Source organism: Oncorhynchus mykiss, chromosome 13 (assembly GCF_013265735.2).
Source record: "Oncorhynchus mykiss isolate Arlee chromosome 13, USDA_OmykA_1.1, whole genome shotgun sequence".
Classification (NCBI taxonomy): Eukaryota; Metazoa; Chordata; class Actinopteri; order Salmoniformes; family Salmonidae; genus Oncorhynchus; species Oncorhynchus mykiss.
The window spans coordinates 58,913,017-58,984,758 of NC_048577.1; the positions used below are offsets into that span (position 1 = coordinate 58,913,017).

General features: G+C 49.2%; 1 protein-coding gene across 5 annotated transcripts; it reads right to left on the reverse strand.

Moving 5' to 3' along the window:
- Positions 1-5,819: 5,819 nt before the first annotated feature.
- LOC100136119 (platelet-derived growth factor subunit A) lies at positions 5,820-43,160 on the reverse strand. Of its 5 annotated transcripts, none has more exons than XR_005035619.1 (7): positions 42,355-43,153; positions 41,205-41,304; positions 30,624-30,749; positions 28,652-28,839; positions 10,460-10,586; positions 9,472-9,603; positions 5,820-8,265 (listed from the first exon to the last, which is right to left on the reverse strand). XR_005035619.1 is itself a non-coding variant. In XM_036941738.1 (6 exons), the coding sequence occupies exons 1-6, from the start codon at positions 42,415-42,417 to the stop codon at positions 8,252-8,254; spliced, it is 618 nt and encodes a 205-aa protein (XP_036797633.1). In that variant the 5' UTR covers positions 42,418-43,149; the 3' UTR covers positions 5,820-8,251. The 5 variants fall into 5 exon arrangements, 1 of the variants encoding a protein (XP_036797633.1); XR_005035620.1 differs by lacking the exon at positions 42,355-43,153 and adding an exon at positions 41,459-41,585; XR_005035621.1 differs by lacking the exon at positions 30,624-30,749 and having other exon boundaries at positions 42,355-43,160.
- Positions 43,161-71,742: the final 28,582 nt, after the last annotated feature.

Sequence of the window (71,742 nt, forward strand, 5' to 3'; positions counted from 1 at the left end):
CCCCTCTAACCTCCCTCTACCCCTCTATCCCTCTCTACCTCCCTCTACCCCATCTACTCGCCCTCTGCCCTCTCTACTCGCTCTATCCCCTCTAACTTCCCTCTACTCTCTCTATCCCCCTCTAATCTCCCTCTAACCTCCCTCTACCCCTCTCTACCATTCTCTACTTCCCTCTACCCCCTCTACTCCCTCTATCCCCCTCTAACCTCCCTCCACCCCTCTCTACCTCCCTCTACCCCTGTCTAATCCCCTCTACTCCCTCTATCCACCTCTAACCTCCCTCTATCCCCCTCTACCCCTCTATCCCTCTCTAACCTCCCTCTACCCCTCTCTACCCCTCTCTACCCCCTCTACTCCCTCTACCCCTCTATCCCCCTCTAACCTCCCTCTACCCCTCTCTACCCCCCTCTATCCCCCTCTAACCTCCCTCTACCCTTCTCTACCCGCTCTCCTCCCTCTCTCACCTCCCTCTACCCCCCTCTACCCCGCTCTACTCCCTCTATCCTTCTCTCACCTCCCTCTACCCCTCAGTCCCCAATCAGGCAGGGTCACTCTAATCCACTGTATACATAAACGTTGACCTGTAATGATAGCCGTGAGGCAGGGACAACACACACACACACACACACACACACACACACACACACACACACACACACACACACACACACACACACACACACACACACACACACACACACACACACACACACACACACACACACACACACTGCCCTACCCAAAGCTGTTTTCACAGGAGCCAAATACCTTAAATACATAATTAGCAGGGTCATTTCGGTGGGCCCCCCGAAAGAGACCGAGCATGTCAGCATGAGGGGGCCGGGAGGGAGGCAGGAGGGTAGTAGGGGGGTGGGAGGACAAAGACGCACATTCATGTCCGTGGCCCTGACAAACTGGCCACCGCCATCTTCACAGAGGAACCTCTGCCTGTGTTTCCTTAAAACCAGAGGCCGCAGGTTTGAACAACTTAAAAAAGAAAGAGAGAGCGGGGGATGGATGGATGAAGGGACGGAGGGAAAGGGAGGTTAGTTATAGGGTCCGTAATTTGGGGAAGGAAATTGTCAAGGCCAACTAGAGCGGTCGGGCTGAGAGCTAACTGTGGTTGTCAGTCAAATCCCACCGCTGTCACCAGTGAGCATCTAAACCTCATGACTCTCTTTATTTCCATCCATCAGGGACCTTCTGTATCAAGTCGTATCAAGTCAAGTCAAGTAGGAGTGCTGATCTAGAACCAGGTCCCCCATGTCCATATGATCCTAGATCAGCACTCCGACTATGATACATTTTATGAATACGGCCTTGATATCAGTCAAACAATTATCATATCGCTGTATAAGACCACACTGGTCAGCTGTGATACAAGGGCCTGTATTCACAAAAACCTCAAAGTAGGAATGGTGAGGTTCGCCTTAAAGATCATAATGAGTAAGATTACATTATCAGCAGGGTACCTGATCCTAGATCAGCACTCCTACTCTGAGATACAGTACTTTTTGAATACAGGCCATGAGCAAGAGGGACATCTTACAACAATGCCCAGTGCGTCAATCAATGTAGGTCTTTGAAAGAGAGGCAAGGCTGCATTCTACCGAACTCAGAGAAAGAGAGAAGGGGGAGATAGAAAGAGAGAGAGAGGGGGGGGGAGATAGGGGGGGAGATAGAGAGGGAGAGAGAGAGAGAGAGAGAGAGAGAGAGAGAGAGAGAGAGAGGAAGAGAGAGAGAGAGAGAGAGAGAGAGAGAGAGAGAGAGAGAGAGAGAGAGAGGAAGAGAGAGAGAGAGAGAGAGAGAGGAAGAGAGAGAGAGAGAGAGAGAGAGAGAGAGAGAGAGAGACAGAGAGAGAGAGAGAGAGACACAGAGAGAGAGAGAGAGACAGAGAGAGAGAGAGAGAGAGAGAGAGAGAGATAGAGAGAGAGAGAGAGACAGAGAGAGAGAGAGAGAGAGAGAGAGAGAGAGAGAGGGAGAGAAGGGATAACAAATTATCTACAATGCATTCAACAACTTCCACTTTGTCTCAACCCCTCCCCCCTCCCCTGACCTCTGACCCATGAACCCTGACCCATCCATTGTCGGCCAGTCAGATGACAGCTTGCGTTCCACAAGAGGCAGACATTCCAACGGTCCGTGTTCACACCGGGAGGGAGACCTCCTTGGTATTGTTGATCACCACAAACACACAGAGACACACAAACACGCACACATATATACACACAGTGACAAGCGCACACATACACACACACCCATCAGCACCCCTCTTCACACCTTGTCAGCTCCCAGACCCATTCTGGCATTGTTTATGAAACCATGTCCACTTAGTGGTTCTCTCCAGTCTGGTTCCATCCCTCCAGATACTGCACCATGCACCAACATCCTGAGTCCACTTTAGGCCTATCTCCTGTATCTCCCATTGTGTGTGTGTGTGTGTGTGTGTGTGTGTGTGTGTGTGTGTGTGTGTGTGTGTGTGTGTGTGTGTGTGTGTCTTTTTTCTCTCTCCCTCTGGCACATTTCTCTCCTCTTTTCTCCCCTGCTTCTTGAACTATTGATACACCACATCACGTAAAGTATATGGACACCAGTTCGTCGAACATTCCATGGAGTTGGTCCCCCCTTTTTGCTGCAATAACAGCCTCCAGTCTTCTGGGAAGTCTTTCCACTAGATGTTGGAACATTGCTGCGGGGACTTCAGCCACAAGAGCATTGCTGCTTCCATTCAGCCACAAGAGCATTAGTGAGGTCGGGCTCGGATGTTGGGCGATTAGGCCTGGCTCGCAGTCAGCTTTCCAATTAATCCCAAACGCGTTCACTGGGGTTGAGGTCAGGGCTCTGTGTAGGCCAGTCAAGTTCTTCCACACCGACCTCGCTTTGTGCACGGCGGTATTGTCATGCTGAACAGGAACGGGCTTTCCAAAACTATTGCAACAAAGTTGGAAACACAGAATCATCTAGAATGTCAGTGTATGCTGTAGCATTAAGATTTCCCTTCACCGGAACTAAGGGGCCAAGCCCAAACCATGAAAAACAGCCCCAGACCATTATTTATCCTCCACCAAACTTTACAGTTGCCACTATGTATTGGGGCAGGTAGTGTTCTCCTGGCATCTGTCAAACATAGATTCGTCCATTGGACTGCCAAATGGTGAAGTGTGAACGCGTTTCCACTGCTCCAGAGTCCAATGGCGGCGAGCTTTACACCATTCCAGCTGACGCTTGGCATTGCACATGGTGATCTTAGGCTTGTGAGCAGCTGCTCGGCCATGGAAACCCATTTCTTGAAGCTCCCGACGAACAGTTCTTATGCTGACATTGCTTCCAGAGGCAGTTTGGAACTCGGTAGTGAGTGCTGCAACCAGAACAGAGGATTTTTATGCGCTATGTGTTTCAGCACTCGGTGGTCCCGTTCTGTGAGCTTGTGTGGTCTACCACTTCGTGGCTAAGGCCATTCTACTGCCAATTTTTGTCTATGGAGATTGCATGGCGGTGTGCTCAATTTTATACACATGTCAGCAACGGGTGTGGCTGAAATAGCCGAATCCACTAATTTGAAGGGGTGTCCACATACTTTTGTATATATAGTATACCTCTCCTTCCACCTCCCCTCCTCCCTTTTCCCTCTTTCCCTCCATTCCTCACTCCCTCCCTCCATCCATCCCTCACTCCCTCACTCCATCCATCCCTCACTCCCTCCCTCCATCCATCCCTCACTCCCTCACTCCATCCATCCCTCCATCCCTCACTCCCTCCCTCCCTCCATCCATCCCTCACTCCCTCCCTCCATCCATCCCTCACTCCCTCACTCCATCCATCCCTCACTCCCTCACTCCATCCATCCCTCACTCCCTCACTCCATCCATCCCTCACTCCCTCACTCCATCCATTCCTCACTCCCTCCCTCCATCCATCCCTCACTCCCTCACTCCATCCATCCCTCACTCCCTCACTCCATCCCTCACTCCCTCACTCCCTCCATCCCTCACTCCATCCATCCCTCCATTCCTCACTCCCTCCCTCCATCCATCCCTAACTCCCTCACTCCCTCCATCCCTCACTCCCTCCATCCCCACTCCCTCCATCCCTCACTCCCTCCATCCCTCACTCCCTCCATCCCTCACTCCCTCCATCCCCACTCCCTCCATCCCTCACTCCCTCCATCCACACTCCATCCATCCCTCACTCCCTCCATCCCTCACTCCTTCCATCCCTCACTCCCTCCATCCCTCACTCCCTCCATCCCCACTCCCTCCATCCCTCACTCCCTCCATCCCCACTCCATCCATCCCCACTCCTTCCATCCATCCCTCACTCCCTCACTCCCTCCATCCCTCACTCCATCCATCCCTCCATCCCCACTCCCTCCATCCCTCACTCTGTCCATCCCTCACTCCCTTGTTGTATGAACTCTCCTCTACACCCAGAGCATGTCAGATAAAAAACTATAAAAACATAACATCCTCATGTTCTTGTCTTTCCTTGATATGTCCCTCTGTTGATCTTTCTTTGATGGTGTCCCTCCTCTGATCTGCTCTTTCATGTTCTCTTCTTTCTCTCTCCTCTCAGGGTTAATAAACGGGGGGTGTGTATCTGGGGGAAGTGGTGGGTAGGCGACCCTTTCATGTCCTCTAAACCCAGGATTAGGGTGAGCATCTCAGGGAGAGAGTAATAAAGTCTCCTCCTGGCTCTGGAGGATCTTGGAGGCGAGGCCAGTCACAGCTCGCTCCACAGGCCCCAGGAAAGCTCACATTTCCTCCACATGACTCCTGCCTATCCACTCCACACGCCTTCTGCCTGTCCACTCCACACGCCTCCTGCCTGTCCACTCCACATGCCTTCTGCCTGTCCACTCCACACCCTCCGGCTACTAGATGGACTACAGGACAGAAGGATGCAGATGGACTAGAGGACATGAGGATGCAGATGGACTAGAGGACAGGAAGATGCAGATGGACTAGAGGACATGAGGATGCAGCTGGACTAGAGGACATGAGGATGCAGATGGACTGGAGGACATGAGGATGCAGATGGACTAGAGGACATGAGGATGCAGATGGATTAGAGGACATGAGGATTCAGATGAACTAGAGGACATGAGGATGCAGATGGACTGGAGGACATGAGGATGCAGATGAACTAGAGGACATGAGAATGCAGATGGACTACAGGACATGAGTATTCAGATGGGTCGCCTCATCAACAGCTCTTTCTCCGTTGTCTAACCTTCCATCCTCTCCTCCTGTCTTTCATTGCACTGATCTGTCCTCGACTCCTCTTCATCTGCACTGACTTGGAAGATGAAGACAATATGGTGGAAACTCATCATCATCATGGGGCTCCCGAGTGGCGCACCGGTCTGCATCTCAGTGCTTGATGCATCGCTACAGACACCCTGGTTCGAATCCAGGCTGTATCACAACCGGCCGTGATTGAGAGTCCCATAGGCGCACAATTGCCCCAGTGTCATTCGGGTTTGGCCGGAGTAGGACGTCATTGTAAATAATAATTTGTTCTCAACTGAGTTGCCTAGTTAAATAAAGGTTAAATGAAAAAATATATATATATATAATTCCCCACTGAGCACATACTGGTTGACATACTGGTTGAATATTGTGTTCATGTCATTTCAATGAAGTTACATTGAACCAATGTGAAATAGATGTTAAATTGAAGTCTGTGCCCAGTGAGTAGGCTTTTCACCTGGACAGTTCCTTCAGCAAGGGAAGGACTGATTTATACAGCAACTGAGAAAGAGACGTGGCACATATCAGACTGTACCAACTCGCACCAAAAACAGGACCCAACATTCTGTGTACAGTTTGATAAGCAGAATGTATTTATTATTGAAAACATAAATATATAAATTATAATCATTGCTGTTTTTATCCAATAGAGGCCCAAATAAAAAATGGTATAAGCTTGTGTTGTTGTAGTTTCTTTAGTTACTGTAAGCAATGGTCCCTGGTCTATCGACAATGAATGAATAAATGAATGCATTGCAAAATGGTGGGGAAACTTCTTCTGATTTCCTTTATACATACAGCACCAATGGAATCACCTTGGGAGTCTGTATAGTGCAGCTGAACATGTTGCTGCCACAACACGAAGCAGCTGCAGATACAGTGTTGTTGCTTCTTCAGTCATCTATTTTCTCTCAACATGCCTCTCACCCAGGACTTCATAAAGTGCTGATCTTGGATCAGTTTAGCTGTTTAGATCATAATGTATAAGATGAACAGCACTCCTACTCTGAGACATTTTGGAAAAGTGCCCAGGTCTTTCTATTGATTCAGTGTGTGCCAAACGACAACCACCTATTCCCTATGTAGCGCACTACTTTTGGTCCAGTGGCTCTGGTCTAAAGTAGTACACTTCACCGTACGGGAAATAGGGTGTTGTTAGAGATTTGGTGTCAGTCTCTCCATAAACAGTGGTATCTTCTTTTTTAATCTTTCACTCATCAACAGTGGAACAGTCTTCGTCGTTGTTAACGTGTCAATGGAAGACTGCTGCTTGATTAACTAGGGAACCATTCATGTTGATTTGTTCACAAACTCTCTCGTTCAAGCTGGACTTTGTACTCGTTAAGAACAGCTTGTGTGCTGGTGGGGCGGACTGGGCACCAGCGTATCAAAGGAGTGTGATGTGGGTTAAAAGTGGTTACACACACACATGCTGAACGTTCTGTTGTGTATAATGACGCTCTGGTTACTGGGTGTAACTGTTGGCTAGATAACTGGGTTAAAGAGACAGTCCAACGATGCCCCAGACGGAGTCTATCCTCAGCCAGCTCTCCACTAACCTGATCTCAGATCGGTTTGTGCTGCCTTGCCAATGACTATATGTGTTTGCAGGACAACACAAACTGATCTGGGACCAGGTTAGCTCTATCCATCTCTCTAGATAATACAGTACAGCACTGCTGATGTAAGCCTACCCTACACCACCAAACAGGGTGCATTGCTGGGGCCTGATACACTTCACCACCCCCAGTCCTGCATCGTTTCCATGGTTTAAATAAAAGCATTCAACCACAACAAACAAAGAAATAACAAACATACTTCCTGCTTGAATATAAGTAAGCATAATATATTTTTTTAACAAAAATAAAGCATCTTCCTGTACTTGTACAGACTCTGTCCTCCCATCTCCTCCTTCTCACGCTTCCTTACATTTCCAGCCCATACAACTAGACTTGAGACTGTTCAGATAATATACTGGCACATAATAAGGCAACATTGAACATGAGTAACAACTACAAACAACATGTGGACATGAAGATTCACTACCAGAAGATCAGACAGAACATGAATCTTACATGTCACAGAAAACATAATGTCTTGGAGGGAGAGAGAGAGAAAGGAAAACGTTCACACGTATAAATAGTTTATTAGTAGCAATGAATGAATCTTCCTTTCTGAATCGTTCTGTAGTGTATATGGTGACTGGCACAATCCCAATAGGAGCAGACAGGGGAACCCAGGAGAGAGAAGCAGAGAAGACATCTTGGTACAACAGGTCCTGATGACTCCAAACACTTCTCCCAACACTTTATCCAAAATAGACTAAATAGGCGACCATTCTATGAGTTCCAGAATGTTCACAAGTTCCACTACAGTGTACAGAAAGTTCTGGAACAACAAGCAACACGACCAGTACCTTCTACACCTCTCTACAACTTCTCTCAACATCTCTTTCCCTCTCTCCCTCTCTCTCTGTCAGTCATTGACTGTCCAGGCAAGTGTCACTTAGGCCAACGGCTAGGAACATGCAAGCCTCCACACGTCCCGAAGAGTCCACTGATTGTCCCTCTCTGTGTCCTTTTAGGATCCAGTCGACAGATCCCCCATCGAGGCTTAATCCAATAATCCATCCTGGATCTCTCTCTGTGATCGTCAAATTGTCCTGTTTCCTCAACAAACGACAACCCATCTTGTCCTCCTCCTCCTCTCTTTTCTGCCCAGCTCTTTATTGGCTTCACCATCCTCATCCGCGTCATTGTTTGATTGGTTGGTTCTGCTGCGCTTGGCAGAGACCTTCTGCATTCCTTTTTACGGTAATAGAAAAAAGCACCTTTGGCATTTTATTAACTTTTTGTCTTTTTTTCTCTTTACAGTAATCTTTGTTTTTAAAAGGCGGTAGGTGGCTTGGGGTGGGGTCAGGGAAGGGGGTAGGTCAGCAGTCCAAATATGGCAGCATCCTCTCTTTGGCCCCTTCCACACTGAAGTCCAATGCTGCTGGGGTCTCACCTTACGTCCACTGTGGAGAAAAGAGAGAGCTGACGTTAACATTTAGCATTTCATTAGCATTAGCCTGATAATTACTATTACCATTAGCTTTAGCATTAGCATTTCATTAATCCCCATATTATTTGAACATGTTAGAGGTAAAAGGTGATATTCGTTCCCCATTTTGTTCAATTTGAATGTGTGTCATAAACTCATCAGGTGGACACACCCATGTCCACACAGCCAATTGCATTGGCATAAGCCTTCTCCTGATTTCAATAACAGAGTAATCAAATATACCAGTCATCATCCCAGGTGCTGGCCATGCATTTCCACTCAGTGAGTGTGTGACTCAGTACAAAGTACAAGCAAGTGAGGTGGAAGAGATCTAAAAACACACAATAGACAACAAACAATCCCTCATAGGGAATGACAGACAGAAAGACAGACAGAGAGAGACAGAGAGAGAGAGAGAGAGAAAGAAAGAGACAGAGAGAGACAGAGAGAGACAGAGAGAGAGAGAGAGACAGAGAGAGAGAGAGGTAGAGAGAGAGCGAGAGAGAGAGAGAGAGAGACAGAGAGAGAGAGACAGAGACAGACAGAAAGACAGAGAGAGTGAGACAGAGAGAGCGAGAGAGAGACAGAGAGAGAGAGAGACAGAGACAGACAGAAAGACAGAGAGAGTGAGACAGAGAGAGAGAGAGAGACAGAGAGAGAGAGAGAGAGACAGTCAGAACATTATACAGCCAGACAGACAGACAGACAGACAGACAGACAGACAGACAGACAGACAGACAGACAGACAGACAACAAATGGACAGAGAGGATGAGAGAGAAAGAAAGAGGCAACATGAAATACAGAGGAGAGCATGGGAAGTAGAGTCATCTAGAATGGTATTTGAAATCAGATACACACAGAGACACAGAGACAGCTGGAGTGAAGGACAAATACTGGTCGGTGAACAAGGTGAGGTTGAAATCCTCATTCATAAACTCATACAGGCATAAAACATAACACAAAGTGGACATGCAGGGTGCAGGCAGGCATAAAAATCACACTAAATCATGCAGTGGCATTCACAGAGTGTGGCCCATTTCAGCCCTCCCTCTCCTCACACTGATTTGGTTTGGCTTTGTTTGTGATCTGATTGGCAACCCTTTCTCTCCCCTGATTGGGCTTGTGACCAGCAGGTAGGTAATTGGTTGGATTGCCATGCTGGTGCTAAAGTCCTCCTACCTGTTGGAGCCGGGGGGTCCGGCGGTCGGACTTTGGAATAATGTGTTCAAGTTTATTATGTCGCCAATAAATCCTTGTTGAGCTTTAGTTTTTTAGGTTTCCTTTTCCTACCTTTAGCCCTAGTATGGTGGTCTGAAAACACAAGTTGGGGAGGGAGGATAGGAGGACAGGGACAGGCGTTAGCAAGAAGGGGAAACAGGGAGGTTTACGACACAACGAGCAGAAAGCAGATAAAAAGCCCCCCGACAGAGAGATAATTCAAGAGGATTTGAAATTACACTATAAATAGTTGAGATGCCTTATCAGTCCACATCGTTCCTCTTATCTCTTCCCAACGGAGGCTTTGGATCAAGGGGAAAGGACTGTTACCTGCCGTCCAAGCCAAGCAGCCTTTGGACACCCTCCCTTTACACACACACACACGCACGCACGCACGCGTACGCACGCGTACGCACGCACACACACACACACACACACACACACACACACACACACACAGACAAACACCCTCACACAGACAAACACCCTCACACAGACAAACACCCTCACACACACTGACACTGTCTTTCTATCAGACACACACAAGGGGCCTTGCAGGTTTGGCAATAGAAGTCTAGCTTGCAGGCGTAGGCGTGTCTGTTTTCTCAACAGTCATATACAAGAGGTCATCCAGTGCAAGCAATGGGGGCCAGCAGGCAGACAGGCAGACAGGCAGGCAGACAGGCAGGCAGGCAGGCAGGCAGGCAGACAGACAGACAGGCAGACAGGCAGACAGGCAGGCAGGCAGGCAGGCAGGCAGGCAGGCAGGCAGGCAGGCAGGCAGGCAGACAGACAGACAGACTAGCAGTATAAAGAGACCAGGCGTAGGAAGGTATGACTGAATGGGGCGGGACTCAGATACTCAGACATCCAACCAAAACAGTCTCTGAAGGTCATCTATCAGACAATAAAGTTGTAATAAATTCGGTCGGCCTTAAATATTATTTACCTGTGTCTGCGTCTGAGTGCTCGGTCACGTGATGTTGTGACTGGCACACACACTCCAGGTGGTCTTCTAACCTGACCAAGACCTCCTTCAGCTTGGGTTTCCTCCGCACATACTCCACCTTGGCCACCTGAAAGAAGGGAGGGAGAGAGAGAGAGGTTAACAACACTAGCACAATAACACCATTTAGGCTCGTTTAGGCTTTTCCTGTGTACCCTTCATTCACCTTTCACTCTTTCTCCATTGGCTAACATCAAGAGAGATGGATGAATGAAAAGAAAGAGAAAGCCCTGCTCCCTCCTCCTCCTCCTCTAACGCCAAGAGGCACAGCCACCGTCATCTCCCTCTGCTTGATGTATGACATCAGCATTCCATTGGGGCTGATGTATTGGTGCAGCGATCTATGGCCTGGTGATCAGGTGTGTCAATATTGAGCAGAGGGAGGGAGGAGGGAGTGACACGCACCATGAGGCCCAGTGTAGGTTCTCCCTGGCTGGGGAGAAATTAAATTACATTTTTATTTATTTATTATTATTATTTTTATTTTTATTAAAATCCCAGCAACTCCCGTACGGACTCGGGAGAGGTGAAGGTCAAGAGCCGTGCGTCCTCCAAAACACCAACCTACCAAGCCACACTGCTTCTTCACACAATGCCCACTTAAACAATGTGGACACCTGGCAACCGTGCCAGCGAGCACTGCACCCAGCCAGCCACAGGAGTCGCAAACCCTCCCCTAACCCAGACAACGCTGGGCCAATTGTGCGCTGCCCCATGGGTCTCCTGGCTGCGACAGAGCCTGGACTCGAACCAGGATCTCTAGTGGCACAGCTAGCACTGTGATGCAGTGCCTTAGACCACTGCGCCACTCGGGAGGCCCAGGGAGAGTAGTTTGAGAGGTCCCCCTGCCTCTGTGCCTGACCTGCACCCCTACCTCATCTCAACTAATTTACTGTAGCCAAGCCTAACCCTTGCACTTAACCCAACCCAACACTATCCCACACAGCCAGATCTTACACAGACCTCCACCTAAACACCCATTCAATAACTCCACCAACCCAACACTGACCCACACTATCCCAGATCTTACACAGACCTCCACCTAAACACCCATTCAATAACTCCACCAACCCAACACTGACTCCCCACCACCCAGCCACTTCAAGGTCCCTGTGACGTGGGTGTAGTTGGGCTGTTGGGTGGATGTGTAAAATGGCGTTAGGTGATGCCTCTCTCCGATCTCTGATCTGAAGACCAGGGCAGGTACACAGACACACCCTGGGCCTGGGCCACATGGTAACAATATATCAGGCTTCTGTGCTCTTCCTGGTCATGGCACGGGACAGGATATTGACCAGCAATCTCCTCACGCTTTCCGGTGTTATGAACAATGCTGTTACGCAGCCAGGACAGCTCACACACACACACACACACACACACACACACACACACACACACACACACACACACACACACACACACACACACACACACACACACACACACACACACACACACACACACACACACACACACACACACACACACACACACACACACACACACAGATGGGAGAGAAGGAAAGTTCTTTCTCAATCCCATTCTGGCCTCCAGCCAGGTCAAGCTCTACCCAGTGAATTAGTCACACAGCCCAAATAATACACCATTCTGATACTACATAACCTTGTAATGTTTGGGCCCTGCAATGATGTAACGTCTCGGAGACATAAGCCCAGGGTGAGACAGAGACGTAGGCTGAGCTGGACACAGAGCGGACAGAAAGAGGCTAGGGAGTACACAGCATCCACTATTCAGCATCCTTCCTTTGAAACAGTGTCTTTTAGAAAGGGAGGAAAAGGGGGAAGACGAGGGATAGAAAGAGAGAAAACAGGGATAGAGGGAGTGAAAAGGAGGTTAAGTAGCAGAGGTATGCCGTGGGTAAACAGTGGACAATGGTGTCTGGATGGTAATCATTATGGTGTGTGTTTGCTCTTATCTCCGGTCTGAAGCAGAGGGTGAGAGGGCCTGAGCAGACACTGAGTAGGGGTGGAGAGAGAGAGGGAGAGGGAGGGGGAGGGGGCCTGAGCAGACACTGAGTAGGGGTGGAGAGAGAGGGAGAGGGAGGGGGAGAGGGCCTGAGCAGACACTGAGTAGGGGTGGAGAGAGAGAGGGAGAGGGAGGGGGAGAGGGCCTGAGCAGACACTGAGTAGGGGTGGGGAGAGAGAGGGAGAGGGAGAGGGCCTGAGCAGACACTGAGTAGGGGTGGAGAGAGAGAGGGAGAGGGAGGGGGAGAGGGCCTGAGCAGACACTGAGTAGGGGTGGAGAGAGAGAGGGAGAGGGAGGGGGAGAGGGCCTGAGCAGACACTGAGTAGGGGTGGAGAGAGAGGGAGAGGGAGTGGGAGAGGGCCTGAGCAGACACTGAGTAGGGGTGGAGAGAGAGAGGGAAAGGGAGGGTGAGAGGGCCTGAGCAGACACTGAGTAGGGGTGGAGAGAGAGAGGGAGAGGGAGGGGGAGAGGGCCTGAGCAGACACTGAGTAGGGGTGGAGAGAGAGAGGGAGAGGGAGGGGGAGAGGGCCTGAGCAGACACTGAGTAGGGGTGGAGAGAGAGGGAGAGGGAGGGGGAGAGGGCCTGAGCAGACACTGAGTAGGGGTGGAGAGAGAGAGGGAGAGGGAGGGGGAGAGGGCCTGAGCAGACACTGAGTAGGGGTGGAGAGAGAGGGAGAGGGAGGGGGAGAGGGCCTGAGCAGACACTGAGTAGGGGTGGAGAGAGAGGGAGAGGGAGTGGGAGAGGGCCTGAGCAGACACTGAGTAGGGGTGGAGAGAGAGGGAGAGGGAGGGGGAGAGGGCCTGAGCAGACACTGAGTAGGGGTGGAGAGAGAGAGGGAGAGGGAGTGGGAGAGGGCCTGAGCAGACACTGAGTAGGGGTGGAGAGAGAGAGGGGGTGGAGGGGGAGAGAGGGGAGATGGGTAAAAGAGAGAAGTGGTGGGAAGAGAGGAGGGAATGGGTGAGAGAAAGAAGAGGGAGAGAGAGTAAGAGAGAGAGAAAGAGGGGGTGGAAGGGGAGAGTTGCACAACTGAATGCATTCAACCTGTGTGTCTTTCGCATAAGTTTGCAGAGGTGGGAGGTTTTAGATTTGTGTACATTCCACGGACCATGTCATTTTGGGGTGGGTTTTGTGTGTTTAGGGGGGAGTCTTTAAAGGAGGGGGACAGCACACTGAACGTGATCGTGGGTAGCATTAAGTCTCATTCATACGTAACCTATAAACTCGGTCTAGTTCTGTGTAATCCTCAAGGACACTGGTGACTAATATAGGCCTGATGAATCGATAGTGTTTCCTGAGCAAAACAAGCCAAAGGAAACCCACTGCTTGTCACTAGCCAGTGTGTGTGACAGTGGAATCAGAGCTGGATGCTCACAGGGGCTGCAGCTGTCTCTGTGCCCGGCTCCGCTGCTGTTGGTTACCAGAATGTCTAGGGGGTCAGGGGTCGGCCAATCAGAAACAGGGAGAGTCAGCGGTGCCTGACAGTTACTACTGTGGCGGAGCCTAATGACAAATGATACACGCACACACACAATCGCACAAACAAACACACATGGACAAGAGGATAAAGTGGTGTGTGTGTGTGACAGAGAGGCCAGCAGTAGGTATGTTACTCAACACAGCAGGGTTAAAGACACACAGAGCAGAGCAGCACCTAAACCCTTCCCTCCTCTGAGTGTGTGGCTGTTTTTTAACTTGTCTCTACCGATGAAGTTACGTACTCTCCCTCTGCTCTTCCCACTTTGTCAACAGCAAGCGTTCTCTTGTTTAGTCACCGTCTTCCTCTACACTTCCCATCTCCTCCTTGTCATTCTCTCCCTCCCTTCACTTGTCTCCTTGTACACAGCCAGTGCACATTCCCAGAGTCAGAGTATGACAATAGACTGATACTGGAATTAGGAGGTGGAGAGGAGGGGGAGGGGTGTTCAGTTCAGTACTGGGTAACACGCAAACAGCCCTGCTCCCACCTCCACATCCCCCTCTATGTCCCCCTGTCACCATGTCAGTCTGTCTGTGTCCCTGTCACCATGTCAGCCTGTCTGTGTCCCTGTCACCATGTCTGTGTCCCTGTCACCATGTCTGTGTCCCTTTCACCATGGCAGCCTGTCTGTGTCCCTGTCACCATGGCAGCATGTGTGTACCCCTGTCACCATGTCAGCCTGTCTGTGTCCCTGTCACCATGTCTGTGTCCCTGTCACCATGTGAGCCTGTCTGTGTCCCTGTCTGTGTCCCTGTCACCATGTCAGCCTGTCTGTGTCCCTGTCACCATGCCTGTGTCCCTGTCACCATGTCTGTGTCCCTGTCACCATGTCAGCCTGTCTGTGTCCCTGTCACCACGTCTGTGTCCCTGTCACCATGTGAGCCTGTCTGTGTCCCTGTCTGTGTCCCTGTCACCATGTCAGCCTGTCTGTGTCCCTGCCACCATGTGAGCATGTCTGTGTCCCTGTCACCATGGCAGCATGTCTGTGTCCCTGTCACCATGTCTGTGTCCCTGTCACCATGTCTGTGTCCCTTTCACCATGGCAGCCTGTCTGTGTCCCTGTCACCATGGCAGCATGTGTGTACCCCTGTCACCATGTCAGCCTGTCTGTGTCCCTGTCACCATGTCAGCCTGTCTGTGTCCCTGTCACCATGCCTGTGTCTCTGTCACCATGTCTGTGTCCCTGTCACCATGTCAGCCTGTCTGTGTCCCTGTCACCACGTCTGTGTCCCTGTCACCATGTGAGCCTGTCTGTGTCCCTGTCTGTGTCCCTGTCACCATGTCAGCCTGTCTGTGTCCCTGCCACCATGTGAGCATGTCTGTGTCCCTGTCACCATGGCAGCATGTCTGTGTCCCTGTCACCATGTCAGCCTGTCTGTGTCCCTGCCACCATGTCAGCCTGTCTGTGTCCCTGTCACCACGTCTGTGTCCCTGTCACCATGTGAGCCTGTCTGTGTCCCTGTCTGTGTCCCTGTCACCATGTCAGCCTGTCTGTGTCCCTGCCACCATGTGAGCATGTCTGTGTCCCTGTCACCATGGCAGCATGTCTGTGTCCCTGTCACCATGTCAGCCTGTCTGTGTCCCTGCCACCATGTCAGCCTGTCTGTGTCCCTGCCACCATGTGAGCATGTCTGTGTCCCTGTCACCATGGCAGCATGTCTGTGTCCCTGTCACCATGTCAGCAAGTCTGTGTCCCTGTCACTATGTCAGCAAGTCTGTGTCCCTGTCACCATGTCAGCAAGTCTGTGTCCCTGTCACCATGTCAACAAGTATGTGTCCCTGTCACCATGTCAGCCTGTCTGTGTCCCTGTCACCATGTCAGCCTGTCTGTGTCCCTGTCAGCCTGTCTGTGTCCCTGTCACCATGTCAGCCTGTCTGTGTCCCTGTCACCACGTCTGTGTCCCTGTCACCATGTGAGCCTGTCTGTGTCCCTGTCACCATGTCAGACTGTCTGTGTCCCTGTCACCATGTCAGCCTGTCTGTGTCCCTGTCAGCCTGTATGTGTCCCTGTCACCATGTCAGTCTGTCTGTGTCCCTGTCACCATGTCAGCCCGTCTGTGTCCCTGTCAGCCTGTATGTGTCCCTGTAAGCCTGTCTGTGTCCATGTCTGTGTCCCTGTCACCATGTCAGCCTGTCTGTGTCCCTGTCAGCCTGTATGTGTCCCTGTAAGCCTGTCTGTGTCCCTGTCTGTGTCCCTGTCACCACGTCTGTGTCCCTGTCACCATGTGAGCCTGTCTGTGTCCCTGTCACCATGTCAGACTGTCTGTGTCCCTGTCACCATGTCAGCCTGTCTGTGTCCCTGTCAGCCTGTATGTGTCCCTGTCACCATGTCAGTCTGTCTGTGTCCCTGTCACCATGTCAGCCCGTCTGTGTCCCTGTCAGCCTGTATGTGTCCCTGTAAGCCTGTCTGTGTCCATGTCTGTGTCCCTGTCACCATGTCAGCCTGTCTGTGTCCCTGTCAGCCTGTATGTGTCCCTGTAAGCCTGTCTGTGTCCCTGTCTGTGTCCCTGTCACCATGTCAGTCTGTCTGTGTCCCTGTCACCATGTCAGCCTGTCTGTGTCCCTGTCAGCCTGTATGTGTCCCTGTAAGCCTGTCTGTGTCCCTGTCAGCCTGTCTGTGTCCCTGTCACCATGTCAGCCTGTCTGTGTCCTGTCATGACACTTTCTGACTCCCCAGAAATATTGACATTCATAGTTAATTCAATCCTCCTTTCATTGAACCCACTCAAGTCCCGTCTCAGAGCCCACCACCACAGCAGCTAGACACACCATAGAAGACCCCGTGGTGCAACCGAAGGGGCCCCACATACTCTATATATAAATCATCAACCTCTAAACTCTGTCAGAAAGCCGGGCCTGGGAAAGAATCCCGGTCAGGTTATGAAATGATATCCGATCCGGTCAGAGAGACAGAGCAACGGAGGGTTTAAAGGGTGTATCCCAGTCTCTCTCCCAGTCTCTCTCCCAGTCTCTCTCCCAGTCTCTATCCCATTCTCTATCCCATTCTCTATCCCAGTCTCTATCCCAGTCTCTCTCCCATTCTCTCTCTCCCAGTCTCTCTCCCAGTCTCTCTCCCAGTCTCTATCCCAGTCTCTCTCCCAGTCTCTATCCCATTCTCTCTCCCAGTCTCTCTCCCAGTCTCTCTCCCAGTCTCTCTCCCAATCAATCTCCCAGTCTCTCTCCTAGTCTCTCTCCCAGTCTCTATCCCAGTCTCTATCCCAGCCTCTCTCCCAGTCTCTCTCCCAGTCTCTCTCCCAGTCTCTCTCCCAGTCTCTATCCCATTCTCTCTCCCAGTCTCTCTCCTAGTCTCTCTCCCAGTCTCTATCCCAGTCTCTATCCCAGCCTCTCTCCCAGTCTCTCTCCCAGTCTCTCTCCCAGTCTCTCTCCCAGTCTCTCTCCAAGTCTCTCTCCCAGTCTCTATCCCAGTCTCTATCCCATTCTCTCTCCCAGTCTCTCTCCCAGTCTCTCTCCCAATCAATCTCCCAGTCTCTCCTAGTCTCTCTCCCAGTCTCTATCCCAGTCTCTATCCCAGCCTCTCTCCCAGTCTCTCTCCCAGTCTCTCTCCCAGTCTCTATCCCATTCTCTCTCCCAGTCTCTCTCCTAGTCTCTCTCCCAGTCTCTATCCCAGTCTCTATCCCAGCCTCTCTCCCAGTCTCTCTCCCAGTCTCTCTCCCAGTCTCTATCCCAGTCTCTCTCTAAGTCTCTCTCCCAGTCTCTATCCCATTCTCTATCCCAGTCTCTCCCCCAGTCTCTCCCCCAGTCTCTCTCCCATTCTCTCTCCCAGTCTCTCTCCCAGTCTCTATCCCATTCTCTATCCCAGTCTCTATCCCAGTCTCTCTCCCAGTCTCTCTCCCAGTCTCTATCCCATTCTCTATCCCATTCTCTATTCCAGTCTCTATCCCAGTCTCTCTCCCAGTCTCTATCCCATTCTCTATCGACATTCTCTATCCCAGTCTCTATCCCAGTCTCTCTCCCAGTCTCTATCCCATTCTCTCTGTTCAGTCTCTATCCCATTCTCTCTCTCCAGTCTCTCTCTCTCCAGTCTCTCACCCAGTCTCTCTCCCAGTCTCTCTCCCAGTCTCTCTCCAGTCTGTATCTCAGTCTCTATCCCATTCTCTCTCTCCCAGTCTCTATCCCATTCTCTCTCTTCAGTCTCTATCCCATTCTCTCTCCAGTCTCTATACCAGTCTCTCTATACCAGTCTCTCTCTCCAGTCTCTATGCCATTCTCTCCAGTCTCTATCCCATTCTCTCTGTTCAGTCTCTATCCCATTCTCTCTCTCCAATCTCTCTCTCTCCAGTCTCTCACCCAGTCTCTCTCCCAGTCTCTCTCCCAGTCTCTCTCCTGTCTGTATCCCAGTCTCTATCCCATTCTCTCTCTCCCAGTCTCTATCCCATTCTCTCTCTTCAGTCTCTATCCCATTCTCTCTCCAGTCTCTATACCAGTCTCTCTATACCAGTCTCTCTCTCCAGTCTCTATGCCATTCTCTCCAGTCTCTATCCCATTCTCTCTCTCCAGTCTCTATCCCATTCTCTCTCTCTAGTCTCTATCCCAGTCTCTATCCCATTCTCTCTCTCCAGTCTCTCTCCAGTCTCTATCCCATTCTCTCTTTCCAGTCTTTATCCCATTCTCTCTCTCCAGTCTCTATCCCAGTCTCTCTCCAGTCTCTCTCTCAAGTCTCTATCCCATTCTCTCTCTCCAGTCTCTATCCCATTCTCTCTCTCCAGTCTCTATCCCATTCCCTCTCTCCAGTCTCTATCCCATTCTCTCTCTCCAGTCTCTATTCAGTATCTTCCCGGTCTCTCTCTCCAGTCTCTCTCTCCAGTCTCTATCCCAGTCTCTCTCTCTCCAGTCTCTATCCCATTCTCTCTCCAGTCTCTATCCCAGTCTCTCTCTCCAGTCTCTATCCCAGTCTCTATCCCAGTCTCTCTCTCCAGTCCCTCTCTCCAGTCTCTCTCTCCATTCTCTATCCCAGTTTCTATCCCAGTTTCTATTCCAGTCTCTCTCTCCAGTCTCTCTCTCCAGTCTCTCTCTCCAGTCTCTCTCTCCAGTCTCTATCCCAGCCTCTCCCAGTTCTGAAGCCGATTGTCCTGGCTGGGTTAATTGGGATTTCCCCCGATGGGAGTGCCGGAGTGTGGAAAGGAAAGTTTGGGCTCGGCGATCCAAGGAAAACAAGGCTTAGATGTGGATGTGCACCACGGGTAGTTAGGAATGGGAACAACACCGCAATAAAGGAAAATAAATAAGATTGGGGAGGAGGGGGAGAGTAAGAAGGGAGGGGTGAAGGAGGAGGGGAGAGTGGGGGATACGCAATTCATTTGTCACAGGATAAATTAAGTGGCCGAGTCCCAACACCAGACACCAGACATCAGACATGCAGAGGAAAACCTGCAACCCCCTTCTAACCCTGCTCATTGTGAGCTACAAGGGGGGTATAAGGGGCAGAGAAGGCAGGAGGGAGATAGAGGGGGCTGTCTCTCTATCTGTCTGTCTGACAGTCTGGTTTTAATGGAAAAAGGAATAGATTCCCTCCTCCTGTTCAGGGTGATCCTGAAGGGTGATCCTCATGAGGAACTCAATGACCAGGGCTTTGAAAGTGATGGACAGACAGGCAGGCAGCAAATCCCCCAACGCTTTCGACTCTGAGAAGAGGGGATTTATGGGTAGATGGGGGGTTATAAGGGGTGCTGAGGGGGGATTAGGGGCGGATGGGGGGTTATAAGGGGTGCTGAGGGGGGATTAGGGGCGGATGGGGGGTTATAAGGGGTGCTTAGGGGGGATAAGGGGCGGATGGAGGGTTATAAGTGGTGCTGAGGGGGGATTAGGGGCGGATGGGGGGTTATAAGGGGTGCTGAGGGGGGATTAGGGTGTGGGGTGAAGAAAGGAAACAAGAAGAGCATTTATCATAGGCACGCAGGCAGGAATGCCAATGGAAACCAATGGGAGGGCTGAGAAAAAGCATTTGATTTCTTCACACCAGTCTCTCTCTCTCTCTCTCAGCTCCCAGTGTGTCACCAAATGTGTATGTGGAGATCGTCTCGACCGCAGACTGTCTGCCTCTCCTTCCTACTGTCACCAAGCATGACCATCATCAAATATCCAACATCCAAGCGTCCAATAAGAGATGTCATTTCTCCTGCATTCCTTTCCTGCTCCTTCCCATGTCCTCACACCAGAACTCACACACCATACCACCTTGCACAAGATGCTTTTCATGACTTAGGCTGTGACTCAATCTAAACTAAGAGTACTCCTACTGATAGTAGTGGAAATTGGAAACCACTCTTTGCCAGAAACCAGAAATGAAGAGTAAAACACTCTCCCAGAAAGGGAGGTGAAAATTATAAAAAATTATAGACTAGAAAATGTAAACAAGGTGGTAGAGGGAAGGATATAGAGGTAGAGAGAGAGAGAGCGAGATTGTTTATTTCACTTTTGTTTCTAGTCTATTTCACTTGCTTTGGCAATGTAAACATATGTTTCCCATGCCAATAAAGCCCTTTGAATTGAGCGAGAGAGCGACAGAGAGAGCGACAGAGAGAAAGAGACAGAAAGGCAGACAGAAAGAGAGGAAGGAAGGGAAGGAGATGGAGACAGACAGAGAAAGAACAACATAGAGAGAGGTAACGAGATAGAGGTGAAGAGGGAATGTTCTCCTTTATCATAAATGGTAATTAGAGCTAGGTAAGAGTGGTGTTTATATGAAGTGTTTGGCCTGACAGTGGTCTGACAGGTAATCACTACCCTGTCGAGGTCCTGTGGGCACAAGTATGGGATGACAGCGAAAACACCCCATATTACCTTGTCTTTATCTTTTCATGTTTTCTACCATTCTGATGAATGTCCTGTGGACTGAAATGTTGATGGGGTTTTTAAGAAAACTGGAATAAAAATGCTACAGATTTTAGTTTAGTCTATCCAATAGAGAGAGTAGGTACAAATGTTGGATCTTAATTTGACCAGTTTCTCAAAGCAGGAAAATTATCCTGCAGCAACAGGAAATGTGAATTTTTGTTGAGGCTGATAGATTTTCAGTTAAGGCAAATCAAGTCTGACATTTTAAAGTAGAAATTATAAACTTTAGAAGCCTTTTTAAACCTCTAATACACTATAAATTTGCATTTCCTGCTGTGCAGAATAAATCCTGCAACAACAGGGTGATCAAATGAAGATCCAACATGTAGTGGCGAGGAGTGTAGTGGTGTAGTGGTGTAGGGTAGTGGTGTAGTGTAGTGGTGTAAGGTAGTGGTGTAGTGTAGTGGTGTAGTGTAGTGGTGTGGTGGTGTAGTGTAGTGGTGTAGTGTAGGGGTGTAGTCTAGTGTTGTAGTGTAGTGGTGTAGTGGTGTAGTGTAGTGGTGTAGTGTAGTGTAGTGGTGTAGTGTAGTGGTGTAGTGGTGTAGTGTAGTGTAGTGGTGTAGTCTAGTGGTGTAGTGTAGTGGCGTAGTGGTGTAGTGTAGTGGTGTAGTGTAGTGATGTAGCGTAGTGGTGTAGTGGTGTAGTGTAGTGGTGTAGTGTAGTGGTGTAGTCTAGTGGTGTAGTGTAGTGGTGTAGTGTAGTGTAGTGGTGTAGTGTAGTGGTGTAGTGTAGTGTAGTGGTGTAGTGTAGTGTGGTGTAGTGTAGTGGTGTAGTGTAGGGGTGTAGTCTAGTGGTGTGTTCCCCAGCAGGGCTGGGCTCTGGGACACTGATAAGCACAGCAAACAGAATGGGCCTTGACACCCTTTAAAGCAGGAAGAGTCACAGAACACATGCAACATGTAGGTAACTAACATCAAACAGACCACAACTGGGTTCAAATACTATTAGAAATAATTGTATATACTTTAGCTGTACTTTATTGAACTTGTAATGGAACCAATAAAAATGTCCCAAAAGTGCAAACCTGGCACTCAAGGCAGGCTAAAGCAAACACTCAATGTATTTGAAAGATTTCAAATGTATAATATTTGAACTCAGGTTTGATAGAGAGAAACAGCTTTAAACTCTGAGGGCGAGAGCAAGAGAGAGGATGAAGTCAAAGCAGAAGTTCAAAAGGGAGGACAGGAGACGAGGAGTGGAAAGGAGGGATGGAAATGAAGAAAGAATAAAAATACATTTAAAAAATGTTGAATTACATTTCTTATTTCAGCAGATGATTTCCAGACGGTCCAGATCTGGCCCAAGTTCTAGAATCTGTCCAGCTTCATGGTCTCTGGCACACAGTGGGTGACCCCCAGATACACACACACACACACACACACACACACACACACACACACACACACACACACACACACACACACTAACCCTCACCATTTAGCAGAAAATCTGGGACCAAATCAAAATGAAAATACTTCACAGCTGCACCAACTTCAAACAGGGACCCCCTTCACTTCCCCTCTCCCCCCTCCATCCCCCTCATCCCTCTCTCACGTAATCCACAGGACGCCTCACACACACATTAATCACACTGACTGTATGGCCGTCAACTCGTCCCTTTATTTATGAAACACCCCGCAACCAGGTCCCACACGAGGACAGGCCCCGGCTAGTAGCTACTGCCTCCGTCCTGACTGACTGACTGACTGTCTGATGAATGAGGGAAAGGAAGTGTGTGTGTGTGTGTGTGTGTGTGTGTGTGTGTGTGTGTGTGTGTGTGTGTGTGTGTGTGTGTGTGTGTGTGTGTGTGTGTGTGTGTGGAGGTCAAAAGGTCAGAGGAGGCTCCTTAAAGTCAGGGTCAGTAGAGACGTGTGGATCCTGCACCTATATCCTCCTGACCCTCTAGCCTCCAGCTTTGATCCAACAGGCATCAACACTTCATTACTCTGTGGCCTCTCTTCCCCTCGGCTCCCCTCAGTAGCACTCTCATCTCTCTACTGCTGCTGCCTCAACACTAATGGTCTTGTCCCAGGCAGCGCGTTAGGGGAGAACACACGGCACAGAGGAGCAACACACACACACACAGGCAGACAGGCGCAAGCATGTGCACACAGGCGCACGCACGCACACACACACAGTAAACGGGAATACTTGTTACACACACTCCCACAGAGACTGAGCCAGCCAGGCAGATGAGGTAACCCTCTCCTACTCCTAGTCTTTCTGATTTCTCTCCTACTCCCCAATGTCCTACTAGACTAGTGTTCTCTGTGGTCTCTTTTGTTGAGAAGGTTATCTGTCTGAAGAGGACCCTCCCCAGAACGACCCCCCCCCCCCTCCCTTTTTGAATTGTCAGAGAGAAGCCGACATCCTCCCCAGTCCTAGTGTCGTTGCCTAGCTGACGTTGCTCCAATGTCTGGGATATCCAAGACTAGTTAGTGGTCAAACTACAACTAAAAGAGGGAAGTGACAGCTCTATTCTCTGTCAGTCTGACTGACTGTTTGCTTTAGCCTGTGGGAGAACACACACACACACACACACACACACGCACACAGTCCTCACTAGACCCTCTTGTCCTCAGAGCAGGGTCTGCTTCCCAGAACCCCCTGTTGTTTTACAGATGACTGTATCTAACCAGCAGGCCCGGGCAAGCAGCACTGACGAACCTATCAGAACCTTGTAATGCAATGCAGTGCACCACAGCTCATCACCACAGCTGGGGCCTTGAATACACACACTCACACAGGAGGAGATGGAAAGAGATGGGAAAGATGGAGCAGAGAAAGGAGAGGGGTTGAGGTGGGGAATAAAAAGATAGAGAGAAAGAGAGAGGGAGGGGGACGGAGAGGGGAGTGAGAGAGAGAGAGTGGGTGCAGGGGAGAGAAACGGAGAGAAGGCGAGGGGAAAGGAAGGAGAGGGAGAGGGGAGTGAGGGAGAGAGAGAGAGAGGGAGGGATGGAGAGGGGAGTGAGCGAGAGAGAGGGATGGAGAGGGGAGTGAGGGAGAGAGAGAGAGAGGGGGACGGAGAGGGGAGTGAGAGAGAGAGAGAGAGAGAGGGACGGAGAAGGAGTGAGGGAGAGAGAGAGAGAGAGGGCCGGAGAGGGGAGTGAGAGAGAGAGAGAGAGAGAGAGAGAGAGGGACGGAGAGGGGAGTGAGAGGGAGAGAGAGAGAGGGAGGGACGGAGAGGGGAGTGAGGGTAAGAGAGAGAGAGATGGAGAGACAGAGAGAGAGAGGGGCGGAGAGGGGAGTGAGAGAGAGAGAGAGAGAGAGAGAGAGAGGGAGAGAGGGAGGGACGGAGAGGGGAGTGAGAGAGAGAGGGAGGGACGGAGAGGGGAGTGAGGGAGAGAGAGAGAGAGAGAGAGAGGGAGGGACAGAGAGGGGAGTGAGGGAGAGAGAGAGAGAGAGAGAGAGAGAGAGAGAGAGAGAGAGAGAAAGAGAGAGAGAGAGAAAGAGAGAGAGGGAGGGACAGAGAGGGGAGAGAGGGAGGGAGGGACAGAGAGGGGAGTGAGGGAGAGAGAGAGAGAGAGAGAGAGAGAGAGAGAGAGAGAGAGAGAGAGAGAGAGAGAGAGAGAGAGGGAGGGGCGGAGAGGGGAGTGAGGGAGAGAGAGAGAGAGAGAGAGAGAGGGAGAGAGAGAGAGAGAGAGGGAGGGATGGAGAGGGGAGTGAGGGAGAAGGATAAATAAGGGGAGAGTTAAGGTAATGCTACGATGATGGAGCTGACTACTTAAACAGTCTCTGTATTTTTATTTATCTCATTCTATCTTTCTCTGTTATTCCTCATCACCTCTTCTCTCTCTCTTTTTCTCATTCATTATCCCCTCTCTGTTTCTCTTCTTCTCTCATTCCCCACTCCCCCACTTTCTCTCTCTCTCTAATTCCTTTAATCCTTTGTTGACATGTCTGACCATTGAATTGCATCTACAGCAGTTCTACAATCACTGCCAGAGCCAGATCCTAATATAGCCCACAGTACCATGGAGGGCTATTAGGCCGACTCCCCCTCTCATTGTCACACACACACACTGTCTGGCTTATCAGTAATGGACCAAAGCACTGGAAAGAAAGAGAGAGAGAGACTAGATCTGCCACGATCCCCCCAGGCCAAGTCTATTTAAAGTTAGACTTTTTGATGACTTGGCCAGTGAATAAACCAGGCTTGTACAGCAGCAGGCCGACACAGACTCTTTACTGAGAGAAACGTACAGCAGCAGGGCGACACAGACTCTTTACTGAGAGAAACGTACAGCAGCAGGGCGACACAGACTCTTTACTGAGAGAAACATACAGCAGCAGGGCGACACAGACTCTTTACTGAGAGAAACGTACAGCAGCAGGGCGACACAGACTCTTTACTGAGAGAAACGTACAGCAGCAGGGCGACACAGACTCTTTACTGAGAGAAACGTACAGCAGCAGGGCGACACAGTACAGCAGCAGGCCGACACAGACTCTTTACTGAGAGAAACGTACAGCAGCAGGCCGACACAGACTCTTTACTGAGAGAAACGTACAGCAGCAGGCCGACACAGACACTTTACTGAGAGAAACGTACAGCAGCAGGGCGACACAGACTCTTTACTGAGAGAAACGTACAGCAGCAGGCCGACACAGACTCTTTACTGAGAGAAACGTACAGCAGCAGGGCGACACAGACTCTTTACTGAGAGAAACGTACAGCAGCAGGGCGACACAGACTCTTTAATGAGAGAAACGTACAGCAGCAGGGCGACACAGACTCTTTACTGAGAGAAACGTACAGCAGCAGGCCGACACAGTACAGCAGCAGGGCGACACAGACTCTTTACTGAGAGAAACGTACAGCAGCAGGCCGACACAGACTCTTTACTGAGAGAAACGTACAGCAGCAGGCCGACAGACTCTTTACTGAGAGAAACGTACAGCAGCAGGGCGACACAGACTCTTTACTGAGAGAAACGTACAGCAGCAGGCCGACACAGACTCTTTACTGAGAGAAACGTACAGCAGCAGGCCGACAGACTCTTTACTGAGAGAAACGTACAGCAGCAGGGCGACACAGACTCTTTACTGAGAGAAACGTACAGCAGCAGGCCGACACAGACTCTTTACTGAGAGAAACGTACAGCAGCAGGCCGACAGACTCTTTACTGAGAGAAACGTACAGCAGCAGGCCGACAGACTCTTTACTGAGAGAAACGTACAGCAGCAGGGCGACACAGACTCTTTACTGAGAGAAACGTACAGCAGCAGGTCGACACAGACTCTTTACTGAGAGAAACGTACAGCAGCAGGCCGACAGACTCTTTACTGAGAGAAACGTACAGCAGCAGGGCGACACAGACTCTTTACTGAGAGAAACGTACAGCAGCAGGCCGACACAGACTCTTTACTGAGAGAAACGTACAGCAGCAGGGCGACAGACTCTTTACTGAGAGAAATGGAAGGAGAAAGAAAAGGGAAAAATAAATAAAGTGCATTTAGCTCCAATACTGAAATCCATCACGGCACAAGGTGGAAAGAAACCCACAATGCGTTCTTTTCCCATCCCTCCAACCCTCCATCCCTCACATCTAGCACAAGGAAAACATCTGGGGCTGGCGAGACCTAGAGTTAGAGAGAGAGGACCCCATTCAGCTCTATTCCTAAAGACGGGAAAGAAAACATTTGGCAGGAGGAGACAATGTTCTTCACACCAAATATCCTGAATGTCTGCTGACTGGAGTCACCCCTGTCGGTTGACCTTTACCGGGATAGAGCCTCTCTCTCTCAGCTCCCTCCCTGGTCCAACACGGAAAACCTCCCCACAAAACCCCCGTCGGTTGACCTTTACCGGGATAGAGCCTCTCTCTCTCAGCTCCCTCCCTGGTCCAACACGGAAAACCTCCCCACAAAACCGCCGCCCACGGCTGGCTCCAGGGTTCCCCCCTGCTCCCTGTCCCTGTGTTGTATGAAGAAAGGGATCCAAGGGGGTCAGGAGGAGGACACGGAGGGCGACCACAAGAGAGGGCATTCTGAGACACTGTCCCAGACCCAACCCTCTGTCCATCTTCTGCTCTTTCTCCACACCAGTCCTCATAACCCTCTCACTGAAAGCATAGCTTAACATTGTAGTGTTTTCCCCCTGGGCTTCTTTTAAGGAGTGGACAGACAGACAGAAGGACAGTGAGCTGTCAAGGAGGCAGACAGACAAGCAAGCAGACAGGCCAGGTGAGGGAGAGACTACAGTGGAGGCCACTCAGACATCATGACTAAGCACTGCCGTACCCACTGAGAGCCACAGTGGACCACTTGTTCCTCCCAGTCACTCAGTCCTCTATGGAGAACGCTAGACCACTTCTGCAACTGCACCCCAGATAGCCAATGTCCTGACACAAAATGGCCGCCTATCCCTTTGAAAGCTGACTGGCCAGTACTGCTGAGCCAGGAAACTGGTGATGGTATTTTTGTTATTACTCTGGCTAGCGGATATCGCGGCGCTATCTCCAAAGCTGAAGCCCTGGCATGGTGCAGCAGTGGAGGTTTGCATGACAGCTGATAACCATGTCTCACCAGCATGTGACCAGGCAAGATCAGCACGATGGATAGAGTACAGCGATACTGTCTCATACACACACACAAGATCAGCAAAGACACACATTCAAGAGATATTTAAGAACAGGATGTGCTCCTATGCTCCCCCTATTCGTTCCCAGCCATCCTACACTGCACAGTACTTTGCTTGCTTCCATGATAGATAAACACACAGGGACCAGAAGCAGTAACAAGCTGAAGTGTAAATAGACCAGGAACACATCCCAACTGAAGTCAGCGGTGTCTCCTCTGAGGAGAAACAGAGGCAGGGGGTTTTTCAGACTAACAAGGGGTGTTAGTTACCGTAAAATACTGCTAGAACACTCCCCCCACCCAACACTCCTTCTCTCTCCCTCCCTCTCTCTCTCTCTCTGCCTGCTTACAGGAACACAGGCAGAGAGTTGTGACAGGGGCTTGCCGGAATGGGACACGCAGGACAGTCAAGACACACAGATGGCAACTGGGCTTTACAACCTGTTTACCATACCATACACTGCTGTATTTCTGTCTCTCTCTGTCTGCTTCTATCTCTGTCGCCATATTTATCTCTCTGGCCTCTCTCTCTCTCTCTCTCTCTTCCTCCCTCTCTCTCTGCCCTCATCTCTCTCTCTTTCTCCCCTCTCTCTCTTTCCCTCCCTCTCTCTCTCCTTCCCTTCCTCTCTCTCTCCTCTATCCCATCTCTCTCTCTCTTTCCTTCCCTCTCTTTCTCTCTCTCTCTCTCCCATCTCTCTCTTTCCCTCCCCCTCTCTCTCTCCTCTGTCTCATTCACCTCTCCCTCTTTCTCTCTCTGCTGGTGCTCCTTGATCTACCCTCCAGCTGCTGCCCTAGCTGTAGCCCTCTACCCTTACTACCTCCCTCCCACCCAAGTACCGTCTCTCCCTGCCTGGCACAGACACCCTGGACCCTCACCAACCAAGAGATGGAGGGAGAGAGGGAGGGAGGGAGGGAGAGGTGGCGTCGAGGGGGCTAAAACGGAGTGTGGGAGTATACAATACATTTTGGGAGAAGGCCAAATGCCTGGTGAAGGGGGATGGAGACAGAGACAGAGGGAGGGAGGGAGGGAACATGTCCTAAGCACTTCTTTTGTACTGAATCAACCTGCATGATTTACTGTACACTTACCCAAGTGAATGGGAGGAAAGTGTGTGTGTGTGTGTGTGTGTGTGTGTGTGTGTGTGTGTGTGTGTGTGTGTGTGTGTGTGTGTGTGTTTGTGTGTGTGTGCGCGTGCGTGCGTGTGCGTGTGTGAAAACTGCATTCCTCTCTCACCTTAACGGTGCGGTGGTGCCTGCGTGAGGGGTGGCAGCGCATGTTGCTGGTGTTGCAGCATCCCGTGCACCTCTTGACCTCCACGCACGGCGGCCATATCAGGAAGTTGGCAGCCGTGGGGTCCACCTGGCTGCGCGGGATCTCATAGATCACCGTCCGCGTCTTACACACCGCAGGCACCGCCTCCTCTGGAGAGAGAGAGAGGGGGGAGGAGAAAGAGAGGTACTTAGATATACACTCAGATGATTTTTAATGAAACGATGTAGTACAGTTAAGCAATAAGGCACGAGGGGATGCGGTATATGGCCAATATACCACGGCTAAGGACTGTTCTATATTGGAGATATACCACAAACCCCCGAGGTGCCATATTGCTGTTATAAACTGGTTACAAACGTATTTAGAACAGTAAAAATAAATGTTTTGTCATACCCCTGGTATACTGTCTCATGTTTTGTGAGGACCCCAGGAAGAGTAGCTGCTGCTTTTGTAGCAGCTAATGGGGATCCTAATAAAATACGTAAAATACCACGGCTTTCAGACAATCAGCATTCAGCGCTCGTTCTACCCAGTTTATAATGGTTGTTAGATGCTGTATCATTGAACTGGCTAGAAGCAGTACATTGGTTTTCTGACCATCGGACGATACACTACTTTCAGAACGTATGCTATTCTTATCTTTCACCCCTACACACACTCAGATCTCTGAGCACCCTTAAGTATGTCATCTACATCACTGATCACTGATTCAGGATCAGCTCCTAACCACATTCAAACCCTAACCAGCACTAAAGGCTGATCCAGGAAGATTCACAAAGGAAAAGATGACAAATCCACATAAAGAGACGTGACCTATGACCTGAGGAGTTTGGGTAGTAACTGAGTGAGTGGAGACTCTAGAGAAAGACTGCTCCTTTGTTCTGCTCTAATGCAGCTAGATTAGGCCAAACAGCCTTATGTCTGCATGTAGGGCTTATGATAAAGGACATGAATAATGCGCCTGTTTCTAAGGGTGCTGACACCAGTGGAGGCTGCTGAGGGGAGGACGGCTCATAATAATGGCTGGAACGGAGCAAATGGACTGGCACCATGGAAACCATGTGTTTGATAACATTCCAGCCATTACCACGATCCCGTCCTCCCCAAGTAAGGTGCCACCAACCTCCTGTGACTGGCACGTATATTCAAACAGCAGGCAAGGCATGACCAGCCCTTCATTTGAGACGTGATGCCCCGAGAAGCCTGTGGTGTGCTCCAGAAAGAATAGAGTACCGAGTACAATATGCCACCATTATACAACGAGGCTGGTGCGCGTGCACACAGTACAGTGAGTGAGTGCTTGTTTGGATGCCAACAACATCTGCAGTACTACTCATCCTCTTGGTATGGTACATAATCTAACCAGGAAGAACCCATAGTTACAGGCTGTAACTAAGGCCCGGAGACTTCTTGTGTGAGGAGTACCTGAAGAGTGGCTTAGTGGGCTAATACAGTCATATGGAAGACCCGGGTTCGAACCCCGTCCGTCACACATCCCTACAAGCGACACACTAGGCTCCTCTCCAGACCTCTATCAGAGGATGCCTATACCCGCGTGGCACTCTCCCAGGTAATACAAGTCAAGGCCCGGCGAGTTGAGACATGAACACTGAATGCCTGGAATTTCCTCGCTTAAGGATACTTCTTTCTCCTCCCGACATGTGTGTCTTAGATCTACACGCCACAGCCAATCATAGGCTCCCCTAGACCGGTAACCCCTCCCTTTCCTCACCAGCGATAATCTCCCATGAATCCTAGGGTAAACATTTGGTAGATAGATGTCTTGTCTTCATTATAAGTGCCTCAGTAAACACAACCTAACATCATATCCATTCATTGTCATGCCTTGGTTCAAATGTAGCCTGTGTGTGTGAACCCTGTATTGTGTTGTAATGTGTTGTAATGTGATGATTGTGTGGCGTTGCAGACCTACCAACGCTCCTCTTGCGTCGGCTGTGTATCTGTGAGCTCTTCAGGTCTGAGTAGCCATGCTGTTGGGAGTAGTTCTTATGATGCTTCTGCATCGGCTTGGTCTCTTCGATGACCTCATTTTCCGCACCTCGTCAAAACAGAAGGCAGCCGTGTTAATGCAATGTCTCGACACACACATACGCACACACATACACAGTCGCAGACACTCACGCCCACACACACAAACACACGGACACACACAGTCGCAGAGACTCACTCATCCACACGTACACACGTACACACACGTACACACACACACACACACACACACACACACACACACACACACACACACACACACACACACACACACACACACACACACACACACACACACACACACACACACACAAACACACACAAACACACACAGAGAAAGGAAGCTTACTCAACCAAGCACGTTCACCCCAGTTTCACCACTCAAGCCTACATTAGTGACACTTTACAAGCCCACTAGAGCTTAATTAATTGGAGGTGAATTACATTGTGGTACAAGTGGCTAGTGTGGTCCTCACCTAAAGACTACGTCATTTCCTCCGTTGATGTTTTATGGAGCCTGCTTCTACACAACAAACATTCCTAGTCACCGGCTTAATGAGTTAAATGAACCGCCTTTATTGGCTTGGCAGACGGTTGATGATGTCATACCTCGACAATAATCACCATCATCATAGTTGTTCAGCTGCAAAACAGTCGACCACAAGCCTCCTCCAGTAGGGGTTACAGCAAACATGATCTAGATAGTGTGTTTCAAACCATGCCATAGACCTTAATGTACACACTAAACATGATCTAGATAGTATGTTTCAAACCATGCCATAGACCTTAATGTACACACTAAACATGATCTAGATAGTATGTTTCAAACCATGCCATAGACCTTAATGTACACACTAAAACGAAATGCTTCTAAATAATGATAAATAGGGTTCTTTTGCTTAAAAACCTGTATGGTTCTTCAAACGGTACTACAAAGAACATTTAAGATTGATGCAGGATCTCTTGTTGGTGCTATATAGAACCCTTTCCTAAGGTTCTATACAGAACCATTAATCAAAGGTTCTATATAGCACCAAAAAAGGGTTCCGCTATGGTTACAACCCATTTTGGAGCTATACAGAGCCCTTTTTAAGGTTCTTTATAGAACCTTTATGGACAATGGTTCTATAAAGAACCTTCATCAATCTTAAATGTTCTATGTAGTACTGTTTGAAGAACCATAAATGTTGTAATTTTAGTTAGCCATATTATATTGTTTGAATCCCATAGGTGTTATTATTGTGGTAATTGACAAGTTGGATCAGGTGTGCTAGGCCTGGAACTGCTGGGACTCGCTGAGGAGAAAAGTGAGAACTGAGGTAGACAACAGTTCTCAGTTGACATAAGGCCATATGTGAGTCTGTCACAAGGCACAGTCACTGGACATAGTCAGATTTGCAATGATACATCATAACAACACAGGTGATATCAACTGGAATGACACTCTCACTCACGGTTGTACAAAATGAGCTTTGAGCAAACCATGCCCCGAAATATTCTAATGAGCCACCACCCCTACATTTTAATTATCACTAACAGAGAAACCCTTTTCTGAACTGCAAAGAACCATCGAAGGGCTCAATGGGTTCATTGAATCCTTATGGTTCCGCATAGAACCATCACCCTTCCAAAATAACCTTTAGGGAAGCCTCTTTTCTTAGTGTGTAATTACATGCTCAGTCTTATTCACCCATTACTAAACACAGTGGGAGGAGGGGGAGACTTTCACAGAAGGAATGCAGCGGCTACAGTTGAGTCACACACGTGGCCATCTTGTAATGTAAACCAAGGTGGTCGTTTCACAGGTGGTCATCAATCCCCATCAGCCAAGTAGTCTAATTAGTGGTTTTACATCACTATTTATAGGAAATGTTTGCTTAAATGTTGACTTTTGGCAGAAAGTGTACAATTACGTTGAGTGCAATTATGTTTAGTCATGGTGCCACAGTACAGTGCAGGGCTGTTAGCTAACTGAACGCTAACAGTTTACTGTAGCTTGCTCACATTATTACAGTCATGGTGCCACAGTACAGTGCAGGGCTGTTAGCTAACTGAACGCTAACAGTTTACTGTAGCTTGCTCACCTTATTACAGTCATGGTGCCACAGTACAGTGCAGGGCTGTTAGCTAACTGAATGCTAACAGTTTACTGTAGCTTGCTCACCTTATTACAGTCATGGTGCCACAGTACAGTGCAGGGCTGTTAGCTAACTGAACGCTAACAGTTTACTGTAGCTTGCTCACCTTATTACAGTCATGGTGCCACAGTACAGTGCAGGGCTGTTAGCTAACTGAACGCTAACAGTTTACTGTAGCTTGCTCACCTTATTACAGTCATGGTGCCACAGTACAGTGCAGGGCTGTTAGCTAACTGAACGCTAACAGTTTACTGTAGCTTGCTCACCTTATTACAGTCATGGTCATCTGATAATCCCAGCTTGTTTTGGTCCCCACCCAGAGTATGCATTTTATTATAGGATCTGGTGCCAAAGTAACACACACTCATGGTACAGACCGCAAACACACACACACACACTCATGACTGGCGTGCACACACACACACACACACACACACACACACACACACACACACACACACACACACTCATGACTGGCGTGCACGCACACACACACACACACACACACACACACACACACACTCATGACTGGCGTGCACGCACACACACACACACAGCAGTAAAACGATAAAGGGCTGTTCAGTGGATCAGGGAACAGAGGCTGGACTGTCCAGAAGCTTTCTGAGACACTGTTTACAGATCAGGTGGGTCCTCTCTCTGGTAGCCCACCTGTTCAAGGGACACAACCTCATACCTGTTCACATATACTGAACACACACACACACAACGGAAACCTAAACACACACACATCAGAACTCAACTCACTATGCTCATAACAACGTAAAGCCCAGAGTCAACCATTAGACAAAGCCTTCAGGTAAACACAAGGACTTCACTTACAGCTCCTTTGTGCTATAGATGAGACGTTTAAAAGGCTTTTCTTCTCCTGTACAAGGTCTATATAAACCTCTGTTTGCTTATTTATTTACATCTGTATGCTGCATTTCGAGGCCTTGTCAAGCCTAAACATTTCCCAGGCAGTGGGAAGAGAGAGAGAGCGGGCCTTTGCTTCTGCCAGCTAGTCAGTCATTTACATTCGAGTCATTTAGCAGACCCTCTTATCCAGAGCAACCACAGGAGCAAATAGGGTTAAATGTCTTGCTCAAGGGCACATTGACAGATTTTTTTCACCTAGTCGGCTCTGGGATTTGAACCAGCTATCTTTTGCTTATAACAGCTAGGGTACCTACCGTCCCAGTCAGACAGCTGTGACCCAGAAAAGATTTCCCTCCCTAGAGGAAGTGATTAATGTTTACCTGCTCTGCTTGGGTAGCCCAGTCTCCCTGCCGTTTAGCCCAACACAAAACCTATAGGTATCACTGTGTCAAGTAGGCTCATGTACACTAAGGCACACAAACACACACGCTAAAACACGCATGCACGCATACACGGACACACACACATATGCACTCAGTCAGACACACAAACATGCACGCATGGACACGCAGGACGTGCAAGCACACATTCAGACACGCACACTAACACACACACACTCTGTCCTGTCTGCCCTCCTGTCAGTGAAACAGGTTGTGACAGCTGCCTGATGTCTCCACCTAACAACCTTTTAACGCTTTGGGTCACTGACAGAACTCCCAGCCTGCTTCTCTTTCTGTCTCTCTCTCACTCGCCCCTTAACCTTTCTCCGTTTACCCTTCTCTCTTCCTCCATCCCTCCTTCTCTTGCTCTCCCTCTCTTTATCTCTCTCTACCTTTCCCCGTCTCTCTCTCTCCCTTTTTATCTCTCTACCCCCTACCTCTCTACCTCTCAATCCCCCTTAATTTCTCTCTATCTAGTCTCCCCCTTTCTCTCTCTAGGTGGGAAGGGAGTGAAGGAGAGGGGGAGGCAGGCAGGTTGGGAGGGAGGAAAGGAAGGATAGGGGGAGGGAGGGAGTGAAGGAAGGATGGGGGACGCAGGCAAGGAGGGAGGAAAGGAGAGGGGGGGGCAGGCAGGCAGGGAGGGAAGGAGAGGGGGAGGCAGGCAGGGAGGGAGGGAGTGAAGGAGAGGGGGAGGCAGGCAGGCAGGGAGGGAAGGAGAGGGGGAGGCAGGCAGGGAGGAAGGGAGTGAAGGAGAGGGGGAGGCAGGCAGGTTGGGAGGGAGGAAAGGAAGGATAGGGGGAGGCAGGCAAGGAGGGAGGGAAGGAGAGGGGGAGGCAGGCAGGCAGGGAGGGAAGGAGAGGGGGAGGCAGGCAGGGAGGGAGGGAAGGAGAGGGGGAGGCAGGCAGTGGGAGGGAGGGAGGGAGGGAGGGAGGGAGGGAGGGGCAGGCAGAGAAGAAGGAAGACAAGCAGGGAGGGCGTCACGGCAATGGACACTGGGAGGAGACAGGCCATGTCAGAGTGGCTGGAGAGAGAAAAGGAGACGCCATATAAAGGAGTCCTTTATGGACTGACTACTGCTTTTTCAGCATCACAAAAGACCTTTCTGTTGTTTTCCTTTCTACATGAAGAAAGCAGGCTGGGAGAGAAAGAGAGAGGGAGGGGGAAGGGAGGGAGATGGATGGACATAGTGATTAGAGCGAGAGAGAGAGAAGGATAGACAGAGACAGGGGAGAAGAGAGAAACGGATATGGATAGACCGAGAGAGAGGCAAGCATGAAGACACAGAAGCAGACTGAATGAGCAAGAGAGAGAAAGAAAAAATAAAGGAGAGAGAGGAAGAGACAGACAGTAAACAAGAAAAAACAGAGAAAGATATAATGCTACCTCTGTAAGGAACCCCCCTCCTCCTCTCTCCTGTCTACTCCAGGTAAGGTTTAGGTAAAGGCTTGTTGGTAATGACACGCCTGCTGCCTGCAGCAGCCTTCTCAGTCTCCAGCCATGAATCACACTGCCTCTGATGACTCCTAAATTACTCCCTCTATTAGGTAGGAGACTGTCTCTCTCTCTCTCTCTGTCTCTCTCTCTCTCTGTGTGTCTCTCTCTCTCTCTGTCTCTCTCTCTCTCTATGTTTGACTCCCCCTTTCACTGTCAGCATGCTACCTGCTGACACAGCACTTCTGGACCTGTTTTCATAAAGTATCTCAGAGTAGGAGTGCTGATCTAGGATCAGTGTTGCCTTTCCTACTCTGAGACATCTTATGAATACAGGCCCTGTGTCACGACTTCCACCGAAGTCAGTCCCTCTCCTTGTTCGTGCGGCATTCGGCGGTCGGCATCGCCGGCATTCTAGCCATCGCCGATCCACCTTTCATTTTCCATTTGTTTTGTCTTGTCTTCCCACACACCTGGTTCCAATTCCATAATTACATGTTGTGTATTTAACCCTCTGTTCCCCACATGTCCTTGTCTGGAATTGTTTATTGTAAGTGTATGTGCACGTTATGTCTGGCGCACCAAGGGGTTCTGTCCCATTGTATCTATTGTTTTTGTTCACTGTGATTTTTATTATGAAACTGCACCGTTGTAACACCGTCTGCTCTCCTGCGCCTGACTTCTCTGCCTCCAGTAGGCATTCCTCACACCCTGGTCATGGAGAAATGGAAATGGTTCTTCCTGTGAGATAGTGTATCAGCCCACTGAGCACAGGCGTCAGTTCAATGTCTAGTTTTAATTTACATTGGGTTGAGTTGTCATTACTTTTTTGTAATCCAACCAGATTTCCACATTGATTCAACATCATTCCATTAATTTTTTGGGTTGAAATGAAGTGGAAACAATGTTGATTCAACCAGTTTTTCCCCAGTGGGAGTATTTTGTCTTAATCGGAGTAGGAATGCTGATCTAGAATCAGGTCCCCCATGTCCATATAATCTTATTAAAAGGCAAAGACTGATCCTAGATCAGAACTCTGAGAAGCTTTGAGAATACAGGCCCTGAACTTTTGCCAACTGTAGGTAAACAGGCAGAGCAGAGCTGTAGGTTCAGGTTGTTGTTGCACAACCTTTCCCTGTAGAGTGAAGTGCAGCCAGGAATACAGGCTACAGATACTCCACCTCTCCACCTCAGGCCTCATGTCAGGAGTCAGGTTCCCCTTTCTGTCAGTCCTTCAGTATAGACAGATAAGAACAGGCCAGACCAAGAGGCTGGGGAAGATGAGAGGAGAGGGGGAGAGGAGACTGGCTCCAGGGGGGACAGGGGGGCGAGACTTCAGCAGGTCATCTCAGCTGTCACCCTGTCTGAAGAGACCATCACCTTGCTGACTGCTCTTCACTGACTCCCTGACATACACACACAAGCGCATACACGCCAAAACACATACACGTGCATGTTCACACACACACACACACACACACACACACACACACACACACACACACACACACACACAATCACCCTCCCGTCCACCATGGACCTCCTACATGCCCCTGAGGCTGCTCTCGACACTGCAGGCTCTCGACACTGCAGGCTCTCGACACTGCAGACTCTCAATACTGCAGACTCTCATCACTGCAGACTCTCATCACTGCAGACTCTCATCACTGCAGACTCTCATCACTGCACAGACCCATATAAAACACACGCCAAGACCAGATAAGCCCTGAAGGTCTCCTTCTAAATGACACTGACACATCCCTCCCTTCTCCCAAAGTTGAAGAGGGTGAGAACTCTTATCTGTCAACAAGGTATAAGAGTTCAAGAAGTGGCTAGGGGTTAAGGGTTTAGGATGCAATGGTTGCAACATATGCCATGGGACAAACAGATATAGATAACTGACAGTTCTCTCTCTCTCTCTCTCCATCTCTCTCTCTCGCTCTCTCTCCATATCTCTCTCTCTCTCCATCTCTCTCTCCATCTCTCTCTCTCACCCCCCCCTCTACTTTCTGACAGGCAGGACCCAGTCCCTTGTACAGTCCCTCTCTCCTGTAACTAGCTTTACTGTCCTGCCGTTCACAACAAAAGCTCTGAAAATACACCTCTGGCTGGCGTCTAAGGTCTTTCAATGGCCTGCCTGGCAGCCTACTGGCCCATCAGGCAGTCTGTTGGCCTCCAGACAGATGTATGTACTGGTAGTAATAATCAGGCAGTCTGTTGGCCTCCAGACAGATGTATGTACTGGTAATAATAATCAGGCAGTCTGTTGGCCTCCAGGCAGATGTATGTACTGGTAGTAATAATCAGGCAGTCTGTTGGCCTCCAGGCAGATGTATGTACTGGTAATAATAATCAGGCAGTCTGTTGGCCTCCAGACAGATGTATGTACTGGTAGTAATAATCAGGCAGTCTGTTGGCCTCCAGACAAATGTATGTACTGGTAGTAATAATGAGGCAGTCTGTTGGCCTCCAGGCAGATGTATGTACTGGTAATAATAATCAAGCAGTCTGTTGGCCTCCAGGCAGATGTATGTACTGGTAGTAATAATCAGGCAGTCTGTTGGCCTCCAGGCAGATGTATGTACTGGTAGTAATAATCAGGCAGTCTGTTGGCCTCCAGGCAGATGTATGTACTGGTAATAATAATCAGGCAGTCTGTTGGCCTCCAGACAGATGTATGTACTGGTAGTAATAATCAGGCAGTCTGTTGGTCTCCAGACAGATGTATGTACTGGTAGTAATAATCAGGCAGTCTGTTGGCCTCCAGGCAGATGTATGTACTGGTAATAATAATCAGGCAGTCTGTTGGCCTCCAGGCAGATGTATGTACTGGTAATAATAATCAGGCAGTCTGTTGGCCTCCAGACAGATGTATGTACTGGTAGTAATAATCAGGCAGTCTTGTTGGCCTCCAGGCAGATGTATGTACTGGTAATAATAATCAGGCAGTCTGTTGGCCTCCAGACAGATGTATGTACTGGTAATAATAATCAGGCAGTCTGTTGGCCTCCAGGCAGATGTATGTACTGGTAATAATAATCAGGCAGTCTGTTGGCCTCCAGACAGATGTATGTACTGGTAGTAATAATCAGGCAGTCTGTTGGTCTCCAGACAGATGTATGTACTGGTAATAATAATCAGGCAGTCTGTTGGTCTCCAGGCAGATGTATGTACTGGTAATAATAATCAGGCAGTCTGTTGGTCTCCAGGCAGATGTATGTACTGGTAATAATAATCAGGCAGTCTGTTGGCCTCCAGACAGATTGTATGTACTGGTAGTAATAATCAGGCAGTCTGTTGGCCTCCAGGCAGATGTATGTACTGGTAATAATAATCAGGCAGTCTGTTGGCCTCCAGACAGATGTATGTACTGGTAGTAATAATCAGGCAGTCTGTTGGTCTCCAGACAGATGTATGTACTGGTAATAATAATCAGGCAGTCTGTTGGTCTCCAGGCAGATGTATGTACTGGTAATAATAATCAGGCAGTCTGTTGGTCTCCAGGCAGATGTATGTACTGGTAATAATAATCAGGCAGTCTGTTGGTCTCCAGGCAGATGTATGTACTGGTAATAATAATCAGGCAGTCTGTTGGCCTCCAGACAGATTGTATGTACTGGTAGTAATAATCAGGCAGTCTGTTGGCCTCCAGACAGATGTATGTACTGGTAGTAATAATCAGGCAGTCTGTTGGCCTCCAGACAGATTGTATGTACTGGTAGTAATAATCAGGCAGTCTGTTGGTCTCCAGACAGATGTATGTACTGGTAATAATAATCAGGCAGTCTGTTGGCCTCCAGACAGATGTATGTACTGGTAATAATAATCAGGCAGTCTGTTGGCCTCCAGACAGATGTATGTACTGGTAATAATAATCAGGCAGTCTGTTGGCCTCCAGACAGATGTATGTACTGGTAGTAATAATCAGGCAGGTAACAGAACACATTCCACTGTTTGAAGGGAGGCATTTCAATTAAATTATAAACACATCCTCTCATGCTAAGGCTAGCTGCTAGAACCAGCCCTACTGAGACCTATTTCAGACTCCACTCAGTCCAACCGATATGATGACGAGCTGAATTGTGGAGGAAAAGTCCTTTCATAATGTAGGCCTGCTATATTCCACATGTGCTGTGTTTGTGTGTTGTGATAATCTAAGGAAATGTTATTGCTATGTTGATCTGATAGGAGACACAAGACAAGTTTAACCATTGGTGATTCAATAAAGTTAACTGAATTTGCCAATAGGAAATGTGGATAAAATGACCAATGACATAGGCCTGTATCTGTACCCCAACATAGGTGTGAGTGATGTAATGAACCCTGTATATAAGTCAAACCAAAGAAAAGCCCATTGGCTATTTAATTAGTGAATAGGAGCAAATGTTTCTTGGAGCAACAGCACCAACATGAATCATATGGTTAATAGAAATCATAGTTGGTATATGAGCTAGACCTTCCATTACCAACACAGGTGTTTAAAAAGCCAATTATATAATTATCCATTTCCATCCACAAGACAGACTTGGGGAAAGCCCAGATTTGATATATGGCGGGTGGCCTGTGTAAATAGTGACTCATGTGAACTCAAACAGTTTGTGCCAGCGCACCCTTGTAACCGAATCTCCCCTTCAAAAGAGCCAGAGACAGACAGCTAGATTGCTCTCGACAAGAGACAACCACCTCCAATGAACATGACTGCGGCAGAAAAGCTGTGCTCGCTGCACCCTGTGCGCCGCATGCGCCTATCCGTTTACAGCCACCGTTCAACGCGCCGCATGTCCCTATCCGTTTACAGCCACAGCACCCTGAGTACCATAAAGCCAGCATAGTGTGGGTGACAACTGCTAAATAGAGTCCGGGAAAATAAATACCGCGGTGAAAGTCCACCTTCTATGTCACATGTGTACACTACAGAGTCAGACGCGTCTTATCTCGCGCTGGTGTTTTCGTTATCAGTTCCCAAGTAGGATGCACCACTTTATGTTCCAGAAAACCTGGCCTTCCCTCATCCCTGGCCTCGAGTACAAATCCGGGAGCATTTCCTCCACGAGACCCTGCCTTAACACGCTCCCGTGTCGTTGTTGTTTGTTTGTCTGTTTTCAATGAGCTAATTAAAAAGACCCAAATGACTACATATAATCCCCGCCAAATGTCTCCGGGCCGAGCAGCGGGGCACAAAGCATTTTACGCGCTCGGTGCCGAGAGCAGCTTGACCAGTCAGTCCATTCATTTCATAGCAACAGTTGTCGAAGAAGCATGCTGACTGGCAGCTGAGATCCCAAGGTAAGAATGATACGGAGAGCACCACAGGCTCCAGCAACTCCCACTCAGTGAATCAAGAGAATAACTAAAATATGCATTTGCTGCCGCTGAATCAGTAACACTATCCAATCGGGTATGCCCAAATAATGTCTGCTGCGTCTGTACGACCTTCATATACATTCGGTATCATCGTTCTTTCCCCTAGTCAATTTTATGACACCGTTCTAAGTGACTTATAAATACAAGTAAACACCTTTCTGGTATCGCCCAGTGCGACAGATTGGGGTTCGAGCAAAGTTCAGTGGAATGGAATCACAGTTCGTGTGCGTGAAAGTATCAAGAGACAGAATTTACCTACGGGGGCGTCTATCTCGGAGTCCAATAGCCGCTGGAGGTCGCTGATGCTGTGGATTTCGCTGTGGGACAGTCTCTCTATCAACTCCTGCGGGACTTCCTACACACACACAAAATCAAGACAAAACGATTACAATGAAGATTAAAGACACACATGGACTGTAAAAGAACGCATACATTGCGTCATTATCTATTATTGACTTATTAATGCAGGTTAATGGAGAGGAAAAATGACGCAAAGGTGTGCCCATTACAGCATGCATGTTCGGCTCTCTGAGTCTTGTTCATAGGCCGTCCGCTACACTTGCACTTGTGACTTGTTGCGGATACTAGGTTTCTCTCTAAAGCTGGAAGGAGTGTTCGGCCTCACAGCGACAGAGCCTAGGCTATTTATATATCCCAAGTGCGGTTCCCATGAAAGCGTTTGGCTGGCTCAACCATAACGTTGTCACAGTTGGCTCACGCATAAACAGATTTGGATCGACCGCCAAAAAGAAGTCAAATATGTTTCTTGGTGCAGTTACAATGCTTGTTTCTGAAAGCGTTCTATGCAATGCATTCATATGGCAAGTGGGGTGGTGCTGATATTGCAAAACATTTGTGTCGCCTCAGGGCTACAAGTTTGCTTCTTGTTTGTTCGTTTTTTAGCAGATTAAATAGCACAAAAAAAAATCTAATAGTCTTTTATGACTTAATATGCACAAAGTCAGCACAAAATGGTTGAGAAAGAACATTTTATATATAAATACAAGTAGACCTAATATGTTTGCAAAATCAAAATAACGTGTATCCAAAATATGCTAAATCTATGCACTTTGTGACAAGTACCGTATTACTCAATTGTTAAGTCTATAAATAGTTGTGTCCCACAACTTGTAAAACAACATGCAACAATGTCGACTACTGGCAAGCAAAGCCCCTTCTCCAGAACAAATGCGCGCTAAGGACAGCACCAGGACCCCGAAGTCCCTAGACTACCCTCTACCCATTCGCCCCCACACTCAACCCCGCAAAACGACCCCCCGCGCCAGCAAGAGTGTGACAGCGAGAGAGAGAGGCATGCACTGTGCCTGACTGTAGCCTGCCACCATGGATAGTCTTATTCAAACCCGTAGAAAGTGGTTGCGAAAAGCCCTTATGTCTATCATACCTCAGCAACAGCATTCAGCAGGTACGATGTACAGAGCAGGAAGTAGCAAAGTACAGGTCTCATTTCCCTTTAATTCCGATTTCCCCCAAAACAAGAAAACGTCTCCTGCTGTAGGAGCCGCAAAGTCGCTCCTGCCCGCGGATGATCAAGAACCATCCCTTGGAGAGAGGAACATGTGAGTAGTCCCGTTCAGTCGCCCGCGGTACAACTCCTAAACACTTGTTTGGGGAACTGTGCGGATATCTGAAGTGCTTTGAAGTAGGGTAGTTGACTGCAATGTAATTCACATTCGTGCGCGTCCGCCACTCCGAGCCCTCTCTCCGTGACAGAAGTAGAGCAGACAAAAGGACATGGCTGGCTCCTTAGACGAGTTGAGCAGTAAGGCAATCCCAACAGAAGACCTTGGCAATCATTGCACTTGTTATCGAACCCCCAAGGACGAGTAACTTGTTAAGTCTTCTTCAGAGGTTGGAAAACATGTGTAACAGTTTCCCTTGTTCTCAAATATTTCGAGTACTATACCCAAAAATTATGATTTATACAATGAACATGAAAAACCATGACATTTAAATATTTCAACAACAAAAAGTGCGTCTTTTTTAAATGGTACAATCCCAGGTTTAAGTCCCGTAATGAAAACCAAAAATAGAGAGGCGGAAATAGCTCTGTAAAAAGTTGTCCGTGTGTTCTATCCAGTGAGTGCTTAGCTTGCAGTGGGGAATAGAGAGAGCTCGACAGGTCCGTCTCTGTGTTGGACTCTGGAGTGAATAAAGTTTCGAGCGCACCGGAGCCGCTGAATATAGTGAGCTCGAGCTGTGGGAGTTGGGTGAGCCGCGTGCCCGATGCGCCTCCCCTCGCGCTCCGGTGGTACTCTCCCATCAATTCACTAGGCCAGGGAGCTGGTTGGTTGGCGGATGATTTAAGAATATATCCTCCTGTACCTCCTACCCCCACCATGACGTCACCTACAAAAAACACACGTATATACTATTGATTTAGCTACATATTAACAAACTACATCTAAAATAAAGAATTGAACATAATAAAATATATATATTTAATGATGATGAAGATGATAAAGCCCATGCCTTTGACCATCACTCATCTTCCTTATGATACACAGAGAGTAACCAACTGTTACAACACAGTATCATGCATGTGAGTGATCCATTTAACAAACTTTTATCCAAGCCTATGTCACTCAAATCATCACATCAAATGTTATTTGTCACATGCTTAGTAAACAAAAGGTGTAGGCTTAATAAGAATAGCAAAAATCACTGAAGCTGGAGACTCATATCTCCGTCTCTAACTTTAAGCACCAGCTGTCAGAGCAGCTCACAGATCACTGGACCTGTACATAGCCCATCTGTACATAGCCCATCCAAAGACCTCATCCCCATCCTTTTATTTTTTTGGGCTCATTTGCACCCCAGTATCTCTACTTGCACATTCATCTTCTGCACAGCTATTATTCCAGTGTTTAATTGCTAAATTGTAATTACTTTGCCACTATGGCCTATTTATTGCCTTACCTCCCTTATCTTACCTCATTTGTACACACTGTATGTAGACCTTTTTTCTATTGTGTTATTGACTGTGTGTTTGTTTATTCCATGTGTAACTCTGTGTTGTTGTTGGTGTCAAACTGCTTTGCTTTATCTTGGCCAGGTCGCAGTTGTAAATGAGAACTTGTTCTCAACTGGCCTACCTGGTTAAATAAAGGTGAAATTTAAAATTAAAATAATAATAATAATGTCTGAGAGTAAGACCATCAGTTTAAAGCCCCAGTGCAGTCACAAACATCATTTCCTGTGTTTTACAGTCGGGCAAAAAAGTATTTAGTCAGCCACCAATTGTGCAAGTTCTCCCACTTAAAAATATGAGAGAGGCCTGTAATTTTCATCATAGGTACACTTCAACTATGACAGACAAAATGCGAAAAAAAATCCAGAAAATCACATTGTAGGATTTTAAATGAATTTATTTGCAAATTATGGTGGAAAATACGTATTTAGTCACCTACAAACAAGCAAGATTTCTGGCTCTCACAGACCTGTAACTTCTTCTTTAAGAGGCTCCTCTGTCCTCCACTCGTTACCTGTATTAATGGCACCTGTTTGAACTTGTTATCAGTATAAAAGACACCTGTCCACAACCTCAAACAGTCACACTCCAAACTCCACTATGGCCAAGACCAAAGAGCTGTCAAAGGACACCAGAAACAAAATTGTAGACCTGCACCAGGCTGGGAAGACTGAATCTGCAATAGGTAAGCAGCTTGTTTTGAGGAAATCAACTGTGGGGGCAATTATTAGGAAATGGAAGACATACAAGACCACTGATAATCTCCCTCGATCTGGGGCTCCATGCAAGATTTCACCGTTTTGGTGGGATGGAGTTTTGGCCAGCCTTGTGACATCACCATGTGATCTAATGAGTTATTAGACCAATAAGAAAGAGAGTTCCAAACCTTTTTGCCAATAACAGATCATTTTCAGTTTCCCCCTCCCCATTCAGACCACTCCCAGACAGTCCTAGCTAAATTCTTGCTTGAGAAAATGGAGGGGGGGCATTTTTATTGAAAACAATCACAATAAGGTACTTCATTGTTACCCAGAAATAATTTGATATTGAGATAAAGATGGCTGCATTGGACTTTTAAACAAGAGGAGGAACCCACAACCCACTGTCTGGTTAACAAGAGGAGGAACCCACAACCCACTGTCTGGTTAACAAGAGGAGGAATCCACAACCCACTGTCTGGTTAACAAGAGGAGGAACCCACAACCCACTGTCTGGTTAACAAGAGGAGGAACCCACAACCCACTGTCTGATTAACAAGAGACTGACTGGTCTACACTTGCTCAGAGGAAGTCACCATTCACTCTAGAGTAGAGGGGTTTATTTGGTAGGTCCTGGTTGGAAAAGCCCTTGGGGGCATGGTTAAAGTCCAGGACATCCAGGACTGGACACACCACCACTGGCCACAGGTGTGGCCTCAGCCTCAATGCTTATATCAGAGAACAACTTCCCTATAGCCTGAAATACAAAGTGAATATCACTCAGTTTCCCCATGGTTTCACTTCACAAGTTAAATAAACAGGGTGGCCCTTATGATCACAACTTCTTCCCAGCCTGAAATCCAAACCAAATATCTCTCTTGTTTCACATCACTGACTCAAGTGAAATAGTGGCCCCCAATTTCACGATAGATTGCATCGCAGCAAAAGGTATCACAGCAACTTTCCGAGCCTGGAATATAAACCTAATATTGCAACCTAATATTTCACCTGAATAAGGGAAGTGAAAACAGAGAGATATGGAGAAAAAGTTAAACAGAGGGAAAAAAATAGAAATTGAGAAAAAGGGTAAATATTCAGTTTGGATTCCAGAGTACAACCTTCCTGCATACATACTATTGACCTGTAGTCATTAAACTCTAGGCTACTACAGTAACATAGTTATTTCTCTGCCATGTGCAGCACCTTCCCCCATAATACTTGTCATGGCAGTGGTTGCTCATGCCCCCATAGCTTTCTATTGCATAAGTCAGGCCCAGAGAGATGAGAGATGATGGGTCCTGGTATATGACTAATGACTGATGAGCAGGTTTCTTATATAGCCCCCATGAGGTCGCCAACGTCATACACAGTCATCTCTATTACATCACAGGTCAGAGGTGGGGAGTAGAGATGGGGAGAGGAGGTGGGGAGTAGAGGTGGGGAGTAGAGGTGGGGAGTAGAGGTGGGGAGTAGAGGTGGGGAGTAGAGGTGGGGAGTAGAGGTGGGGAGTAGAGGTGGGGAGTAGAGGTGTGGAGTAGAGGTGGGGAGTAGAGGTGGGGAGTAGAGGTGGGGAGTAGAGATGGGGAGAGGAGGTGGGGAGTGGAGGTGGAGAGTAGAGGTGGGGAGTAGAGGTGGGGAGTAGAGGTGTTGAGTGGAGGTGGGGAGAGGAGGTGGGGAGTAGAGGTGGGGAGTAGAGGTGGGGAGTAGAGGTGTTGAGTGGAGGTGGGGAGTAGAGGTGGGGAGTAGAGGTGGGGAGTAGAGGTGGGGAGGTGGGGAGTAGAGGTGGGGAGTAGAGGTGGGGAGTAGAGGTGGGGAGTAGAGGTGGGGAGTAGAGGTGGGGAGTAGAGGTGGGGAGTAGAGGTGGGGAGTAGAGATGGGGAGAGGAGGTGGGGAGTGGAGGTGGAGAGTAGAGGTGGGGAGTAGAGGTGGGGAGTAGAGGTGTTGAGTGGAGGTGGGGAGTAGAGGTGGGGAGTAGAGGTGGGGAGTAGAGGTGGGGAGGTGGGGAGTAGAGGTGGGGAGTAGAGGTGGGGAGTAGAGGTGGGGAGTAGAGGTGGGGAGTAGAGGTGGGGAGTAGAGGTGGGGAGTAGAGATGGGGAGAGGAGGTGGGGAGTGGAGGTGGAGAGTAGAGGTGGGGAGTAGAGGTGGGGAGTAGAGGTGTTGAGTGGAGGTGGGGAGAGGAGGTGGGGAGTAGAGGTGGGGAGTAGAGGTGGGGAGTAGAGGTGTTGAGTGGAGGTGGGGAGTAGAGGTGGGGAGTAGAGGTGGGGAGTAGAGGTGTTGAGTGGAGGTGGGGAGTAGAGGTGTGGAGTGGAGGTGGGGAGTGGAGGTGGGGAGAGGAGGTGGGGAGTAGAGGTGTGGAGTAGAGGTGTGGAGTGGTGGGGAGTAGAGGTGGGGAGTAGAGATGGGGAGTAGAGATGGTGAGAGGAGGTGGGGAGTAGAGGTGTGGAGTAGAGGTGGGGAGTAGAGATGGGGAGTAGAGGTGGGGAGTGGAGGTGGGGAGTAGAGGTGGGGAGGTGGGGAGTAGAGGTGGGGAGTGGAGGTGGGGAGAGGAGGTGGGGAGTAGAGGTGGGGAGTGGAGGTGGGGAGAGGAGGTGGGGAGTAGAGGTGTGGAGTAGAGGTGTGGAGTGGTGGGGAGTAGAGGTGGGGAGTAGAGATGGGGAGTAGAGATGGGGAGAGGAGGTGGGGAGTAGAGGTGTGGAGTAGAGGTGTGGAGTAGAGGTGGGGAGTAGAGGTGGGGAGTAGAGGTGGGGAGTAGAGGTGGGGAGTAGAGGTGGGGAGTAGAGGTGGGGAGTAGAGGTGGGGAGTAGAGATGGGGAGAGGAGGTGGGGAGTAGAGGTGGGGAGTAGAGGTGGGGAGTAGAGGTGGGGAGTAGAGGTGGGGAGTAGAGATGGGGAGAGGAGGTGGGGAGTGGAGGTGGAGAGTAGAGGTGGGGAGTAGAGGTGTGGAGTAGAGGTGGGGAGTAGAGGTGGGGAGTAGAGATGGGGAGAGGAGGTGGGGAGTAGAGGTGGGGAGTAGAGGTGGGGAGTAGAGGTGGGGAGTGGAGGTGGGGAGTAGAGGTGGGGAGGTGGGGAGTAGAGGTGGGGAGTGGAGGTGGGGAGAGGAGGTGGGGAGTAGAGGTGTGGAGTAGAGGTGGGGAGTAGAGGTGGGGAGGTGGGGAGTAGAGGTGGGGAGGTGGGGAGTAGAGGTGGGGAGTGGAGGTGGGGAGAGGAGGTGGGGAGTAGAGGTGGGGAGTGGAGGTGGGGAGAGGAGGTGGGGAGTAGAGGTGGGGAGTAGAGGTGTGGAGTAGAGGTGGGGAGTAGAGGTGGGGAGTAGAGGTGGGGAGTAGAGGTGTGGAGTAGAGGTGGGGAGTAGAGGTGGGGAGTAGAGGTGGGGAGTAGAGGTGGGGAGTAGAGGTGGGGAGTAGAGGTGGGGAGTAGAGGTGTGGAGTAGAGGTGGGGAGTAGAGGTGGGGAGTAGAGGTGGGGAGGTGGGGAGTAGAGGTGGGGAGTAGAGGTGGGGAGTAGAGGTGTGGAGTAGAGGTGTGGAGTAGAGGTGTGGAGTAGAGGTGGGGAGTAGAGGTGGGGAGTAGAGGTGGGGAGTAGAGGTGTGGAGTAGAGATGTGGAGTAGAGGTGGGGAGTAGAGGTGTGGAGTAGAGGTGGGGAGTAGAGGTGGGGAGTAGAGGTGGGGAGTAGAGGTGTGGAGTAGAGGTGGGGAGTAGAGGTGGGGAGTAGAGGTGTGGAGTAGAGGTGGGGAGTAGAGGTGGGGAGTAGAGGTGGGGAGTAGAGGTGGGGAGTGGAGGTGGGGAGTAGAGGTGGGGAGTAGAGGTGGGGAGTAGAGGTGGGGAGTAGAGGTGTGGAGTAGAGGTGTGGAGTAGAGGTGTGGAGTAGAGGTGGGGAGTAGAGGTGGGGAGTAGAGGTGGGGAGGTGGGGAGTAGAGGTGGGGAGTAGAGGTGGGGAGTAGAGGTGGGGAGTAGAGGTGGGGAGTAGAGGTGGGGAGTGGAGGTGGGGAGTAGAGGTGGGGAGTAGAGGTGGGGAGTAGAGGTGGGGAGTAGAGGTGGGGAGTAGAGGTGTGGAGTAGAGGTGGGGAGTAGAGGTGGGGAGTAGAGGTGTGGAGTAGAGGTGGGGAGTAGAGGTGGGGAGTAGAGGTGGGGAGGTGGGGAGTAGAGGTGGGGAGTAGAGGTGGGGAGTAGAGGTGTGGAGTAGAGGTGGGGAGTAGAGGTGGGGAGTAGAGGTGGGGAGTAGAGGTGTGGAGTAGAGGTGTGGAGTAGAGGTGTGGAGTAGAGGTGGGGAGTAGAGGTGGGGAGTAGAGGTGGGGAGGTGGGGAGTAGAGGTGGGGAGTAGAGGTGGGGAGTAGAGGTGGGGAGTAGAGGTGGGGAGGTGGGGAGTAGAGGTGTGGAGTAGAGGTGGGGAGTAGAGGTGGGGAGTGGAGGTGGGGAGAGGAGGTGGGGAGTAGAGGTGGGGAGTAGAGGTGGGGAGAGGAGGTGGGGAGTGGAGGTGGGGAGTAGAGGTGGGGAGTAGAGGTGGGGAGTAGAGGTGGGGAGTGGAGGTGGGGAGTAGAGGTGGGGAGTAGAGGTGGGGAGTGGAGGTGGGGAGAGGAGGTGGGGAGTGGAGGTGGGGAGTAGAGGTGTTGAGTAGAGGTGGGGAGTAGAGGTGTGGAGTAGAGGTGGGGAGTAGAGGTGTGGAGTAGAGGTGGGGAGTAGAGGTGGGGAGGTGGGGAGTAGAGGTGGGGAGTAGAGGTGGGGAGTGGAGGTGGGGAGAGGAGGTGGGGAGTAGAGGTGGGGAGTAGAGGTGGGGAGAGGAGGTGGGGAGTGGAGGTGGGGAGTAGAGGTGGGGAGTAGAGGTGGGGAGTGGAGGTGGGGAGTAGAGGTGGGGAGTAGAGGTGGGGAGTGGAGGTGGGGAGAGGAGGTGGGGAGTGGAGGTGGGGAGTAGAGGTGGGGAGTAGAGGTGGGGAGTAGAGGTGGGGAGTGGAGGTGGGGAGAGGAGGTGGGGAGTGGAGGTGGGGAGTAGAGGTGGGGAGTAGAGGTGGGGAGTAGAGGTGGGGAGTAGAGGTGGGGAGTGGAGGTGGAGATTGGAGGGAAACTGAGAGGTTGTAAGAGAAGATAGAGGAGGAAGAGAGGGGGATCATCACAGAATAGATGAGAGGAGTAGAACAATAATAAGGTGGAATGGTGAGATGAGGATAGGAACGGAAAGGAGATGAGAAGAGTAGAACAATAATAAGGTGGAATGGTGAGATGAGGACAGGAACGGAAAGGAGATAAGAGGAGTAGAACAATAATAAGGTGGAATGGTGAGATGAGGATAGGAACGGAAAGGAGATGAGATGAGTAGTAAGAAGTCTGGGGGGGGGGGGGGGGGGGCTGGCAGTTCTCTCCATCTAGCCCCCTCTCTCATTCTCTCCATCTAGCCCCCTCTCTCATTCTCTCCTTCAGTCTCCCCCTCCACTGGCTATTTAACAACATGTTTACTGGCAACTGAGGTCTGTGTACCTAACAACATCAACCCCAATAAATAGTTTTATGGAAGCTGGCTGCACAGTAAACCTGTGGCCATAAAGACGTGGCGGAGGAGAAGACATGTTCTCTGAGTAAGGAGATGACTCCTGTTTCTCCCCGGGCCACACATAGCACGTTTCCCAACTGGGAGGAGGGAAGAGGGAGTGGGAAAAGGAAAGAATTCCTGCTCCGGAAAGTAGTGGATGTGGTGGATATGAGTCTGTCTGACCTGGGAGTGTGGAGAAGAGCAGAGAATTATAAATACTACAGAAAATCCACCACTTGACTTGAATGGGAATGTCCGTTCTGTCAGTCCGTCCGACCTGTGGATGCGGAGGAGAGCAGACAAATAGAATGACAAGTCAGTGTTGCTGAGTCAGTGATGGATGGACCTCTTGGCCGTGGTCTATTTATCATTAGGCGTTATAACAAACACACTATCTTGACCAGAAGACTATCTTCCTCTCAGCTCAGTTCATCTAATACTCTCAACCACCTGGAACTGAACCCACGATTCTCATACTATAGACGTGTCAGAGAAGACACAACCGATAGAGGACAGGAATGCTATATGTACATACCCAGCGTAATCCCCACAGTCATCATCACACTCTAGTTGACTAAATACCACTAAGTTCAACCATCCATGTCTGTGTAGAAGATCATTTTCTGTTATCCACAGTTCTTTACCGTAGAAATGTCAGGCATTTTACAGTGTAGCAACACAGACATTGTGCTGATTAAACAAAGGAGAATGCTGGCATTCCTTGTCAAATCAAATCAAACTTTCTTTGTCACATGCGCCGAATACAACAGGTGTAGACTTTACCATGAAATGCTGACTTTACAAGCCCTTAACCAACAATGCAGTTCAAGAAGAGTTAAGAAAATATTGACCAAGTACTGTAGACTAAAGTAAAAAGTAATAATAAAAAGTAACACAATAAGAATAACGAGGCTATATACAGGGGGCACCGGTACCGAGTCAGTGTGCAGGGGTACAGGATAGTTGAGGTAATTTGTACATGTAGGTGGGGGTGAAGTGACTATGCAAGTGACTATGCAATAAACAGAGAGTAGCAGCAGTGTACAAAAGGGAGGGGGGGGGGTCAATGTAAATTGTCCGGTGGTGATTTTATTAATTGTTCAGCAGTCTTATGGCTTGGGGGTAGAAGTTGTTGAGGAGCCTTTTGGTCCTAGACTTAGCACTCTGGTACCGCTTGCGGTGCAGTAGCAGAGAAAACAGTCTATAACTTGGGTGACTGGAGTCTCTGACAATTTTATGGGCTTTCCTCTGACACCACCTATTATATAGGTCCTGGATGGCAGGAAGCTTGGCCCCAGTGATGTACTGGGCCGTTCGCACAACCCTCTGTAACGCCTAACTCAGATGCCGAGCAGTTGCCATACCAGGCAGTGATGCAACCGGTCAGGATGCTCTCAATGGTGCAGCTGTAGAACCTTTTGAGGATCTGGGGACCCATGCCAAATCTGTTCAGTCTCCTGAGGGGGAAAAGGTTTTGTTGTGCCCTCTTCACAACTGTCTTGGTATGTTTGGACCATGATAGTTTGTTGGTGATGTGGACACCAAGGAATTTGAAACTCTCGACCCGCTCCACTACAGCCCCATTGATGTTAATGGGGGCCTGTTCGGCCTGTCTTTTCCTGTAGTCCACGATCAGCTCCTTTGTCTTGCTCACATTGAGGGAGAGGTTGTTGTCCTGGCACTACACTGCCAGTTCTCTGACCTCCTCCCTATAGGCTGTCTCGTCGTTGATCAGGCATACCACTGTTGTGTCATCAGCTAAATTAATGATGGTGTTGGAGTCGTGTTTGGCCACGCAGTCGTGGGTGAACAGGGAATACAGGAGGGGCCTAAGTACACACCACTGAGGGGTCCCAGTGTTAAGGATCAGCGTGGCAGACGTGTTGTTGCCTACTCTTACCACCTAGGTGTGGCCCGTCAGAAATTCCAGGATCCAGCTGCAGAGGGAGGTGTTTAGTCCCAGAGTCCTTAGCTTAGTGATGAGCTTTGTGGGCACTATAGTGTTGGACGCTGAGCTGTAATCAATGAACAGCATTCTCACATAGGTGTTCCTTTTGTCCAGGTGAGAAAGGGCAGTGTGGAGTGCGATTGAGAGGATGTGAGGATGACGTCGTCGATGCACTTTTTAATGAAGCCGATGACTGAGGTGGTGAACTCCTCAATGCCATTGGATGAATCCCAGAACATATTCCAGTCTGTGCTAGCCAAAACAGTCTTATAGTGTAGCATCCACATCATCTGACCACTTCCATATTGAGCGAATCACTGGTACTTCCTGCTTTAGTTTTTGTTTGTAAGCAGGAATCAGGAGGATAGGATTATGGTCAGATTTGCCAAATGGAGGGCGGGGGAGAGCTTTGTATGCATCTCTGTGTGTGGAGTAAAGGTGGTCTGGGATATTTTTTATCTGGTTGCACATGTGACATGCTGGTAAAAATTTGGTAAAACTGATTTAAGTTTGCCTGCATTAAAGTCCCCGGCCACTAGGAGCGCCGCTTCTGGGTGAGCATTTTCTTCTTTGCTTATGGCCTTATAGAGTTGTTTGAGAGCGGTTTTAGTGCCAGCTTCACTCTGTGGTGGTAAATAGATGGCTACGAATAATATAGATGAGAACTCTCTTGGTAGATAGTGTGGTCTACAGCTTCTCATAAGGTACTCTACCTCAGGCGAGCAATACCTCGAGACTTCTTTAATATTAGACATTGCGCACCAGCTGTTATTGACAAATAGACACACACCCCCACCCCTCATCTTACCAGAGGTTGCATCATACGGAGCTGGGGCATGTTCATTAGGCACCAAACGGAACATAACGTACTGAAACAGGTATAGGGACTACCTCGAGTTGTCCCAATAAGAAATGTTTGTTTTTGTTTTCCATTGTAAAATGTTGGTGTCTCCCTGCCTACCATTATGTCATGAGCTAGACCAGAGGATCACAGTGGTGGGATATACAGTACTCTATCTCCTCCTTCCATCTCTCTGGGCTAAACCACCCAGGACCAAAGCTCCAACCACCACATCAGTCTGTGTCTATGATGATAAAGCAGATACCATTAGTGGTTATTGTTTTGACACATGAAGACGGCTTTGTGTATCATTCACTGTTAAACACACCAGTGTATAATGCTCTAGTCCTATTGGACACCATAGGACCACACCTTTGGGATTACTCACTGCTAAGGAGATGATTCAGCAGAGTTTCCCTGAGCAAAGGCACATTCCAGACAGAGGTGTTATACTGTATAAGGAATGGACTTAGAGACTAGGTGAATATACCTGGCTTATTATCATTATGCATTATGCACTTAGCACTTCTTAATCTCTCAGCACACACACACACCATCCCCCTCCCTTCCTCACTTTGTCCCTCCACCCCTCCCTTCCATCCCTCTTCTTGCATTAATTAGTTCACTCACCTGTCTGGTCTGTACTGAATAGGAGCGATGGAACATTAGAGAGGGACAGGAGGTTGGAGTGGTTTACTGTGCCACACACGCACGCACGCACACACACACACACACACACAAGCACACACACGCACACACACATCCTCTCCCCACAAACACCTGTTATTTTGTTGAGCAGAACCCCCAGTCCCCCCTTGCCAGAGTTAGGGTGAGGTTGGTGGTTTGTGGTCAAGGTACGGGTACGGGTACAGGTTCACCGATATGCCACACTGCTGCCTTTCTACAGCTGCTAAATATTTCATTATTAAGTCCAGCTAAGTGATGATGGTGTCTTGGATGTGTGAAGCTCCAGCCCTGTCAGCCTACGGTCATCTCTTGTCATACCTCTCCCACAACCTTTCCACAGGCTGCCCTCTGATGCAAGAGATCGGCAAGGGCTAGAAATAAGGACGTCTGTGTGTACAAAATGAAATAACAGTGAAAGAATGGAGAGAAATGTGGAAGGAATGAAGGAATGTGTGTATGCTTGGCCTTTGTCCTTTGTGTCCGGTTCCTGTGTGTGTGTGTGTGTGTGTGTGTGTGTGTGTGTGTGTGTGTGTGTGTGTGTGTGTGTGTGTGTGTGTGCGCGCTTGGCCTCAGTCCGTTGTGTCCAGTTCCAGTGTGGGTTTCAGTCATGTGTTCCAGTGCTCTTGGTTGACCCCTGCTGCTGGGGCAGAGGAGGGAGCGCTGACCACAGTGGCTGACCACTACACTGGGTGGGAACTGGGAAGCAGCAGACACCAACCTCAGCTGACCAGAACTGAGCAGTGGGAATCACACACACACGTGCACTCGCAGGCATGCGCAACCCAACACGCACACACACACACACACACACACACACACACACACACACACACACACACACACACACACACACACACACACACACACACACACACACACACACACACACACACAGACATGCAGCCATTCAGCCTAGGACAAGCCTTAACATGCAGTTAAGTCAGTTCCCCCTGTTCCCCCCTTGGTGGGTCTCACACCCTAAAACACTACCTCTTTATTCACTGGCTGGCTAAAAAAACACACAGTCACACGAAACAGGGGGACTTCCAGCATAGAAGCAAGAGAGAAACAGAGGGGCTTGAGATATAGCAGTGTAATGGCTGGTGCTCTGTTGTCTATCAAGCCCTGACCTTTTCAACATGTGTGTGGCTGTGTAGAGACTGCTGGGAACCGGTTCAGAGGAAGACAGGGGTCTCGGGTCTCCCCTCTACACCATGGTGGTCTGACCCCCCTAACCATGGGAACTCCCCCACTGGGAGAGTCCACATGCTGAGTGGCGGGGGTGTGGGGATTGGGGGAATATGGAGATGTCTGCAAACCCACAAATCACACAGAGGAGGCTGGTGAGGGGAGGATGGCTCATAATAATGAATGGAACAGAGTGAATGGAATGTTCCAGCCATTACTATAAACCCGTCCTCCCCATTTAAAGTACCACCAGCCAACACTGGAATCACACTATGGTTGGGAGGGATTAGGGAGGGAGCAGGTTGGAGAGAAACTTTAGTTTTCATTGACCGTTGCAAAACGTTGTGCCCTTATGAACAAGAGAAGACTGGATTTTTTTATTAAAAAAATGTAACCTTTATTTAACTAGGCTGGTCAGTTAGGAACAAAATCTTATTTACAATGACGGCCTACAACGGCCAAACCCGGACGACGCTGAGCCAATTGTGCGCCGCCTTATAGGACTACCCATCACGGCCGGTTGTGATACAGCCTGGAATCGAACCAGGTTGTCTGTAGTGACGCCTCAAGCACTGAGGCGCAGTGCCTTAGACCGCTGCGCTACCCGGGAGCGCAATGATTCTTGAGCGTTCTGTGTCGCTGGTCCCAGTGGATCCAACCCAACTTAAGATCCATTTGTAACAAACTGTTTGGAATGAGATGTGGAGTTATGTGGTTAGGGAGGAGGGTGGGAGGCAACAATGATGTGGACTGGGGTTAATCAGTGGCAGATTTCGGGGTTGAGGGTGAGAGGGACCCAGCTAATAATTCCTGGATACCTCTACAGGAGGGGAACAGCTGTCCTCAGAAATGTATTAGAAATGTATTAGGTCCCTATAAGCCTATAATGACTCCTCCAATTGGCATGCCAGGTGGGGCTTTCACTTCATTCTCTTCTTGTTCTCCTCCTTCCAATCCTTCTGGTCCCTAGTTCCAGGCTACAGTCCTAATGGTGTTGGTGTGCTGGGGAGGATTAAGGCAGGATTTCCCCATGCCTCACTGGAGATCTGCTAGGCAGGCAGGGACTGACAGGACTGCACCACAGAGAGTGGAGAACAGGAGATGGGAGGAGAGGAGAAGAGGGGATTAGAGGAAAAGACGGGAAGGAGAGGTGGGGGGAGGGAGGAGGGGTGAGGAGACGAGAGGAGGGAGACGGAGAGGAGGGGGAAGGAAAGGAGAGGAGGGGGAGCAGAGGATGTGGAGGATAAGGTTAAAGGGGAGAGAGGAGAGGAGGGGGAGGAGAGGACGAGGAGAGGAGGAGAAGAGGAGGAGGAGGAAATGGTGAGGAGGAGGAGGAGAATAGGAGGAGGGGGATGGTGAGGAGGAGGAGAGGAGGAGAAGAGGAGCAGATGGTGAGGAGGAGTAGAGGAGGAGAAGAGGAGGAGGAGGAGATGGTGAGGAGGAGGAGGAGGAGGAGAAGAGGAGGAGAAGAGGAGGGGGTGGTGAGGAGGAGAAGAGGAGGAGGGGATGGTGAGGAGGAGTAGAGGAGGAGGAGGGGATGGTGAGGAGGAGGAGGAGAGGATGGTGAGGAGGAGGGGAGGAGGAGGGGATGGTGAGGACGAGGTGAGGAGGAGAAGAGAAGGAGGAGGGGATGGTGAGGAGGAGGGGAGGAGGAGAAGAGGAGGAGGAGGGGATGGTGAGGAGGAGGGGAGGAGGAGGGGAGGAAGAGAAGAGGAGGAGGAGAAGAGGAGAAGGAGAGGATGGGTTATAAAACTGTATGTAATCAGTTACTCCCCAACCCTGCTATACCACACCTGATGAAACCATGGAAGCACTTTACCTCCGAGTGAGAACCACCCTACACAGTTTACGGGCCATAACATGACAGTGTGTTTTCGCACGCATCATGGTAGCGATTAACTGTGTTTAATGTGATTCCCCCCTGCGGCCATTAGCCTTCGCTGCTCTGGAAGTTGTAAGGCTACGGCTGCTTTTAAAAACTAATTAGACTAGCTTTGGATTATTTTATTGTTGTTTATTATTGGAGCCGTAAAGAGGTGGGGAACGGGGAAGTTGAGATGGGGGGTATGCATGCCTGAGAGAGGTGAGGTAGACCCCCTCTACCTTTTTATGCACCCCTCCACTGGCAAGCTTCTCATCTGGAATTTAGTGCAAATGGTGCTGGCAGGAGGTGGGAGTCCCATATAGGTAATGATGATGAGGTAGGGGGACTGGGGGAAGAGTGGACTCTGTGTGTGTACTATGTTACATGGAAAACACCACCTATCCCCCACACACAAACACACCAGTAGGAATAATGTCATGGTCCTTCTCTTCTCTCCCCTTCCCCTCTCCCAAATCTCCCCTCCCTCTCTCCTTCTCTCCTCTCCCTCGTACTTCCTCTCTCCCAAAGATCTCAAAGTGTCAAAACCTCAAGAAATCAAAACAAACTGATTAACAACAGGAAGTGAAGAGAGTTGCTCCATTATGGGCTTAGAAAGAAGAATGCTGCTCTCTGGTTACAGCTCTCACTCAAATCCACACATTCCACCAGGGTTTAAAGGGGGAGCCGGGACTAGCTGCCGAAGGGGCATTGATCAGGATATCAGGTGGGATCCTGGGGCTCCCAGGGGGAAAGAAGGGGGTAGGGGGAAGTCTGGGGTGGGCTGACAATCAGGGAACCAACTGACAGTCCACTGTCATGTGACGTAGGACACCTGCACTTATCTAGGACTATCCCATAGAGAGTTCATGGCTGTCAGTTCAATAGGCAAGGGATTTCTAGACCCAATGAGTGACCATGTAGATATAGTATTTGCCATTTAGTGAACACCTTAACAAAAGCGACTTATGCGTGCATACATTGTTGCGTACGGGTGGTTCTGGGAATCTAACCTACTATCCTGCCCCTGTAAGCACCATGCCCTACCAACTGAGATACGTATATCCTAGTTGGTATAGTATAGCCTAGTTGGTATAGTATAGTATAGCCTAGTTGGTATAGTATAGTATAGCCTAGTTGGTATAGTATAGTATAGCCTAGTTGGTATAGTATAGTATAGCCTAGTTGGTATAGTATAGTATAGCCTAGTTGGTATAGTATAGTATAGCCTAGTTGGTATAGTATAGTATAGCCTAGTTGGTATAGTATAGCCTAGTTGGTATAGTATATCCTAGTTGGTATAGTATAGTATAGCCTAGTTGGTATAGTATAGCCTAGTTGGTATAGTATAGTATAGCCTAGTTGGTATAGTATAGCCTAGTTGGTATAGTATAGTATAGCCTAGTTGGTATAGTATAGTATAGCCTAGTTGGTATAGTATAGTATAGCCTAGTTGGTATAGTATAGTATAGCCTAGTTGGTATAGTATAGTATAGCCTAGTTGGTATAGTATAGAATAGCTTAGTTGGTATAGTATAGTATAGCCTAGTTGGTATAGTATAGCCTAGTTGGTATAGTATAGCCTAGTTGGTATAGTATAGTATAGCCTAGTTGGTATAGTATAGTATAGCCTAGTTGGTATAGTATAGTATAGCCTAGTTGGTATAGTATAGTATAGCCTAGTTGGTATAGTATAGCCTAGTTGGTATAGTATAGTATAGCCTAGTTGGTATAGTATAGTATAGCCTAGTTGGTATAGTATAGTATAGCCTAGTTGGTATAGTATAGTATAGCCTAGTTGGTATAGTATAGCCTAGAGCTAGTAGAACATCTAGGGACTATATCCACTAAAGTGTTCCTGACCAGATGGCTTTTCAGGACTGCTTAAACATGGCTAGACAGACTGGTTTGGATCATCATGACCCGGATATCTGAAAATAAATATCTGAATAAGTAGGGCTGTCAGTTCTAAAAAAAAATGTTTTTAAAGCCGATTTAGAGAGCTGCACTGAAAGAATGTTGTTGACTCTATCTTTAACTACTCTCTATGGATCGGTAGCTCACTACAGACCTGTGTGTCCACTACTGTAACAATGACACGGAGTCGAGAAGGAGGTACAGGTGGAACGTTTAATGAAATGAAAAACATGAAACAAGACAGTGTAACAGAAGCGAGATGGCATGAACACAGGATCAATACCAACTGAGGAATGAACAAAAGGAAGGGACCTATAAGGGGAAGTAATGAGGTCCAGGTGTCAATCATGATGAGTCCCAGAACCAGTGGTTAGTATTCCGGTAATGTCGCACCCCGGAGGGGAGGAGCAGATGTGAACGTAACCCCCCCTCTGACGCACGGACCCTGGGAAATCACGGATGATGTTGGGATCCAGAATGCCCCAACACCGCTCCTAAGGGCCGTACCCCTTCCAGTCTACCAGATACTGGAGCCGACCCCCCACGACGCCGGGTGTCCAGCAGAGATCTGACAGCATACGCCGGACTGCCCTCGAGGGGGGGTGGTGGGGTGTCGTGGGGGACTGCATCAGCTAGGGGACCAGGAATCACCGGCCTGAGAAGGGAGACATGAAAACAAGGGTGAGATATGGTAGTGACTGGGCAGTTGTAACCTTTTCATCACCTCGTTGACCTGCCAGAGAACCTTGAACGGACCCACAAATCGGGGGCTCTGTTTCTTGTAGGACAGGCAGAGTGGGAAGTTCCTGGTAGAGAGCCAGACGCAATCCCCAGGATAGAACACAGGGGTCTCACTGTGATGGCGGTCTGCCTGTTCTTTTCGACGATGGAGTCTCACGTGAGCGTCGCTCCACACTTGTTCTGCGCGCCGGAACCACTCAACCGCAGGAGCCTCAGTCTGGCCCGGAGTCCACGGAGCCAGGGCCATCTGAAAACCCAGAACACACTGGGAGTCAACCCAGTGGAGTGATGCAGAGAATTCTAGGCATACTCTGCCCATGGAAGGAATCGTGCCCACTCACCCTGCCGGTCCAGACAGTGACTCCTCAGGAACATCCTGGTTCATCCTCTCCACCTGCCCATTGGACTGAGGCTGGTACCTGGAAGTGAGGCTGACCGTGACCCCGAGCTTCTCCATGAAGGCCGTCAAACTGATTTGAATTGGAGGCCATGGTCAGAGACAATGTCCTCCGGAAGGCCATAATGCTGGAAGACCTGCTGGACGAGTGCCTCAGCGATCTAGAGAGCAGTGGGGAGACCAGGAAGAGGAACTAAATGACATGACTGAAATCTATCCACTACCTCAAATGGTGGTGAAACCTGTCAGAGGAGGGGAGATTGGTTACAAAGTCAATGGATAGATGAGACCAAGGTCGCTGAGGCATGGGAAATGGTAGGAGCTTCCCTGCTGGAGCATTCCGGGGAGACTTTTTTTAGGCACATACGGAACAGGAGTTGACATATCGACTGACATCCTGCACCATGGTGGGTCACCAGTACTTCTCAGCGATGGAGTGAGAAATACCTGGATGTCCTGAGACAGCTGTGTGTGCCCAGGTCAACAGCCGATCCCTTATCCCTGTGGGAACGTAGATGCGTACGGGAGGACAGTTCAGGGGTGCGGGCTCCCTCTCCAGAGCCTGGCGGATCTCCACATCTCCCTCCCAGACCACAGGAGCTACGACTCGGGAGGATGGGATTTTTGGCTCACTCAGGACAGGGCCCTCTCCCGAATCGTAGAGGCGGGACCAGGCATCGACCTTTGTGTTCTTTGAACGATAGGTTAGCGTGAAGTTAAACCTTGTGAAGAAAAGCGGCCCCCTTGCTTGGCGCGGATTCAGCCTCCTCGCTTTTCCTAATGTACTCCAGATTCCTGTGGTCGGTGAGAATGATGAATGGTTCCTTGGCGCCTTCCAGCCAGTGTCTATACTCCTCTAATGCCAACTTCACCACCAGGAGGTCCCGATCACCGACGTCATAGCTCCTTAGAATAAAACGCACATGGGTACAACTTCTGTGGGTTCCCCTGTCGTTGAGACAAAACTTCCCCCGCGCCTACCTCGGAAGCGTCCACCTCACCCACAAAGTATATTGTGGGATCTGGATGTTTCAGCACTGGGGCAGAGGTGAAACGACCCTTGAGAAGACGGAACGCCTCGTTGGCTGATGGACCCCACACCAACCTACAGGGGCCTCCCTTAAGGAGAGATGTGGGAGGAGCGGCAACAGAGCTGAAATTCCTGATGAAACGACGGTAGAAGTTGGCAAACCCCAAAAACCATTGTTGCGACTGGCCATGACCTGACTGCATCTACCTTCTTGTCATCCATCTTCACTCCCTGCGGGCGGATTTGGTAGCCCAAGAAGGAGACCACCCTCTGATGGAATAGACAATTTGACACTTTGTCGAACAGGTGATGGGCCAGGAAGCGTTCCAGGACTGCTCCAATGTGTGTGATGTGATCCTCCAGATAAACTGAGTAGATCAAGATGTCAATATATACGATCACCTGGCGTCCGAGCATGTCCCTGAACACCTTATTAACAAATTTCTGGAACACTGACGGAGCATTGGCTAAGCCAAAGGGCATGACCAAGTACTCGTAGTGAGCAGACATTGTGCTGAACGCCGTCTTCCACTCATCCCCCTCCAGGATGAGATTATAGGCACTCCGTAGGTCCAGTTTGGTGAAGAACCGGGCCCCACGGAGCTGCTCGATGGCACCAACGGTAAGCGGTACCAATACTTCATTGGTCATTTCATGGAGTCCTCTGTAATCAATGCAAGGGCGTAATCCTCCATCCTTCTTGGCCACGAAGATGAAACCAGCTGAACGCAGGAGAAGTGGACGTGCGGATGAACCCCTGTTGGAGCTCAGGCACAGACAGAGGGTAGATGCATCTGTGCGGAGGTGTTGCATCAGCAAGCAGGTCAATGGCACAGTCCCAGGGATGATGAGGAGAGAGACAGGTGTCCGGGTCTTGGAGAATACCTCTCTCAGATCCTGTTATACCTACGGGATGTTGGGCTGAAGGGCAAACAAAGGACTCACAACCGACATGGAACCACAGGGAACAGGGAAGCGGGTCCTCCGGCATTCAGGTGACCAGTCTGTGATTCTCATCCTCGACCATGAAATAAATGGTGGGTTTATGGCATTGAAGCTAAGGGAGGCCGAGGATGTTCTTGTGAACTGGTGAATTGGTGATGAAGGGGATATTCTCCCGATGATTGGACTGATCGAAAATACATTTAAACAGTGCCATGAACCCCTCATAGGAATTTAGCTCCTCCTCTCTCCCAGACGTCAGCAGAGAAATAACCGTGGCAACCTTACACCTCTCAGTGGTGGGGGCTCCCATCTGGTGTGTAAAATAAAGGGAGCACTGAAGTAGGAAGCCACGGCATTTGGATAGGGTACCATCATATTTCTCTGGGAGGGATAACGGGCAACCCTTGAGACGCTGAAAACTGTAAATAACCTCTTCCATGGCCGCCCCCAGTTGTGCCAGCTAGTCATGTGCTGATGCAGAAGTTAACCCTGTTCGTCGACCATCTGAGAGATATCTGATTTACACTTTCAGGACTTTTCTATTGGTTTTATTGTCACAGGCTATCAAGCACAGAAATAGTATTTTAAATGACTTCAAATAGTATTTGAACCCAGGTCTGCTTCATTTCTCTACCATCTCCTAAAGAGGTGATTTTTGACCACTGTCTGAGCACTGTTATGATCTATGGTTAAACTGTCAATCCTCTCTCTGTCCCTGAGAGAGTAGGAACTCCAGGGTCACAATGAAAGACTGATTGAGACAATCCCTTGGCTGTCTCCCCTGGGGACTGGAGTGGATTGGGGGGGGGGATATGTGTGTGTCCCTGCATACATGCACATTGCACTGTATGTGGGCAGGAATGTGCAGAGTCATGTGAATCCAGCATGGTGCATTGGGAACATCTCACAATTCAGAATGATGACCTCATTTTCCTGCCTCAAAGAAGAGGTCTTGTCTCTCCCCCTCTCTCACTCTCTCTCCCCATCTCTCCCTCCATGGTTTCTAGATGACTTGTGGGACAGTTTATAAAGACATTTCTCTGACAGAAGTCAACCAAGGCACAGAGGGGGGTAGTTGGGTTCAATTTGGTTCTGCATGCACGCACAAAACTTGCACCCACCCACGCACGCACCCACACACACACAGAGGGGGGTGGTTGGGTTCAATTTGGTCCTGCATGCACCCACGCACACACAGGCACACACACTAACACACACACACACTAACACACACATCCCAGTTTTGAACATGCAGAACATGTGAATTATTTACTTGTCGTCCAGCAGGAAATGAGGAACGATAACAAGCTTGGGAAAGAAAGAGAGAAAAACAAACAGATGCTATCTTCCTCCTTTCTTTCTTCCTCTTCTTTTTCATCTCACTCATTCCGATGCTTGAGACGTTAGTCATCGTCGGGGGACTCAAGTTTTCAAGTGAAGTTTCCAGGACCATGTTCAAAAAACGTTCAACTCTCAACATGATAGCCTCTCTACTGTCTCTCATCTCTACAGACACTACAGTCTGATCTCAGACCAGGTCATGAAGTCCTCAGCTGTACAGAGTCCATCTCTACAGACACTACAGTCTGATCTCAGACCGGGTCATGAAGTCCTCAGCTGTACAGAGTCCAACTCTACAGACACTACAATCTGATCTCAGACCGGGTCATGAAGTCCTCAGCTGTACAGAGTCCAACTCTACAGACACTACAATCTGATCTCAGACCGGGTCATGAGTCCATTTGCATCATAGTGTCATCCACCACAATTTTAAACATGCATTAGAACTACCAACTCAATCCCACATTCACTCTGGGACGACTGTCATCTCAAACCAATCGCTGAGCTGGGGGTGGACCGCTGAACTGGGGGTGGACCGCTGAGCTGGGGGTGGACCGCTGAGCTGGGGGTGGACCGCTGAGCTGGGGGTGGACCGCTGAGCTGGGGGTGGACCGCTGAACTGAAACTTGTGGTTGATCTCCTGACCTGGTCTCCTGATCTGGTCTGGTCTTTGGTTTTCCATCCCCACAGACCGCCCTGTCTGGACCCCCCCATCCCTAAACTCCTCCCAATTGCATCAGCCAATCCAATGCTCAATCACCTGTGACCCCTGCCTGGGTGTTGAACTCTGACGTCGTCAGGTCAGGATTTAAAAAAAAACTGAATAAGAGTATGGGAACCAGGCGGAGATGTCTGAGGTCCAGCCAGGCTAAGCTCATCTCTGACCTGAGAGTGGGATTGGCCTGGCAGGTCACTAACATGGTAACCCACCTCAGCCTTTAGAGCCAGACCAGCTGGATGACCATATCAAAGGACTGGTCATTAGGAGAGACGGTTGGGGGTTAACTTCTTTCAAGGGGTTGTGGGTCTCTCTAGCCCCTGGTTCCCCTCCCTTCTCTGGTCTCTCTAGCCCCATGTCCCACTTCCTTCTCTGGGGTCTATAGCCCCAGGTCCCCCTCCCTTCTCTGGGTCATGGCGGTGAATCTGGTGGCAAGCATTTTAATTAGCCTGGGTCTTCCAGACAAGGGACAGAGGGGTGCAGAGGATGACTGCTATGGGGAAAAAGTACAGGAGGAGAGAAACAAAAGATAGTGAGAGAGAAAGACAGAGGGGGCTTGGATCGCAGGCCCGGAGGCTGTGTTCACTAGTCTCTTGCCAGAGCTAAAACTGAGCAACCAAATAAAACATCTTCTCACGAGACCGAGGATGCTGTGTCTGGTTTAAGAGATGCAACAACTAGACATCTGCACACACACACACACACAACACACACAGACACACAGACACACACACACACACACACACAGTCTCATATCTTGGTTATATAAAGTTATTTTTCTTGTTTTTTATCATATGTTTGTAGTGTAGTAAATATTTAAACTTTTATTGTTTTTTATTCGTTCTTTCCTGTGAAGGACATTGCATTGTCTGAAATGTGCAGTATAAATAAAGCTTGATTGAATGTGGGATAATGTTAGTTTCTACCGGGCTGCTCTGGTCAGGGACTGGTTCACCAACCACAACTTCACAGTTGTACAGGACGGACCAGAGCAGCCCAGGTTTGTTGACATGTGGGATAATGTTAGTTTCTACCGGGCTGCTCTGGTCAGGGACTGGTTCACCAACCACAACTTCACAGTTGTACAGGACGGACCAGAGCAGCCCAGGTTTGTTGTCATGTGGGATAATGTTAGTTTCTACCGGGCTGCTCTGGTCAGGGACTGGTTCACCAACCACAACTTCACAGTTGTACAGGACGGACCAGAGCAGCCCAGGTTTGTTGACATGTGGGATAATGTTAGTTTCTACCGGGCTGCTCTGGTCAGGGACTGGTTCACCAACCACAACTTCACAGTTGTACAGGACGGACCAGAGCAGCCCAGGTTTGTTGTCATGTGGGATAATGTTCGTTTCTACCGGGCTGCTCTGGTCAGGGACTGGTTCACCAACCACAACTTCACAGTTGTACAGGACGGACCAGAGCAGCCCAGGTTTGTTGTCATGTGGGATAATGTTAGTTTCTACCGGGCTGCTCTGGTCAGGGACTGGTTCACCAACCACAACTTCACAGTTGTACAGGACGGACCAGAGCAGCCCAGGTTTGTTGTCATGTGGGATAATGTTCGTTTCTACCGGGATGCTCTGGTCAGGGACTGGTTCACCAACCACAACTTCACAGTTGTACACTTGCCCCCTTACTCCCCATTTCTCAAACAGGTTGAGGTATTATTTTCGTCTTGGCCAACCACAGGCCCGCAGGCCTCTTCTGTAAGCAAGGGGAGAGGCATGCAGAGACATTGAGGTGGGGTCTGTCCCGTGTTGGATATGGCACGCAAGGAGATATTTTCCCTGTTGCCTAGCCAGGGATGACATTGCTTGTGATGTGGATGAGGTGATGTGGCCAGACCCTAACAGAAGGTGGGATCCATAAACCATCCACCCCATCCCTTACAATCCCTTACATTACTATTTTTTGTTTACCATTACACTGTCATTTTACTGTAATAATTTTTGTTTCTGTGAGTTTACAGTAACATATTGTATTGATTACTGTACTGTAATTCTACTTTTCTTTGTGTTTTGTTGTTGTAAAAACCTGCAATGGCAAAAATAAGCTGTATATATATATTGTTTTCTGAAGCCTTTCTATTGTTGTGTTGATTGAAATGTGACTAGATGTACTGTACTGGAACAATCTTTCACAGCAGCCTGTATGAGAACAGTCAAAAGGTTTACAAAGTACGAAAGACAGCAGTGTTTTGTATGAAGTACATCAATGTGTTGCTGCTTTGAAACAGTTATTCAAATGGTGCACGTGTGTATCATTTTATTGCAAAAAAATGCTATTTTGAAAAAGGATTGTTTGGTTTTGATTGCAGAGTTGTATTTTGACATAGTTGTGAGATGTTTATCTCCAAGTGTTGTGTCTTATTTGGCTTGTGTGTATGAGCCAAATTCTGCAACAAGTGTGTCAGCAATTGCAAAAAAACTGTAATCATGTCAGATCTGATCTAGGAGCTGCTTTAGTCTTACCCTCTTCAGAACCAAGCAATGCTGCACCAATACCAGCCTTACATAATGTTGTAGCTGTTGGAGGTTCTCCCACAGAGAAAATGCTCAGACAGAACCTGACACAAAGTCTTGACCTATATGTGCTGATATACTGTACTGCAGGAACACTTTCACCATTTAGATCCTCATGAATAAGAGCACATGGACAGGGAGGACCTGGTCCTAGATCAGCACTCCTACTCTGAGATGTATTTAAATCATAATGAATAAGAGCACATGGACAGGGAGGACCTGGTCCTAGATCAGCACTCCTACTCTGAGATGTATTTAAATCATAATGAATAAGAGCACATGGACAGGGTGGACCTGGTCCTAGATCAGCACTCCTACTCTGAGATGTATTTAAATCATAATGAATAAGAGCACATGGACAGGGAGGACCTGGTCCTAGATCAGCACTCCTACTCTGAGATGTATTTAAATCATAATGAATAAGAGCACATGGACAGGGAGGACCTGGTCCTAGATCAGCACTCCTACTCTGAGATGTATTTAAATCATAATGAATAAGAGCACATGGACAGGGAGGACCTGGTCCTAGATCAGCACTCCTACTCTGAGATGTATTTAAATCATAATGAATAAGAGCACATGGACAGGGAGGACCTGGTCCTAGATCAGCACTCCTACTCTGAGATGTATTTAAATCATAATGAATAAGAGCACATGGACAGGGAGGACCTGGTCCTAGATCAGCACTCCTACTCTGAGATGTATTTAAATCATAATGAATAAGAGCACATGGACAGGGAGGACCTGGTCCTAGATCAGCACTCCTACTCTGAGATGTATTTAAATCATCAAGAATAAGAGCACATGGACAGGGAGGACCTGGTCCTAGATCAGCACTCCTACTCTGAGGTGCTCTATGAATACGGGCCAAGAGCAATAGTTTGATATTTCCATTCATATTGTCCTCCTCTCCTCATACTCTGTCCTCCTTCAGCCCACTTGTTTTTGTGACCGACAAGTGCCATTGGAGTCGTGTCCCTCCCCATTCACAGGCACAAAGATGCCCCAGTGTGGGAATGCCACCGTGAGCTCTGGGTCCATAGTGGTCCATGGGAGGGGAACAGGGAGAGAGATGGAAGGAAGGAGGAGGAAGAGAGGGTGGGGGAGAGGGGGAGAAAGAGAGAGGGGGGGGGGGTAGAGAAGAGATTGGGAGGGGAAAAGGGAGAGAGAGAGGGGGGGGGGAAATAGAGAAGAGATTGGGAGGGGAAAAGGGAGAGAGAGAGGGGGGGGGGAAATAGAGAAGAGATTGGGAGGGGGAAAAGGAGAGAGAGGGGGGAATAGAGAAGAGATTGGGAGGGTAAAAGGGAGAGAGAGGGGGGGGGAATAGAGAAGAGATTGGGAGGGGGAAAGGGAGAGAGAGAGGGGGGGAATAGAGAAGAGATTGGGAGGGGAAAAGGGAGAGAGAGAGAGGGGGGAATAGAGAATAGATTGGGAGGGGGAAAAGGAGAGAGAGGGGGGGGAATAGAGAATAGATTGGGAGGGGGAAAAGGAGAGAGAGGGGGGGGGGAAATAGAGAATAGATTGGGAGGGGAAAAGGGAGAGAGAGAGAGGGGGGGAATAGAGAATAGATTGGGAGGGGAAAAGGGAGAGAGAGAGAGGGGGGGAATAGAGAATAGATTGGGAGGGTAAAAGGGAGAGAGAGAGGCGGGGGAGAAATAGAGAAGAGATTGGGAGGGGGAAAAGGAGAGAGAGGGGGGGGGAATAGAGAATAGATTGGGAGGGGGAAAAGGAGAGAGAGGGGGGGGGGAAATAGAGAATAGATTGGGAGGGGAAAAGGAGAGAGAGAGGGGGGGGGGAAATAGAGAAGAGATTGGGAGGGGGAAAGGGAGAGAGAGGGGGGGGGAATAGAGAATAGATTGGGAGGGGAAAAGGAGAGAGAGAGGGGGGGGAAATAGAGAATAGATTGGGAGGGGAAAAGGAGAGAGAGAGGGGGGGGAAATAGAGAAGAGATTGGGAGGGGGAAAAGGGAGAGAGAGGGGGGGGAATAGAGAAGAGATTGGGAGGGGAAAAGGGAGAGAGAGAGGGGGGGGGATAGAGAAGAGATTGGGAGGGGAAAAGGAGAGAGAGGGGGGGGGGAGAAATAGAGAATAGATTGGGAGGGTAAAAGGGAGAGAGAGGGGGGGAATAGAGAATAGATTGGGAGGGGAAAAGGGAGAGAGAGAGGGGGGGGAATAGAGAATAGATTGGGAGGGGAAAAGGGAGAGAGAGAGGGGGGGGAATAGAGAATAGATTGGGAGGGTAAAAGGGAGAGAGAGAGGCGGGGGAGAAATAGAGAAGAGATTGGGAGGGTAAAAGGGAGAGAGAGAGGGGGGGTAGAGAAGAGATTGGGAGGGTAAAAGGGAGAGAGAGAGGGGGGGTAGAGAAGAGATTGGGAGGGTAAAAGGGAGAGAGAGAGGGGGGGTAGAGAAGAGATTGGGAGGGTAAAAGGGAGAGAGAGAGGGGGGGGGAATAGAGAATAGATTGGGAGGGTAAAAGGGAGAGAGAGAGGGGGGGGGAATAGAGAAGAGATTGGGAGGGGAAAAGGGAGAGAGAGAGGGGGAGGAATAGAGAAGAGATTGGGAGGGGAAAAGGAGAGAGAGAGGGGGGGGGAGAGAATAGATTGGGAGGGGAAAAGGGAGAGAGAGGGGGGAATAGAGAATAGATTGGGAGGGTAAAAGGGAGAGAGAGAGGGGGGAGAAATAGAGAATAGATTGGGAGGGGAAAAGGGAGAGAGAGGGGGGGGAATAGAGAAGAGATTGGGAGGGGGAAAAGGAGAGAGAGGGGGGGGGAATAGAGAATAGATTGGGAGGGGAAAAGGGAGAGAGAGAGGGGGGGAGAAATAGAGAAGAGATTGGGAGGGGGAAAAGGAGAGAGAGAGGGGGGGAATAGAGAATAGATTGGGAGGGGGAAAGGGAGAGAGAGAGGGGGGAATAGAGAATAGATTGGGAGGGGGAAAGGGAGAGAGAGAGGGGGGGGGGAAATAGAGAAGAGATTGGGAGGGGAAAAGGGAGAGAGGGGGGGGGAATAGAGAAGAGATTGGGAGGGGGAAAGGGAGAGAGAGAGGGGGGGGAATAGAGAAGAGATTGGGAGGGGAAAAGGGAGAGAGAGAGGGGGGGAGAAATAGAGAAGAGATTGGGAGGGGAAAAGGGAGAGAGAGAGGGGGGGGGGGAATAGAGAAGAGATTGGGAGAGGAAAAGGGAGAGAGAGGGGGGGGGAATAGAGAAGAGATTGGGAGAGGAAAAGGGAGAGAGAGGGGGGGGGGAATAGAGAAGAGATTGGGAGGGGGAAAAGGAGAGAGAGAGAGAGGGGGGGAAATAGAGAAGAGATTGGGAGGGGAAAAGGGAGAGAGAGAGGGGGGGGAATAGAGAAGAGATTGGGAGAGGAAAAGGGAGAGAGAGGGGGGGGGGGAATAGAGAAGAGATTGGGAGAGGAAAGGGAGAGAGAGAGGGGGGGAGAAATAGAGAAGAGATTGGGAGGGGAAAAGGGAGAGATAAGGAAGGAGGAACAGGGTCGTAGGGGCAGAGAAAAGTGAGAGAGCGAGACAGAGACAAAGAGACAGAGACAGAGAGAGTTGTTCTGCCAGAGAGGGAGGGTGGTCATCGGTTGGGGGTGGCAATCTGGCAGGAATGTTAATGATTCAAATCCCCATTTCTCTCTTCCCTCGTCCCGGGAGAGTTCTTTCTCATGCTAAACGGGAGCGATTGAGGAGGGGAGGGGAGGAGCACGGACAGCACAGCCCACCTCAACGGGCTCCGTCTGTGTTCCCTAGATGTACAACATAACACACACTTGTCTTGGCTGTTAAGCAACATGGAAAACAAAACACACTTTCACAAGAGGGCCTGGGTTCTCCTTACAACGCTCTCATTCCACAAGAATCAGGGGAAACTGGTTAATGTCTTTCACTCATTCCTCCATGTCAAATGTAACGTTCCCAGAACTGTCTAATGATACCTGTGTTAAAGCTATATGTATGTCTATATAATCAAAGCCATAATCCATTTCCTGTACACAATGCACTTACCATTCATTCAATGAGACAATTGTCCTGGATGGATGTGTTGTAGGGGGCTGTGGTTCTCATCATCCCAGGGATGGGGAGCTTTGGCTGGGCATGAACTGCTGCTGTCCTGGCCTGGGTATGTGTAGATGGATGACTGCTATATGGAGGAATGCACTATATGTCTCAGGCAATGAACTTGGTCACCCTGTACAGTATATCCAGGTGGTGTGTGTGATACTAAAAGAGAGAGAGAGAGAGAGAGAGAGAGAGAGAGAGAGAGAGAGAGTATGTATAGTGTGTGTGTGTTCGTGTGTGTGTGTGCATGCATGTGTCCTGGGCCCGTATTCACACAAGTCTCGGAATATGATCTAGGATTAGTTTTACAGTTTAGATAATATAATGATACGATTATTTGGGCAGGGGGGACCTGATACCAGATCAGCACTCCTACCTTGAGACACTTTATGAATACAGCTCTGATTACACCCTGGCCCACAGCCAGAGGGGTCCAAGCAGGTTATGCTTCGTCATAGCACCCTGATAGCAGTGCCAACTTCAGCCTTTATGAAGGTCAGGCCCACTCACAGAGTTCCAGGGTGGAAGCCAGATCAGGTGCTGTGGACTCTACATAGACCAAGACACAGGTCAGACACAGCTCATCACCTCTGGTTAGATAACCACTCTGGGTTGGAGTGTTGAGCTGTGTCCACCGGTCTGTGGAAGATGTTGAAGGTGACGGTGAAACGTTAGACTACCTGTTTGAAGAGATGTTGAAGGTGAAACGTTAGACTACCTGTTTGAAGAGATGTTGAAGGTCAACGTTAGACTAGCTGTTTGAAGAGATGTTGAAGGTGAATCGTTAGACTAGCTGTTTGAAGAGATGTTGAAGGTGAAACGTTAGACTACCTATTTGAAGAGATGTTGAAGGTCAAACGTTAGACTACCTGTTTGAAGAGATGTTGAAGGTCAAACGTTAGACTACCTGTTTGAAGAGATGTTGAAGGTGACGGTGAAACGTTAGACTACCTGTTTGAAGAGATGTTGAAGGTGAATCGTTAGACTACCTGTTTGAAGAGATGTTGAAGGTGAAACGTTAGACTACCTGTTTGAAGAGATGTTGAAGGTGAAACGTTAGACTTCCTGTTTGAAGAGATGTTGAAGGTGAAACGTTAGACTACCTGTTTGAAGAGATGTTGAAGGTGAAACGTTAGACTACCTGTTTGAAGAGATGTTGAAGGTGAAACGTTAGACTTCCTGTTTGAAGAGATGTTGAAGGTGAAACGTTAGACTACCTGTTTGAAGAGATGTTGAAGGTAAAACGTTAGACTACCTGTTTGAAGAGATGTTGAAGGTGAATCGTTAGACTACCTGTTTGAAGAGATGTTGAAGGTGAAACGTTAGACTACCTGTTTGAAGAGATGTTGAAGGTGAAACGTTAGACTACCTGTTTGAAGAGATGTTGAAGG

What these genes read in the sequence shown, in the direction of transcription:
- LOC100136119 (XM_036941738.1), bottom strand. Translation starts at nt 42,417, where the DNA reads ATGAGACCTGTACTTTGCTACTTCCTGCTCTGTACATCGTACCTGCTG. An exon ending in TGCTGAATGCTGTTGCTGAG is followed by an intron (nt 41,305 to 42,354) that starts GTATGATAGACA and finishes GTGTGTGTGTAG; the next exon opens with GAAGTCCCGCAGGAGTTGAT. An exon ending in GGCACCACCGCACCGTTAAG is followed by an intron (nt 10,587 to 28,651) that starts GTGAGAGAGGAA and finishes CCCTTCTTTCAG; the next exon opens with GTGGCCAAGGTGGAGTATGT.